Source organism: Balaenoptera physalus (genome assembly GCF_965194825.1).
Source record: "Balaenoptera physalus genome assembly, chromosome: 10".
Taxonomy (NCBI): domain Eukaryota; kingdom Metazoa; phylum Chordata; class Mammalia; order Artiodactyla; family Balaenopteridae; genus Balaenoptera; species Balaenoptera physalus.
The window spans coordinates 15,525,053-15,586,000 of NC_138889.1; the positions used below are offsets into that span (position 1 = coordinate 15,525,053).

The following is a 60,948-nucleotide window of genomic DNA, read 5'->3' on the forward strand; positions in this document are numbered from 1 at the left end:
TTTGGCTTGAGGTGAATCATTTCTTCAGGACCTTATCATCTTGGAGAATTCACAGAACCTAGGTTCTGGGTCCTGCTAGCTGAGCAACAGTTCCCTGACTGAGGTTAAGTCATCAAGGTAATGTCAAGTTGGCCAGCTAGTAGCTTTCCTTGATGACATCTTCCACATCAGAGTTTCTCAACCTCAGCACGAGGGACATTTTGGTCTGAATAATTCTTTGTTGTGGGTCCCATGCATCGTAGGATGTCTAGCAGCACCCTGGCCTCCACTCACTAGATGCATGTCACCACCACCACCAACACCAACAACAAAAACGTCTCCAGACGTGGCCAAATGTCCCTGGTTGAGAACCACTGCTCTGTGTAGTCGAGGTCTCTTTCAACTTTCAACAGACCAGGTACTATGGGGGAGTCAAAGGAGCGAGGAATTGCTTGTGTCTATGGGTGTCTGAGTGTTGGGGTGAGAGGGAAGGAGAAACATTCATTAAAAAATTCATTGTATTCACATTGTAGAGTCTGATCCAGGACCCAGGGTTAGAGTCAGACTCGAATTCAAATTCTACGTCTTCCACTTATGAGTTATGTAATTTTCAGCAAGTTACTTAACCTCTCTTACCTTAGTGTCCTCATCTATCATGTGGAAATAACAGTGGTACCTAGGGGCAAGGCTAAAATGAGATATTGGAAGTAAAGTGCAAGTATGCAATAAACATTGGGAATTCTATCTCTGCTCCTTGGGATCTAGCTAAGATGAGTTTGAGCCCCAAGTCCCAGACTGGCTGTGGTCTGAAACCCTGCTCAAGAGGAATTCCCAGGGGTATCTGTGAGCTCATGCTTGTCTTTATCTGTGAGTTTCTGTTTCTAGATACATGTTTTCTGTTCTGCTCCATGGGTGACAATCTCACTTCTTTCCTTGATTTCCACCAAAACCAAAACAGAAACAAAAGTAAAAAGTAAAAACTCCCTTGCAAAAAAATCCATGAGTATGATCGATTTACTGAAAATGAGTGGCCACACTGTACCCCTCAATGCACACACAATTTTGAAATTGTACATTGAAATTCCTGTCCTTGGAAATCACATTAGTTACCTTGCTTTGGGGAGGTCTCTTCTTGACCCTTCACCCCAAAGGTGAAAGGCTAATACTCTGACTCCTTTCCGCCTCTCTTCCTGACTGTTCACCCTTCTCCTCCCCCTTGCTCTGTCTCCTTCTCACCATGCAGGTCCTGGTTCACCTCTCACCTTCTTGGAGAAATCATCCCTGACATCATTTTATGCAAGTGCCTCCCTTCTTTTCTACTAGCCACTCCCTATCACTTTGTTTTCTTTATAACTCTTACTACTACAGAAGTCACCTAATTATTTACTAGTCCAGTTGTTTATTGCCCATCTCGCTCCACTAGGATGTAAGCTTCATGAGGATGGGACCATTATCTCTCTGTCCATGAAGAATTCCTGTCCAGAACTGATCTGAGCTGTCTTGGTGCCTCTATTCCCACAATAAGGTTAGGTCTGTAAATGGCATCTTGCCGACCTTAGCCTCCCTCCCCCCATCTCTTGCCCAGTGTTGAGTTATTTGACAATGCAGCTCCCTGCTTGAACACCCCCTTCCGACTCTACACCTTCTGTAAAGTGTGCTGCATGCACAGCCTTTGGTAGTTGGCCCTTTGGGGAACAAAGCAACAGGGGTGTTGTCTGGTGGGGTACATGGTACAGAAAAAGAGCAGCACGTGAATAGGATGTAAAACCTAGAGCAACGAGCAAGAGTTCCAACACCAGCAGAAGAAAGAATGCAGATCTAAAGGTAACTCTGGGAAACATAAGTCCCCCTCCATAATCCTTGGAGGTGTGGGGAGTGACCCTGGCTCCCCACTTGTATGGGCTTGGAAGCAGAGGGTAATAACTCCAGACAGCTGAATGCTTTAGGGACATATAAGTAGCCGATACACAGGTGACATTTTCCCTTAAAAGGATGCTCAAGACCAAAGCCGCACAGGAGGATAAGAGTAAGGGTCTTGGAAGAGGGTTGATTCTGCTCTTTTGGGGAACTTGGACCTTGGGGTTCTGGTTTCCTGGGTTACCAGCCTGGAGGACTGAGGCTGGCCCAGGTGGGGAAGGAGGTGGTGACCTGGAGAGCCTTTCCTAGGAGTGTCAGCAGGTGGCGCCCTAAGCCAAGCATGTCCTGGGCAGCTAAGCCAGCAAAGTGGGAGGTGGCTCTCCAGGCCACTTCCCAGGAAATGACTCACCAGGATGACTTCAACAGTGGGCTGTTCGTCACTAGGTTCAGTGGGGTGAGACCCAGGAGGACTGTATCACCTTGTTATATCTGAGGTGAGGGTGCAGCTGGGGGTGCCCTTCTTGACTCATTCATTCATCTGACATTCATCTGACATTCTAATGAGTGCCTGGCCCGGAGGGACATGGCAAGCATTTCCACAAAGATACCCCTGTCCTGTTTCCTTCTGAGTTTGGGCAGTGGAGTGGAGGGTGGGAGTGAGGGCCAAAGACTGGTATCTGAACATGGAAAATGGGGGGCGTGGATGACACAGTGGAGAGCGCCCCAGCCCAGCCCTACCCACGGTTCTATCTAGTACTCTCCCTCCTTTGACACTGGGCACCACTTCACGGCTGTACTATGTCTCTGACATTTATTGTAAACTGTCCTAGAATCTGATAAGCTTTTTCTAAGTACATATCTCTCCACCCAGCTGAATGGTAAAACATGCTAGGTCAGGAATTATGTCTCATCTATCATTATTATCTTACCAACTCCCACCCCAGCTGCTGCTTTCCCAGCATTCAGCACAGTGATTAGAACATAGGGATGTTCAATAAAGATATGGTGATCATGATGATGATGGTGGTGATGATAAATCCATGGGCCATCTGTATCGAGGTGCTAGGAATGTGACAGAGGCCCTGCCTGGCAAGCCCTGAATGTCACAGATACTAATAGAGATGTCAAAGGTTACTGAGACAGGGAGGTGTGTGGATTGGACTTGAGGGTAATCAGCAGTTCTGCTTCAGAAGCAGCCATGTCTCAGGAAGCAGGTAGCAAAGAGAGGCCTCTCAGCGAGGCCATCACTCCCCTCATTATCATCCTGTGCCTCTATACTTCAGAGGATGATGAATTACATTTATCATAACAGTATGAAACCCCCTAGGCAAGAACTTAACCCTTAGCCCCTACTCGTTTGAAATCTCCCAGTGATAGAAGGATGTAAGGCAGTGTTACTCCCTGGGCACAATTATAGGTAGTGGTATTCATTATTCATTCATTCATGCGTGCCTACATGTATTCATTTGTTGAGCACCTACTATGTGCCAGATACTGTGCTAAGTGCCGAGGTACAATAATGAGCTGAAATAGACATGGCCCCTGTCCTCGCTGAATTTAAAATCTTGACAGATGTCAATCAAATTATCACACAAATATAGAATTACTACTGTGATAAGCTACAGAGGAGAGGTATGTGGTGACATGAAAGCTTGTTCTAGGAGAACTTAGCTGGGAAAGGAGCCCCTCTGTCAACCCACAGAGGCAGGAAGCCAGCACGGTAACATGTCCGAGCAAAGCTAGATGTGGCTTCCACTGAGACCGCCTGACTTCCGTCCTCTCAGAGGCTAATTGACTGACTGCTTTGTATTTGGATTTGGGGGAGGTCATGTCCTGAGGGGCAGCTAGAAACAAAAGCTCTACCACGTTAGGGGTTTGATCAAACAGCAAGATGCCCAGTTGGTTGTCCAGGATTCACTGATCATCTAATCTATCATTTTAAGTGGAAAGAGCGACTGAGAATAGGGAGATAAATGTTTCAGTTAGGATGATCAACTTGTTCTGGTTTACCTGGGACTTTCCCAGTTTGGGCATTGAAAGTCTCATGTTCTGGAACTGTTCTGGTTTTAGAACTGAAAGCTCCACATCCCAGGAACCCCCTGAGTCCCGGGCAAACCAGGATGGTCATTTATCCTAGTTCAAGCCACTGCCCAGCTCTGCCTCTCAGTTTCCTCCTCTGTGAGATGAAGAAGTTGGATGAGGACAGGGGCTTCTCAGCCCCAGCTGCTCATTAGAATTACTAGGAAGCACCTCAAAAATACCAATGCCCAGCTTCTCTTCCAGAGCATTGGTTGGGGTGAGGGCTGGGTATCAGTGATGCTGGTGTGAGGCCAGGATGGGGAACCATTGCTCTGAGAATCTGGAGTCCTTTCTGGTGGTCTGATCCTCATTTGCGGTGAGTGTTATACCTGAACCCATTCATTAATTTATCCCTAAGCTCAAGTGCTGGCCCGTGTGGCCACTGTTGTTCCTGCTGACAACAGCAGGTTCCTTTCTTTTCCCTCTTCTCCTTCTCCCTTTGCTGTTCTCTTGGTCTTTCTACCTCTGATGCCTGGGTTCCTAATGCTGATTCTACCCAGCTTTGCCCACTAGGCCTGGACCAATCAATGATATCCCCTTCTCTGTCCTTCCTCTTTCTTGGCCTTCCCCTTCCCCAGCCTCTCTCAATTCTCACCAGAGAAGCTGAAAGAGATCTCTAGGTTCAGATGTCCCCTCCGCTGGGGCCAGAGCCAGGCCCTGTGCCCCGGGGGTTCTCCTCCTCTCCCTCTTCGCAGTAGAGACCATTTCCAGTGTGTGCCTCCTCCCAGTTGGGTCGTAGGGATCACCCAGCCCAGGGGCCATGTGGCTGCCTGGAGGCCTTAAGTTCATTCCTATTTTGGGGTCAGAGGCTGGTACATAGCTCCCTGCTTCAGACACTAATGTGCTCTGTGGCTATAGAAATAGACCAACAAATATATGGTCAATTGAGTTTTGGGCAAAGGTGTTAAAGTAATTCAATAGGGAAAAGATAGTCTTTTCAATAAACAGTACTGGAATAATTGGATGTCCAAAATGAAAAAAAATGGACCTTGACCTTTACCTCACATCATACGCAAACATTAACTTGAAATAGATTGTAGATCTAAATGTAAAAGCTAAAACTATAAAAATTCTAGAGAAAAATAGGAGAAAAATCCCTTGGGTTAGGAAATGACTTTTTTCTTTAATTAAAAAAAAAAATTTTTTTTTTGGCCACACTGCGGCTTGTGGGATCTTAGTTCCCCAACAAGGGATCGAACCTGGGCCTGGCAGTGAAAGCGCCAAGTCCTAACCACTGGACCACCAGGGAATTCCCCAGGAAATGACTTTTAGATAAGTCATGAGAAACACAAACTGTAAAGGAAAAAACTGATATGTTGAATTTCATCAAAAATAAAAACTTCTCTTTAAAAGACACTGTTAAGAAAATAAAAAGATAAACTACAGACTGGAGAAAATATATGAAAACATATATCCAGAGTGTGTAAAACATATTCAGAATATATGGAGAACTCTTATAGCTCAATAATAAAGAGACAAACCATTAGATAAAAAGGGGAGGGACCAAAAATATTTGAATAAACACTCAGTAAAGAAGCTATGGAAATGGCCAATAAGCACAAGAAAGAATGCTCAACATCATTAGATATCAGAGAAATGCACATTGAAACCACATTGAAATACGACTATACACTCACTAGAATAGCTGAAATTTTAAAAGACTGACAATAGCAAGTGTGGGTGAGGATGCAGAGCAACTGGAACTCTCCTACGTTGCTAGCGGGGGGTGCAAAAATGGTACAACCACTTCGGGAAACAGTTTAGTTTTTCTTATAAGGTTAAAACTTACCATATGACCCAGCAATTCCACTCCTAGGTGTTGATACTCAAGAGAAATGAAAACATGTCCATACAAAGATGTACATGAATATTGATAGAAGCTTCATTCATGATAGCCCCAAACTGGGAATAATCCAAATGTCAATCAACTAGAAAAGGGACAAACAAACTGTGGCATATACATATAATGGAATACCACTAGCAAGAAAAAAAGAACAGACAATTCCTATTTGCCAATATAGATTAATCTCAAAAACATTATGCTGACTGAAGGAAGTCACACATCAAGGAGTGCATACTTATGATTACATTTATATGACATTCTAAAAAGGCACAAAAAATGAATCTGTGGTTGTCGGGGACAGGGAGTGTGGACAGAGGATTGACTGAGAAAAGGTATAAGAGAAACTCGGGGAGATGGAAATATTGTATATTTTGAGCACAGTAGTAGCTATGCAACTGTAATATTTTTCAAAGCTCATCAAACTTCATACTTTAGAAAGGTGAAGTTTATTGTGCATAAATTACACTTCACAAAATCTGATTTAAAAAAAAAAATCAGATCATGCCTCTACACTCCTCCCCCACCCCCACTTCCACCACTTACTTGAAAGAACACAATGGCTTTTCATTGTTCTTGGAATAAAATTTAGATCCCTGCCCGTGGCCTACGGGACCCTAGGGCCACTCTTTTCCTTGCTCATTCTGCCCCCACGATGCTGCTCTCTTTTCCTCTGAGCTCTTCCTTCTACCTAGAGCACTGCCTGACTGACTCTTTTTCATTATCCAGGGCCTTCCCTGACTGTACCATCCAAAGCACCCCCCTCATTCTGCTCCATTTCATCAGTTTTCTTTCCATTGCTATGTGAAATGATTGTGCTTATTTACTTTTTCTTGCCTACTGCCTGTCTCCCTTTTTAAAATTCGAGCTCCATGAGGACAGAACCTCATCTGTTTTCTTCACTAGAATTTATTCAGATTTTTTTCACCAGATTTGTCCAGAATCCCTAGCACCCAGCCCAGGCCTGGCACATAGGAAGCTCTCAAAGTTATTTGTGAAAAAGTTCCTTAAAATTTTAAACACAGAGTTACCATATGACCCACCACTTCCAATCTTAGGTATATACCCAAGAGAACTGTAAACATATATCCACACAAAAACTTGTATATAAATGTTTGTAGCAGCATTATTCATAATAGCCAAGAAGTAGAAATAACCCAAATGCCCATCAACTGATGAATGGATAAATTAAATATGAGATAACCATGCAATGGAGTATTATTCCACAAAAAAAAAGGAATGAAGTATTGATGCAAGTTATAACATGAATGAACCTTGAATATATTATGATGAATGAAAGAAGCCAGTCACAGAAGATCACATGCTGTATGATTCCATTTATATGAAATGTCCAGAATAGACAAATCTATTGAGACAGAAAGTAGATCAGTGGTTGCCTATGGGGCTGGGGGAGGTAAGCTTTTTTGGAGTGATGAGTGTTCTAAAATTCATTGTGGTGATGGTTGCATAACTCTGTACACTGTAAGTGGGCAAATTATATGGGATGTGAATTCTATCTCAATAAAGCTGTTAATTTTTGTGTGTGTGTGGGATGAATTAATGAATCTGCTCCTCTGACCACTTCCTGGCTTTTAGGGGAGACAAATCAGGTAACACATGCCCCGTGAGCTGGTCTATTCTGCTCTATTCTGGACATGCACAGTTGATGCAGGCGTTCCATCTGTACACACGCCCTGCCTACCTCTGGGATTCCACCCCCATGGAGCCCCCCTGGATGCCATGAGAGACCTAATGGGAAGGGTGTCCTGGAGGGCCACACAGGGTCCAGGCCCAGGTGGGACTACTGGAATTTTCTCTCCAGCTCTCTGAAGCTAGAGCAAAGCATTCTCTTAGTCACTGGCTCTGTCACCCCGCCCGGGGTAATTACCCCTCGTTAACCCCTCTGTGTGTGTCATCCACACATGTGGATGATTATACTGAACTTGGGCCTGATGATTTGGGCCACATTGCATCACACCAGCCTTGGCCCAGTGAAGACTGGGAGAACCGGCTCTTCCAGGTGCTCAGGGCGAGTGGAAAGCCAGGGCACCAGGCACTGAGAAGAAAAGGTGACAGTGGTGACACAGGAGGGCTCTCTGGTCTTCCTCACTCCTCACCCCAAAACTGGAACCCAGAGCAGGTGGGGCCGTGGTGGTTCCAGCTGGAGCTGAGGATGGCTGGCTGGTTGGCCTTGTATTTAGCCTTGAAGCATTGAACTTGGTATAGGAGGGTCTGTGGTTTGGTGTTGAACCAAAGAAGTCTTGGGCAGCCTTCAGACTCTGAGGTCTGGGCACAGGCCTGGGTGGAAAGGCCAAAGGCAGGAAGCGGGTCTTTAGAATCCTGGCCTCTCAAAGCTCTGCCATAAGATGTCAGAGGTTTACCCTGCAATCAGAAATTTAAAAGAATGATTCAGAAAAGAGGATCCCTGAGGTTCTTCCAGTTTGGACATTCTGAGAGTCTGATTGCGAACATCCACTGGGCACTTGGTCTGCGCCATGGCTGTACACGCACCAGCTCTGTTCACCCTCACATAACCCTATGAGGTGTAGCCTTAGTCACAGTAACTTTTCTTCATGACGGGGAGATCAGTGGAAGCAATTTAGTTATTAAGCAGCTCCTGATAGGCACATAGTACAGCCTCAATAAAGACTTGATGACTGACTAACTGATTGCTTAGATTTGTGCTAGACATTGTGAGGAGATGTGAAAGAATTATATCAGTCAATTAGTGAATACTTATTGAGTGTATATTATGGGCAAAGTATTGTCCAATCTTGGAAAGGGAACCAGACTTCTTTGGGTTTTTAAATGTTGGCAATTAATTCAGGTAAAAGTAATCCTGTCCAAATTCAATAAAATATATTGTGAAATAAGAAGAAATATATGTATTGGTCTCTGGTCCCCACCGTTCCTGTCATAGGGCTCCTGAAACCCTTGTAAATAGGATGCTAGGAGAATCTTTGGTTTTAATATTTAGTCTTTGATCCTGGTTCTTGACACAGGGTTCCTAAAACTCTTTTAATTTCCTGGGTGATAGGAGTGTCTTTTGTCACAGAATTGCTTGGTGTGGGGAAAAAATTGTGATTAAGAGGAAAGTTGTATGGTAACATACATTACCGTTTTACTGAGTGTTGTCTCATTTAATCTTTAATGGGATATTATAACCCATCAGATAGGTATTATTTTCTCTTTTGCAGATGGAGAAACTGAGATTCAGATAGTAAACTTGTAACTAATGTGACCAAAATTTCACCCTAGGGTGTTTTTTTTTTTTAAAACCATGGTCTAGTTTACATTCTTAACCATTATGTCATATTGCCATATAGATAAGCAGCTAGCCTAGAATGGAAAACCAACCATAGAGAAAACTGGAAACTTCTCTATACAAAGAATTAAGTAACACTCTCTAAGAATCTCAGAGTGGACAGACCTTATTCAAATCTTCATGAATTCTCTGGAAGACAGAATGACCATTCATATTTCTATGTCTGAAGTCGATGTTGAGTTGGGAGACTGTATAGGGAGGCATAGAGTAGCATTACAAGCAGTTTCAGAAGTCCAACAGAGCTGTTTTCAAACCCATTTCCAGCACTTACTAGCTTTGTGGTCTTGGGTAAATTACTTATCCTTTTTGAGCCTTGATTGCTTCTTCATCTGTAAAATGGGTATAAAATATCTATTTATGAGTTTGATGTGGCAATTAACTAAGACACTGTCCACGAAGAGGGTGCAATACGCATTAGCTATTCTTTTTCTGGTAGCAAAGTCCCAGGGTGAGGAGGGTGAGGACGGAGGAGAGTGAGGGTCTCACGGAAGGGTAAGCGTCATAAGGACAAGCGTGATGCTGGGCTGCCCCTGCTATGTTTTAGTGGCCTGAGCAGTACCTGGTATACGATAGATGCACAGCAAATAATTGTTTACAGATGTATAAAAATTAAGCAAGATTTCAGGGGCTGAGTGAGTGGGCTTTGATTTGGTAAGTGAAAGGGAACATATCTCAGCAAAATGATCCATGCACTGGCTTTAAGGTCGCGGGCCCTGAGCCTTTTGTCTTGACTTAAGAAAGGGATCTAAAAGGTGCTACAGGGCTTCCCTGGTGGCGCAGTGGTTGAGAATCTGCCTGCCAATGCAGGGGACACGGGTTCGAGCCCTGGTCTGGGAAGATCCCACATGCCACGGAGCAACTAGGCCCGTGAGCCACAACTACTGAGCCTGCGCGTCTGGAGCCTGAGCTCCGCAACAAGAGAGGCCGCGATAGTGAGAGGCCCGCGCACGGCGATGAAGAGTGGCCCCCACTTGCCACAACTGGAGAAAGCCCTCACACAGAAACGAAGACCCAACACAGCCATAAATAAATAAATAAATAAAAGGTGCTACAAACAGTTTTGGATACAGCCTACCAGTGGGTGGACCAAAGGGTAGTCACAGCCCAAAAGGCCGGTGGAATCTGGATGTTTTCAGGGAAACATCAGCTGGAAACCTTGTCCTGCTCTGTGTAACAGCCTCCATTCAGTGCTTCCGTGACTAAGGGTCTCCATCAGAAACTGCTAGAAAAGCCAGGACCCCTCAGTGTGGGAAAACTAAAGCTGAAAAAAAAAACCCAATATAAACTTATAAAACTTGGAAGGCTGAACTGAATTCTGATGTGTTACAAAAGGGCACATCTTAGCGGTCAAAAGCATTGAGTGAAGACATACTGTAGGGAGATCTGTTTACACAGAGTTTTCAGCTGATAGTAATAATGTCCTATATCCTTAGAGCACGTCAGCGTTTCCCAAGAGCCATCTCACAATATCATTTGATCCCTAAGGGGCAGGCAGAGCAGATCTTACCTTTTCTGGATCACAGTTGAGAGAACTAAAGCGAAGTGATTTGGCCAAGTTTCCACTTCTGGGAAGGAGCCAAGCCAGGGCTGGACCTGGGTCAACATGCATTGTCCCTAAGCAGTGCTCTAGGTTGGATATAAAGATAGTTTCAAGGGAAGCGTTTGTCTTCATGAATTTTATGTTGATCATAGTTATTAAGGGCCCCTGTTTGGGGTGTACCATTAATGTGAAATGCACAGCCTTGGAGACATTTCGGCTGCAGCTGGGCCCAGCCAAGCCACCAGCCTTGGGACCTGAAGCCTCTCTGGGCTTTCCTGAGATCACCTGTCCTGTCTGCTTTGGAGGGCTGTCCTAAGGGCTAGAGGAGATAAAGTGCTTTACAAATGTGATTATTCAATGTCTTAATATCCATGTGCATAGAGAAAAAAAAAATCATATTCCTTCAGATTAGTTTGTTCTAAACTGAGAAGTCTTTTGAGAGCCAAAAAAGCAGAAAGGCTCATGTTCTCTTTCCAAACTCTGAATAACCTATTGGAGAAATGGAATAATGTAGTTGCATGCTCAGACTCACAGACATAGAAAACAAACTTATGGTTACCAAAGGGGAAAGGAAGAGAAGGGATAAATTAGGAGTTTGGGATTAGCAGATACAAACTACTATATATAATAGAGAAGCAACAAGGACCTACTGTATAGCACAGGGAACTATATTCAATATCTTGTAATAAACTATAATGGAAAAGAATCTGAAAAACTATATATATATATATATATATATATATATATATATATATATATATATAACTTAATCACTTTGCTGTACACCAGAAACTAACACAGCATTGTAAATCAACTATACTACCAAAAAAAAAAAATCTAAAGTTTCTCATGTTATCTAGATTTAAAGTCTGTATAATTTTGTATCTTTTAAAAAATAATTCATATTCAAAAAGCCAAAAGTTCGAAATGCATAACATTTCCCTTTCACTGAGCAAACAATATAAATGTCTATCTTTTGGTGACAGTTGGCAAAACACAGAATGATTAATCTGGGGACCTGCAGGGGTTCACCTTCAGTGACTTCACACTTATCATCTGCTCTGATAAAAACATATCTGAAGCAGCTGAAAAAATGAAGCTAGGGAAAGAATTACATCCAAAGGAAGTGTTCCTTTTAAAATACTCTGAACTGTAAAGAATATAGATAAAGGTTCTAACAAGAATGTACATATTTAACATTCTGTACCGTTTATTATCAAAACAGTGTATTGATATTTTGGAAAATTTAAAAACATGATGATCCATTATACCCGTCTAGTACAACAGACACTGTCATGGTGAGAACATAGGTGTGGAAGCAGAGAATGTGGATTTGAGCATTAGCTCCATCCTTCATAAGCTGTTGACAGTGGAAAGTGTATTTCTTTGACTCTTTGCTCCCTTGTTGCAAAGTGCGATTGTGTTCTGAGGACAGAGTGAAATAATATTCATGCAGGTGCTTTGCAAATGTGAGTTATTATTTCCTGGTGTTCTTTTTATACTTAACCATGAAAAAATATATAGTTTCTCCTCATAATTCTTATTAACTGCACATTGTACCTGTTTTTGCTTTTTCTCTGGGTTCTGACCACCCTTCTGTTCTTTCTTCCTGGGCAACTTTGGCAGCATTTTCTTCTTTCTCAAACTGTAATTCTATTTCTTTCTGTCAGATTCTCTGGTCCTCAGCTCTTGTGCAAGGATCTCCAGACCGCCTGGTCACCTTCACTGACTCTCTTCTCTTGTGCCCAATCTCTCTACTTAGAGATTAGGTTCTCCAGAGCTGAAAGGGACCTCACTTTTTAGAGATGAGGAAGCTGAGCCCTGGTGCCCCTGAGAAGTTGCTCAGCAATAACAGAGAAGCAATAAAAGCCCAGTCTCGAGTCTTAGCCCAGGGCTTTCTCCACCAAACTGCCAGCAAAGGACCATTTTCTCTGGGCTTTGAATTCAAAGCATACGTCTTAGCCCTCTCCATACCTGCTCAAAGCACTACCTGTTGTTCAACCAAATTTTGCAATTATGTCATATCACAATGGCTACTACTTATTGGCGGGTACTATGTATCAGACCTCGTGCCAAAAGTTTTATACAAATGATTTCAGTGAATGGACATAAATACTCTTATTTGAGAGGAACCATTATCTCCATTTAAGGAAACTGAGATTCTGAGATGGGGAGTAACTTGCCCAAGGACACAGAGGAAGTACCTGAAGAGCTCTGATTCCATGACAGATCTCAAAGCCTGTTGTACAAAGCACTCAACACTTCCTGCTCTGAACGTTCCTTTGAGGACTCTCACACTCCCCTTGGCAGCCTGAGAGTGCCAGGCTGTCTTACTGCCGGTCTCTCACACCTTCTGGAATCCCACCTCCTCCTCCAGAAAGCCTTCTCAGATGGCTCAGAGGGGAGTAGAGATGTTGCTGTCTGAATGTGGGAGTCTCGTGGTCACAGCAGTGTCTCCTTTGTCCTCGCTCTGTGCGTATTTGAATGTGACTGTCTGCAGGTGACCCATGTCTGCCTCTGCAGGACTTAATCCCCACCTGTCTTTCAGCACCGCTGGTCTGTGGGCAGCTGCTTCAGTCCTGTGGAAAAATTAGCAGCAGCCCGGTTGGTGGTTCCGGTGAACCACTGGTTAGTTTTATCTTTACTGGTTGGGACAGTGGCTCTGGGACCACACTTCAGGGGGGCCATAGTGCCCGTGGGCCTGCTTTTGGAGAAATCCATGGAGGGAAGAGGACTTGACATCACCTCACACCAGGAGCAAGTGAAGGAACTGGGTGTGTTCAGGTGGGCAGAGGGCCGACTCAGAGAGTCACCAGACTGATCCCTCAAGTGTGAGAGGGGCTGTCATGCTGAAGTGGGGTTTGACTTCTGCCGGGAGGGGAGCTGGGAGTACAGAAAAACGGGTGTGGGCGAATCACGAGGAAGAGCAGCTGTGTCAAACGCTTCTTTGGAAACAGGTGGCACCTAAACAACAGAACTGTCTCCAGATGGTGGTATTTTCCACTCCAATCTGGGCACAGCTGGGTGACTTCCAGGTAGGAGGGTCACAGATGGTCCACCCGAGAGGACTCGGCTGCCCTGGCCCGGGACACCCTGGAGGGTGGGGCCAGCCCTCCTCACGGCCCGTGGCCCACTGTTTAAGGGGTTGGGGGCCGGAGTGTGCCACAGGGAGTCTGGCGTTCTGCCAGAGGCTTTCTACCTAGTTTATCCCATCTAATCACGGATTTGGGGTGATGCAACCAGAACAATGATGGTTACGGGGAGAAGAACAGGGCTTGGTCCCTCTCTGCCTCCTGTTGGTCCTGAACAAGACAAATGGGGCAGCAAACTCCATGACTAAGGGGAACACTGGCTCCTGGGTTGAGGGTTCTAGACTCTCTGAGGCCCTGACCTGCTGGGGGGTCATCAGGTGGCCCTTTGGCCAAGCTCAGGCGTTCTGCCCACCTTTCTTTTCTGGGTGTGGCTGGCCTTCCTCCCTCCCCTGTCCCTATTACTCAGCCAAGAGGCCCCATATCTGCTGGATGTGGGGAGCCTCAGAGTTGCCCCACCAGCAGAGTCCCCTGCCAGCCTTCCTTAGGCTGGCTGAGGGGCTCCGTTTAGGCTCATGAGCTGTTTCCTCTGGGCTTGGAAAAAAAAAAATACTGCCACCCTATCCAGCCTCCCCTTATTATATCCGGATCACCCTTAACCAAGCACCTGGTGTGGGTCCGGGCCAGTAGCCTTGCTGGTCTGGGCTCAGGGAGGAGCGCTGGGCTGGGGGCTGCGGGCTAGGGGGCGGGAGAGCAGGGGCTGCGGGAAGAGTCCAGGCTCTGGGGTGGGGCAGGTGTCCTGGCCCAGGGCGTCTCTCCTGGTGACTTATTCCCTTGAGGGTGGGCTTGGTGTCTCCTCTCTGCCTGGCCTCTAAGTATGTGGTCTGTGTGTCGCAGCTTCCCTTAGACCTGGAGGGATGTCCCTCTGTTGAGCTCTGAGTGATGGAGAAGCTCCGAAGTGGGCTACACGGGAGGGATGGTACTCAGAGCTTTCACGGAGGGAGCGGGGAGGAAATTCACAAGAAGGGCTGATGAAGGAGGACTCACGAACCAGGACTGTTGACAACCAGGTGGGACTAGAATGGCCAAGAGCCCTGTTTCCTGGTCTGTAGCCCCAGGAAGGAGCTTGCAAGGTGCTGGGCAGTGGCAGCTGGAGAGGCCATGAAAGCAGAGCGCTAGGAGTTTAGTCTCAAAGTAGTAGTGAGATTTCTGTCACTCCTCACTCTCTTGGGACTGCCTTGAGGCATGTACTTGTTTGCACGGATGATATATTTTCTGTAAAACTCCCTCCACCCTAAATGGAAATGACCCAGAGGCGGGAAAGGACCAGGCTACTAAAAGCCTGGAGTCCCCACTGAAGGGGAGGTAAAAGGCAGAGCAATGAGCACCTGGGCCCAGTGCACTGCTCCCCTCTGGGTGGAAAGTCGTCGTGATCAGGTCTCTGGAGGGAGGAGGGCGGGGAGGCAAAGGAAAGCGGGTAGTCAGAGGGATGCAGGGATGGCACGGACGGGGTCTCCTTCCTTCCAAAGAGACAGGAAGAGGCAGAGCAAGGCTGGAGCCGGGTGCAGAAGCCGGGGTAGGTGGTTACTAAGGCCAGCTCTGATGGGGGAAGAGTCCAGGCCTTGTGCCACCCCGGGACCTTCCCCTCTGGAAATAGGAAAACTACCAGCAAAGAATTTCATGCCTCAGTGTCCCCTGGCCCCGCCTCCGAGCCCCAACATGGGATATTGCACGTTCCCCCCACCCTTCTGTTCTTTGCCACCTTCACCTCCAAGAGCTACGGCGGGGCCTGGCGCTGAGCTGCCTATGCTGATTGAACTGAACGGGTGGCTGATGGGCATTTCCACGTGGGTCAGCTGGTTTGCTCAGCAAGGACCCTGGGACGACTTGTGTCTCTGATGGACCCAAGGAACAGAGCAAGAAATACAACCCACGTCTCTTCAGAGCCTCCCCAGTGCCAGACACATTCTCTGGGTGGATGTGTCATCACGGTCTTCCAGAGGGTGATAAAGACCTCCAAGTTCACATCGCTGGCCTTTACCTCTGAGGTGGGGTTTCCATCCCCCCCAACACGGGCCCAGAACCCCAATCCTGAGCTCTTACCAGAGGACGGGGGGACCTTCAGGGAATGAAGCTAAGGGTGACGCTGGGAGGCCAGTGGTCTGCCTGGGAGACAGAGTGGGGCTCCTCAGGTCTGGTCTATGGAAGGAAAGGCCAAATGCCAGTCTCCAGCCTCAGAGTCCCCAGTGGCCTGGGGGAGGGGCGGGGGTGGGTGCCTCCCCAGGAAAGAGGGAAGGGGAGGTGCTGAGGACACAATTCGGCGTCTCCTCGGGACTGGATGACCACGTGGGAGGGGTGCCTCTGCCCTGGCAGGCTGGTGGAGGGAGGAGGCAGGGTATGGGGCCTGAAGCTGAGTTCTCTTGGAGAGCCAGGGCAGTGACACCCTGAATAACCCAAGAGTGGAGAACCCTAGGGTCTCTGCCTGGGCCCACCATCCTTCTGCCTCTGGATTCAATTTCCTTCAAGACAGCTTTGGAGCCAACAGTTTCCACTCTGAGCTAGAAATTCCTGTTTTCTTGTATGTAAATGGAGAGAATAGTAGTCACTTCCCTTGTCTTTGCTTAAACGTCATGTCAGTGATCCCCTCCCTGACCTTCCTGTTTCAAACTGTAACTCTGCCTGCCCAGCCCTCTTGATCCCCTTCCCTGCTTTGTTTTGCTCTATGGCACTTTCCACTTTCTGCTACACTGGCTCATCCATCTATCGTCACCATTGTTGTCTATCTGTTTTTAAAATTCGTTTTGTTTGCCCCAGCCCACCCCGAATGCTAGTGCCATAGGGCAGGGGTCTTTGCTGAGTTTGTTCACTGTGTCCCTAGTACTTTGAACAGTGCCAGGAACATAAGAAGCACTCAATAAATACTTGTTGAATGGATGAGTGAAGGATGGATGCATAGGATTGTTGCAGGAATTAAATGCATTGCTGTATGTAAAGAATTTCATAGGACACCGAGCACCTTATTATTATTGCTGCTGCTGTTGTTTGTTAGATGTGACTTGTGAAATTTCCTCAGCTACTTGGCTTTCTGTTTCTCCATCTGTAAAATGAGGAGATTGAATCACTAGATAAACTCTGAGCTTCCTTCCATCTCTAAAGGGTCTGCAGTTCTATGATCTCTGTACCCGCAAATACTCAGAGGCTGGAAAGTTCTCCCCAGAGCTTACATTCTGCTGTTCTCAGCAGTTCTGCTGGGTGTGGAGGTGCTAACTCTCCCTTCACAGCAGCGCTTCCTCTGTTTCTTTAGACTATTTCTTTCGACAGGCTGGGGCAGAGGTAGGGAATCATGAGTCAGCATAGTATTTCTTGGAATGGTCTCCATTCCAATATATGTATGTTTTATTTTCATTGGTTTTGATGTGTTGTTTCATAACATTTTATTATTTTCAATAGAGGCAATTCATTATGTGCATAATTAGAAGCCATTTGATTTTAATTTCCTTGTTGAGAGTTGTTGTAGAAATAAGCAAAGTTCAGGAAAAAAATTCTTTTTGCCGGACCACGTGCCCTGATTTGGGATTTGGGCACGTGGTCCTTGGAGATGAAGTTTCACTCTGTCCTGCCCTGGGTTGGCGCTGGTCCCTGATCTTGGACGATCCTTATGGGGGCCGGGTCGTACCTCAGAGGGCTCAGAAGCACCTGTTTGAGGGGCCCAGGTTGGCATGGCTAAGATTGTCCTCCCAAGGCCTGGGCCATTTCTCCCCAGAATCCCCCTCTGAAAAAGGTGGTCTGGAAGCCCTGGTTTCCCCGCAGCTGACTCTGTGGGGACAGCTTTGGGAATAAAGGTAGCTTCATACTCCCAGTATTTGGTATTTGCTGAGTAACTGGGATGGCCTTGGAGGAGGGGCGAGGGACAGGTCTGGCTAGTTCTGCCCTGTTGTTCATACACAGGATTACCTCACATGTCCCAACTGGCTTCCCCGCCCATCTGGTGAGGGCTGGCCTTCAGCCCTCCAGCCCCCTTTTCCTTACCTGCCTGGGAAGCCAAACATGGACCTTCCCGTCAACATCAGCTGAGGCTGGAGGCTTCACCCCCTCCGGAGACCATGGACGGAGACAGCCACCTGGTGAGTGCATCTGTGGAGCTTGGGCCAGAACCTCCTGGCACTGAGGAAACAGGGATGGGGCTGGAAGCTAGGTGGGGCAGCGGCAGTGTGCCTCGGTTTCAGGGGAAACTGAATGTGCCTTTTCTAGTTTGAAGCTACTGGGGATCAAGATCACGCGGCCTTCCTTTATCATGGTTCCTATAAGGGGCCCCATGGGAGGAGGAGCTGATGGGATTTGGGGTCTGGTCAGGAAGCACCCCAGGGCTGTGTGGCTGAATCCTGGGCTCCCGCTCTGTGGCCCCTGAGAACCCCAGCCAGGACGTATGTGCTGTTGGGACAACTTTGCTGGTTTGAGAATCATGAAAGCTTGGTATTCTAACTCGGCTTCAGGGTTATCTTTGGGTGACCCTCTCACCAGACTCATAAACCATCTCAGAAAAGGTGGCATTGAAGATCTTCAAGGGGATTTTAAACTCCTCTTGGTCATTATTTTCAGGCTTAATAATCTTCATGCTTGGAAAGTGCTTCCTTATGTCTAACCATGATTCCTTCTGCTACAACTAAGATTACTTTCCTCTTCTGTTTTTTGGTAGAGAGCAGCTAAGTGTCCTCTGTGGAAAAGCCAGTCATATGCATGTGAAGGTTTCCAAAGATTTTGTTCAAGTATTCCTCAGCTTTCTTTTCTTGAGGGACATTCCTCTGTGCCCTTACTTCTCCTTGGGTCTTATTTTCTGCTCATCTCCACCTTCTTTTGTTCTCCAGTGATGTGGTAGAATCTGGGACTGTGGGAAGGATGGGCCAACGCTGGAACTGAGGATCAGCTTAGCCTATGTTCTGGCTGATAGTTGGCTCGTGGTCCATTCTGAACCCCAGATGTATTTCTGAAAACTCTACCATCATCTCTCCCGCCATTCTTCCAGCCCCTTCTTGACTTTTCTGTCCCAGGCTTTTTCTCCTGCCCTCTGATCTGGTCTCCTTGGCCCATGCCTCTGCCTCACCGAGGTCATTTGACCCTAGGCCTCTGGGGCTCATTGGAACCTCTGGTGAGCAGTAAGGGGGATGCAGAAGGCAGAATGGAGTTTGGTTTGAGGCATGGGGAAGGTGGACCCATGGTCACAGCCACGGGTCATGTTCGTTGGTAACTTGCTGGGAGCCTAAACTTGATGGTCCCTAGACACAAGGGGTGAGAAGCACTGAGCTATGTGAAGGGTGGTAGGGCCAGTCCCTGGGGCAGGGTGATGGTGGGGGGGCACCTTCTAGGAAACTCATCTGTCCAGAGTCAGGGACCAACATGGAGGGTCACTGGAGGGGCACAGGGTAGAGTACAGGCTTTTCATTACTGATAGAATAAATGTCACATGGTATGGCAGGTCCCACGTTCACTCTGGGAGACTTACCTCGGAATGAAAGAACTGAACCATTACTTCCTTATTTAAGGTTGAACCCCCAAGATAGTGAGCCTGAGGTGGGGACAGAGAGAGCTTCCTGAAGGTCTTAAGCTTATCTGCAACAGATTTCTTAACACTAATTAAATTGAATAAGAGGAGACTGGGAGTAACTGGTCGTCTAAGGCTGTGCCTTTTTCCCTGAGGACGTCATTGCAGAAAGACGCATTGTGATTTTTGACTATCAGCTCAATAAAGTAGTGAGAAAGATGGTGGCCAATGGACTCAAGCCTGATGAAGCTCCTGTGTGAGCTGGTTGGGACTTCAGGGGGACCTTAGAAAGAAGGTGGAGAAGGCTCACAGCTTCTTTGTGTTCAAGAGAGAAGCTGCAGGATGTGGTGGACAGAACACTGACCAAGTTTCAGGTCAGCAGTGACTTTGGACCAATCACTTAACCTTTCTGCACCTTAGTTTCTTCATCTGTGAAATGGAATCAAAATAGTATCTACTTCAAGTGGTCTTAGAATAGTGTCTTTCACATAATAAGTCTCTTTTATAAGAACATCTGGCATAGACAGACAGACAGATAGATAGACAGATGGACATGTATTCATAGAGTTAAGATTTATTGCCATCATCATCATCATCATCATCATCATTATCTAGGGTCTAGTCTTAGCTCCTCTAAATTTGGACAAATATCTTCTGCTCTCTGTGCCTCAGTTTCCCCACCTACAAAAGGAGAGGGTTGTACAAATTGCCCCCTGAGGCCCCTTTCTGGTTCCATGACAGTCTCTGGAATCACGTAGAGTGAGATTACAAGTGTGCCACGCTGGATAAGCGCATTTGTTCCTGAAGAATAGTGCATACTTTGTGTTCTTCAAAAGGCGTCACATGCTTAATGCTTAAAGAAGTGTCATGTTTATTAAAGAAAGACTGAAGTTGACCCACTGATAAAGCAACAATCCTCTGTAGAGTGGATTTTCTTCTACTGGGTCTTCTTTTTTTTTTTTTTAATTCATTCATTCATTCATTAATTTATGGCTGCGTTAGGTCTTCGTTGCTGCTCGCGGGCTTTCTCTAGTTGCAGCAAGCAGGGGCTACTCTTTGTTGCGGTGTGCGGGCTTCTCATTGCGGTGGCTTCTCTTGTTGCGGAGCACAGGCTCTAGGCGCGTGGGCTTCAGTAGTTGTGGCACGTGAGCTCAGTAGTTGTGGCTCACGGGCTCTAGAGCGCAGGCTCAGTAGTTGTGGCACATGGGCTTAGTTGCTCCGCAGCATGTGGGATCTTCCCGGACCAGGGTTCGAACCCGAGTCCCCTGCATTGGCAGGTGGATTCTCAACCACTGCGCCACCAGGGAAGCCCTGGGTCTTCTTAAAGTGGAGCAGCTTTTCAGTCAGCCCAAGACCACAGATGCTGTGCCCTTGAGAATGGCTGGAGGCCCCAGGGCTGGTCCAGGATGAGGCACCGTCTTTAGAGGGGGCTGGGCAGGTTCCCAAGACGGCAGACCAGTAGGCTCAGGTCGCTCTGCTATCCCCTAGACCCCAAAGTGCAGGCACCCCCAGGACTCCTGGCACCTGCCCTTTGTCCCTGCAGGTATGCAGCCCTCACCTGAAACCTCTGTGTTCCATGTTGGCACTGGTGCCAGGCAGCCTTACACTAGGCCCATCCTACCCTGCCTCCCCCTGTGTTGTCCCTGTGACCTGGCAAATGTAAGCATGAAATGTGTGGGAGTGTGTGTACGGGGATCTAGGCTGGGTGCTGGGTGGGAAGGCTGACGGATGTAACGGTAGCCACTTGGCTGAAGTGTCCCGCTTTGGCAAAACAGCTTCCTCTTGGTACGGCAGCAACGGGGGTGGACGGTGTCCAGCCAGGCAGGGAGGGATGCCAGCACAGGGAACCCAGGGCTTGGTCAGCCAAGTGGAGGCCTTGGCGATGCCAGGCGGCGTCTGGCTCCTGTGATAGGGAAGCAATACCCAGGACTGTCCATGGGGCCCCCATTATGTAACAGCCCTGTTACCACCCCAGCCTTGGCAGAGAGGGGCCATGGGGAGAAACCGAGGCACCAAGTTCCTGGGCAACCAAACGTTAGTTGTTTGGCAATAGGGGGTACTCAATGTTCTTTAAACTATTTGATGAATGAATGAATGAATGAATGAGCAGGAAGGTATTTTGATTCTAGTCTAATAGGGATCCCCAAGGTTTTTTCATGTGTATAAGAGGCATCCTGAACTAGAAGGAACTTTAGCACCCGATCAGGCCGGCAATTTTCAAGTTCTTTGTAGTAGCAGCCTCTTTTGTTCAAATGAAATCTTATATGGAACCCACTGCATAAAACTGAAACGTTAATCTGCTCTGTTTGAAGCGGGGTAAAGGACTCGAAGCTCTTTTCCTACAAGCGGGCCTCCAAGGCATCTCCACGGAACTTCCAATGCTCTGTAGAAACTCGTTTGAAAACAGCTGATTGTCCAGCCTTTTCCTTGGTTGGCCCCAGAAAGGAAAGTGACTGTCCTTAAGGTCCTGGAGCTGGTTAGGAGCAGAAGCAAGAGTCCCTGGGGCCTCCTGTGCCTGTGGTGAGGGGGGCCTCGGGGCTCTCGCTTCTTAGTCTGGAGCCCAGTTTGATTCCAGGCCGACTGGGGTCCCTGAGGTTAGCATTGCATGTATGTGGGGCGTGCTGGTGGCTGGGTGGCAGGAGGTGCTGGGAAATCTGCCTGTGGGTTCTGAGGGGGCCTGTATCTGTGCGGTTTCTCCGGGTCCAGGGAGCGGGGAGGGTAGGACGGAACCCTGTGTACCTGGAGGTGTAATGAAGCCTGGGTTGGGCAGTGAGGATGGAAAGAAGCACGGACCACTCCGATCCAGTCCAGTCCACACTGGAGGGGGGTTCAGGCTCCCCTGCCATGGTCCAGGGGTTCCCCAGGCTCCCAACAGGCAAGGAGGCTTTTTAAGTTCCGTGAAAGGGGGCTCCTGATCTTCCTTGGCACCGCTTGTGCTTCCGGTGGGGATTGGGGAGTACCTCGTCCTGCGTAGCCTGGAATACTGGGGTGCCGGCCTGGGCTGCCACCCTTTGAGCATCCTTGATTCTCAGGGTCACTGGGAGAGAGACGCTGCCACAGGGGCCTAAATCTAACAAGGGGTCCTTCCTTGTTGGAGCTTGGGAAGGGGCAGGCAGTGGGAGAGCATGGAGGTGTGCAACAGCCTGAGGACGGCAGTCAGAAGATCTGGGTTCTGGTCCTGGCGCTGCCCCCAGCTGGCTGTGTGATCTTAGACAAATCACATTGCCTTTCTGGGCCTTAATCGCCTCACCGATAGGAAAATGGGTTGGACTGGAGGGTTTTCAAGATGCTTCTAGCCTGTGGTGTGCCCAGCCTGAGCCTGGCCCGGAACCGGGGAGGGAGGCCCAGTCAGCTCGTGCTGGACTTGAAGGGGCCCCGAGAGACATGAAAACGCGTTCAAGTCACTGCAGGTGGACGTTCTTAAGCCTAGCGTGAGACTTTATTATAGGGTTCAGCTCCCTGTAATGCCGAGTGCTCTGAGTGACCCACAGTGCATCTGGCCCAGAGATCAGGCTGCCGCCTGTGGGTAAATAACAGTCTCTACGGAAAGCCCAGGGCGCAATCCATGGCGGCAGCCACATAACCACTGAGGTGAAGCAATCCAGGAGGTGACTGTGACATCACTCAGCACAGCAGAAGCTCCCTCCCCTCTGGCACTGCTGGCTGGGCCTGCAGGAGACCCAGAGAGGCCAAGGGTAGGACCCACTTGGGGGCTTGTTAACTTACTCCCATCCCCCACCAGGTAAGGGCCCAGGGCAGAGCTGCCGCAGGAAACCGTAACACTGGCCCAGGTGCCGTGGGCTGGGGAAACTACCCCGGAAACTGTGGTATAGAGGGCAGTGGACCAGGTGCAGTGGGTCTCGGGTTTAGTCCCTCTTCTGCTATAAGACGTACCTGAGCGACTTTGAGCAAAGCACACAAGTACTTTGGGCCTCTCCTTCCTTGTCTATAAAATGGGAATAATAATGCTTACCAGCTCCTCTCCAGGAAAGTGCTTGGAACAAGCCCCAGAGCCAGGGACTGCTCTCTTCAGGCCTCTCCCTGGCTCATCCGCTGCTGCTGCCTTCCTGTGGACCCTGCCCTGCCCACTGCCTCCTGCCCCAGAACGTCTTGAGGGGACTGGATGAGTTTTGAGTAGGGGTCCCCGGGAGCTGCAGAGACACAGGCAGGTGGCATCAGTGACAGCCTGGGGTATAGGCCTGGTCCATGACACGGTGAGGGTTCACGGCTGTATTAGCCCAGGGGGTAACCCCAGGGACCACGCCAGGGGTGGCGGGGGCAGAGAGGCAGAGAATGATTGGCAATGTTAGGCCAGGGAAATGGCCAGAGTCACCCACGCTTTGGCTCTGCCCTGTCCCCCTGTTCCCCTGTCCCCCTGTCCCCCTGAAGACCGAGGAGCCTCTGGTCTGCAGGCAGGTTGTGGAGAGCCTGGCCTTGGTCATCTGATTCCCAATCCTGGGTCTGCTGCCCACTGGCCAAGGCTAGGAGTCAGGCCGGTTCTGGTCCGGGCTCTGTCCCTTGTATCTCAGGACCTTGGGCAAGAATTCTCCTCCACTCCCCGTTCCCCACCTGCTCAAGGCATCTGCTCTGAGGGAGAGGTCAGGCCTCCAGGAGGGATGCTGGAATCTCAGCAGTTGATCTCCAAGAATTGAGGAAGGGAAATGAGTTACTGCTCTAGTAGGTTAGATGTCAGGGAGAACTTCCAGGAGGGTGGGGTGGAAGGCTGTGAAATGGGTAAAGAAGGACAGCTGTGGAATCTCCTGTTCTGGTGGTCCTAGAAAATGAGAACTCTTCCCAGCAGCGTCCTGGAAGTGTGATGGTTTGGAGTCAGGAAGATGGAGTAGACAGCCTCACTCTGGAGGCTGTGTTCCTCTGGTCTTGGGGCTGTGCTTCCATCCTGCTGTCCCTGCTGGGGTTTGCAGCTCTCTACATGCGCAGCTCTATCTGGCACTTTGGGGACCAGGACTCTTCTCTTGCCCTGCTCCGTGGGGCCAGAAACTCTCCACCTGTCTCCCACCCTGTCCAACACCAAAGTGCTCGTTCTCCTGAGGCCAGGGCCTCCAGGGCCTCCAGCCCCTTCTTGGGTATCACCCTTTCTCCCCTCCCCCACCCCCAGCTTCCCCTCCATCCCCACACCCCAGTCTTCCCAACCTTGGGTAGACTTTGTGCTGGACCGCTGAGGCCCAGAGGTAACAGTTTGAAAGAGTCTGGCTGGAGACTACTCACCCCTCCACCTGGCTCCTTGGGTACTGAGCCCCAGGTTAGTTCCATTTCACACGTCCCACCTCCCTCTAGACTCAGAGAAGAGGGACCCAGGTGGGTCTCCTGCTGGGACCCCAGGGCCTCTCCTCCCCACTTCCTGCCGGCCAAGGCCGTGGGTGGGCGCTTTGGGACCTACCTGTGGGTGGAGCCAGCATCGGGGAGAGGGACCCGCAAGGCTCAGGAGGTCGCCCTGCCTCCCTGGTTGCCCCCGGCTTCCTGCTGTGCCTGCCCGCTCCCTGTTCCCTCCATCCTCTCCCAGGTCTCCCCACCCATCTTCCTCTGGGCCTCCACCACCTGTGGGCCTCTCAGCCTTCTCTCTCGTTCAGGCCCGGCTGATGGGGTGACAGGACCCTAGCTGGTCATGGGGTCCCGCTCGGGTGGAGGGCCTGAGCTCTTGCCGGGGGAGTCAGAAGGTTGTGATAAGAGTCCCAGGGCCACTAATCCTTTTGGGGGTTTTAGGCATGCTCTTGAGTCCCTCTGAACCCCAGTTTCCTCGTGTATAAACCAGGAATGATAACTCCTGTCCAGCTTGCTAACTAGGAGCATTGTGAGAAGCAAATGGAATAATGGGTGTAAAAGCTCTTTGCAAATTGTAAGCCCTGAAGAAATGCAGGAAGTTACTGTGGGCATTCGTGATAATTTTGGGCCAGACTCAACTTGCTCTGAGTAGGCCTGGATAGAATCCAAGCGCCGTCACTTACCTGAGATGTAAATTTGGGCATGTTCTTAACCACCTTGGAGCTCAGTTTCAAAATCTATAAAATGGGGTTAATAATACCAACCACAAAGAGCTGTTATGAGGTTGAAATGGGATCAAGTAAAATGCCTAGTGGGCTGTTCCTATTATTACGGTGATATGCATTTATAAACCAGCCTCTTTCATATTTATTCCTTTTCAATCTGGGGGAAGAAGGTAAGATCAATCCCATTTTATATGTGGGAAGACAGATTCTGAAGGGTTAATGTACTTGCCCAAGCCAGTTAGGAATGGATGTAGTCGAATTTGAACACAGATTTTTCTATTGCAAGCCCAGTGTCTTTAGCAAACAAGCAAATAGACAAACACCCACCCACCATCACAGCTAATGGTCACCAAGTCTTACTTTATATACATCACCTATCACTGCAGTGCTATGAAGCAAGGTGACCGGCTCACCGCACAGGTAAGGAAACCGAGATGTAAAGAGGTTAAGTCTCTTGCCCAGTCACCAGCTGTCTTTGAGAGTACCGGAGGGCTGTGATGCCACGGCTCCTGACGACCAGGCTTGTCCTGGCAGGCCACCGGGCCCAGCCCTGCTTCCCACTGGAAACTTTCAGTTCCCTGCTTCCTACTGGAAAGACCAAGATCCCTGCAGGAACCCTCGGCTCCACCCCCAGGCTCCCCATGGCGCTCCCAGCCCTGCAAGGTCCCAGGCCCGATTCTCATGCCACGTCACAGATGCAGAACGAGCATCCCACGCACCGGGTTCAGAGAAAAGACTGGGCCGGGGGCCTCTTGCTCCTGACTCAAGAGGGCAGGAGACTCAGATGCACAGGGGCTTGGGCCAGGTGCCCGACTATGTGATTCTGGGCAATCTGAGCTCTGAGCCTTGGATTCCTCACCTGTAAAATGCGCTTCTAAACATATCAACCTCTCAGGGATGGAGTGATGACCTCAGGAGGCCATAGATGTGCAGGTGTATTATAAACCCTAAAGTACCATACATTGGGAGCTATAATCAATTTTATTGTATTGAGTTATGGGAATTTCCCCTGAGGTGAGGGAAGATGTATATTGTGAGCATAACAGGGAGGGAGGCCTGGCAGGCCAGCTGAGGTGCCACAATGCCAAGGTCTCGCTCAGGTGCCGAGGCTGGGGCCACCACTTGTGGGAAGGAAGCGCAGGGCTCTGCACAGCCTGGGCTTGTTCTTCTTATTGAAGGACCTTAGTCTGGCCTTTGTTGAGCACCCCCTTTTCTCCCAAGAGGAGCTCACACCACCTTTTAGCCCTTTGGCCGTGCCTCGGGGCTGTTAAATCTCAGCACGGTGGGCGCTGGGTGTGCCAGTGCAAAGGGGGGAGAGGAATGACCGTTTCCTGCCCAGTCACTGTGTGCCAGGCATGGGCAAGAGATTTCTTATTTTATCTCATTGAATCCTCAGGAGTATTAGTCCTATTCTACAGATTAAGAAAAAGAAAAAGGAAAGTTAAGTGGCTTGTCTAAGGTCACACTTCTAGAGCTAGGATTGGGACCCAGGTCTGCCTGACTCCAAAGCCAGTGCTGTGAACGGATGCATTGTAGATTTCAGCATATCCTCACCCCCTCTCCATGCTCCAACCCCAGTCCTGTTCCCCTTGAGGCTTCCAGGGGCTAACCTGTCTTCGTTTTGTGGAAATCTAGTCTCTAGACAACAGGGGTGAGAGGGAAATCTGAGCTCTGGTTTAGCTGCTCTTCATATCCCTAAACACACACGCGTGTGTCCCTGCTCTGCTGGCTGGGGCATCTGGACCCATGTGTATTTATCCATGTCCATCAATTAACCCCAGTAACTCCCTGGGATAGTCACTCCTGGTCCCTGCCTCTGGCAAGCTGAGTGTGGTCAGGGACTCAACGTCCTTCCTTGAATTCATCCCACAGCCTCCAGAAAAATGGAGAAGTGACCAGATCAATTAGTGACCTCTGACTCTTAGAAGATGGAGTTAAAAAAAAGTGACCTCTGACTCTTAGAAGATGGAGTTAAAAAAACCAAAAAAACCCACCCTGCCTGGTAGGCTTGATGGTGTTGACTTGAGCCGGATGTCCTAATGAAGAGGACTTTTTATTAACTGAGCTGCTTACTAATGTCAAATGCTTTTAAGCACAGTGGTAGGTGAGGGATGAAACAGGCCCAAGGTCCAGAGCCCCGTCTCTTCCACACAGCCCTGACGACTGTGCCCAGAGCGCAGGGTCCCTGAGCACAGGTCCCTTCCCCCACCATTCCTGCTCCTCCCCGGGCTGCCCTCCTGAGTATCCAGTCAGTGTTCAGCAGAAATGATAGTGAGGGGCAGATGTGGTCCCTGGGCCAGGTCGGTTTCCAGCACCCCCTGCTGTTCTGGGGACACCTAGAGGGGGCTTAGAAAGCAGAGAAGGTGTGAGGGAGGGCAGAGATCTCTGTAAGGAGCCAGAGGGAGGAGAGAGGGTGCCTAATCTGGTGACAGGGATTGGGGTTCCTGCAGACCAGGGCTTGGCCACCAGCAGAGGCTGCTCAAGGACTTTCCATCAGCCCTGGCTGCCCACCAGCTCCCAATCCCAGATTCAGTGCACCCAAAGGCTCAGACTCTGCAGGAAGGAACAGCACTGGTGTTCATTGATTGCCTGCTCTGGCCACTGCTGCATTATCTCATGCATTCCTCCTCAGAGGCAGCAAAGCCTGGTGGTTGAGCGTGGCCTCCACAGCCCAGCCTTCTGGGCTCAAATCCTGTCTCTGCCACTCTAACTCTGAGAGTTTGATCAAGTTACTGAATCTCGCTGCCTCTGTTTCCCCTGATGCAAAATGGGGATAATAAGAGTTCCTACCTCATAGGGTTGTTCTCAAGATCAAGTGAGTAAATACATAAAGCACTCAGAAAATAAGTCCTCTGTAACTACAGCTTAAAGTGCTAAATCTAAATGAAAAAATCACTCCACCTACAGCTGAGGAAGGTTAAGGACCTTGGTCACCTTCTTCCCCTTCATCTTGCCTCTTCTTTTTCCCTGATGTATTGGGGTGTGTGTGTGTGTGTGTGTGCGCGCGTGAGCGCGTGTGTGACTTCCTGTGTTACTGAGAACAGTGGGGTACAAGGCAGGTCAGGGCTTTTCTTAGGTAGTGCTTTCACACTTTTTGATGACAGCTCATAGTAAGAATGATGTTTTATAATATAACACACATACACAGAAGGGCGGGATGCAGGGGAGTGAAGAGGGCAGAAAGGGTGGTTACTTCCCCCTCAGAGTGAGGGTCCGGTCCAGCAACCTCTTTTTTGAGGGTCTCTAGACACATGTAGCCAAAGCAGGTGCCCCCATACCCCAGGCAGATGACCCACAGCCCTCTGCCCACCTCCGCAGGTCCCTGTGATGGGGAGAGACCGCAGGGAGTAGGGTACCGCAGGCTCTTTGAGCTTTCATCCATCCCTGGACATTCTCTTCCCTGTCTGGGAGGTCTGCTCACCCCCTAGCCGCCTGCTCCAGGGCATCTACCTCCTGGCCCAGCAGGGCTGACAGCTGGATGGGTTGGCAGTGGGGAGCAGCCTGAGGGATGGCTTTCACTCTGCTTTCAGAATGCCTCCCCAGCAAGGACGCCTCCAGCCCGGGCATCGCTGGCCTGTGCGTGCCCAGCCCGGGTACCACCTTCCAGGTCAACGCCCGGCAGGTCATCGTCTGCCATGTCAGCCTCCATGACATCGTCTCCAACGAGAGTATTCCTTGTTAGAGCCACACCAGTGAGGGCCGTACCTGTCCAACCATCTCCTAACAGGTCCACACCAGCTGCCAGGGCCACCAGGGCCACCAGGGAGAGCCCAGGTAAGGGGGCTCCTGCAGGGAAGGCAAGAGGAACAGGGAAGCAGTCCAAGGGCGGAGGGGGGTGCAGTGGGGGGAAATCTCCAAGTTGTCACTCTCTGCTCCTCCTCTAGCTCTTGAATAACGATGACTGGGAAGGAGGGGGGATGGTCCAGGTGGGCAGTGGGGGACCTGGGGAGGAGGGGGCAGGAAGGAACCATGACATGCAAACCCAAGGCAGTGGGAAATTGCAGCAAATGGGGTAGAGGTTAAGAAACCAGGACCGACAAAGCAGATGTAACTTTGGAGGCTGCTCAGTCTGGGTCAAGGTGCAGATTTTGAGAGCCACGGCTCCTGGTTAGAAACCAGGGTTCTTTCCTTGGGCTGCCCTGGGGGTCTGCCAGGGAAGCTGGGGTCTGCACTGGAGTACAGTCATGATCGTGGGCTCATCTGTGGGTAGAGGGACAAAGAGAGAGATTCTGATCTGGCAGGCATGCCCCACCCCCAACTTCCCAAGCTGGCTTATAGGATTCAGCTAATAGGGAGACAGAGATGTCAAATGGTCCTCAGGGACTGGCTCTGCCCTTAGGGAAGCAGGCTTTCTGCCCATCCCAACTTTGCCCTCCTCCTGTCCTCCTGCCCCAGCACTGCAGTATAAACAGGCCTGCAGGAGCATCCAAACCAAGATTTGGGGCCCAGTCTTGCCCTTTGAAGGGCCGGTGAGGCACTTTGGTGTGGAGACCTTTGGGATCAGACACATTTCATTTGTAATCCCTACTCTGCCACTCACTAGCCAAGTAACCTTGAGCAAGTTATTTAACATCCATGAACCTCAGTTTCCCCATCTATAAAATGGGCGTAATGATACCCAGCTCACACAGTTGCTGTCAGAATTAAATAAGATAACACATGCAAATGCCTAGCTGGCCCACAGTAGATGCTGAGTAAAAGGGAGCTTGGTTTCAGGCAGGGGCGGTGCCATATTCTGGGTGGAGTGGTCCTAACAGGGCCCTCCTGGGCCAGCCTTCTTTCCTTCTCCCTCATCCATTGTGCTGGACTCCCCTCCAACAGCGTCACCCTCCCCTACTTCTGGCCTGTTCCCAGGTATCAACTTGCCCAAGTTCACCAGGCAGGAGGGCCTGAAGCGTATGCTGCTCATCGGATGTATCTTCCTCTTCATCGCTCTCGTGGTGTCGCTCATCGTTCTCTGTGAGTTTAACAGAGGGAGCAGGGCTGGGCTCTGGTCACTGCGGGGTGGAATGGGGTTCAGGGATGGGGACACGCAGCAGGGAGACGAGTGGGGAACACACACTCGCCGGCTGCCATGTCCACAAAGGGACACTCCTGCAAATGGCCTTGGACCATGGCACCTCCAGGCCCCTTGGAGGTAGCTGGGTTGAGAGGGTGGGAAGTCAGAGGAACCTGGCTTGGGTCCCATCTGTGTTACTTACTTGGGCCAGTAGTTAACCAGTCTGAGCTCAGTTTCTGTTTCTTCAAATGGGATTAAATTCATTCATTCAACGTATTATGTGCTCAGTAAAATTTCCTAAAGATTTCACTGGGTTATAAGGAATAAATGAGCTACTGGCACAATGCCTGGCACAAAATCCCACTCTAAAAAAGTTAGTTATTTAAAAAACAAACATAAAAACATTGATTAGGAAAAGTCCCCAGGCATTTTTAGTCAATGGGATAAAGTGTTCAGGGGTCCAGGCTCCCACAATTCCACGCCCTCCTTTGGGAAAGATACTCAGGACATGTCCCTGGACTCCCTGCCGGGGAGTCCACTCTGAGCCCAGCACAGTGGGAAATCTTAGGAGGGAGCAAAGGGGATCACACATCACACCGCCCTGTCCTCAGGGAGAGTACAGTCTCCTGGGGGACGTAGATGGAAATGATTAAGAGCAAGTGGATTTGAGTGTGACCATCAGGAAGGGAGGACAGCTGTATGGGCTGGGGTGGCAGGGGACGGCTCATAAAGGCCATGGGGCCAGATGAGGACCTAGAAGATGGGGGGGTGCGTCTTGGGCAGGGCATCTGAGCAGGAGGAGCAGCTGCAGGGAATGTGGGGGGGCAGATGGGCAAGTTGGCATGGGGAGAGGGAAGGGACCCACTTAACCGGAGAGAATATTCATTTGGGGACCTGAGGGCTGTCGTTTGGTTGGGCATGGCTGGGCCACATTGTAGAGAGCTTTAAATGCCAGGCTGAGGGGTAAGGATTCTGTTAAAGAGGCAGCACGGGAGGCGAAGGGCAGGGCTGTTTGAGGGAGAGGATTGCGTGGGAAGAAGTTGCATGCTGGTTAAAAGTATGGCTTTATGTTTCCTTTTCCGGTAAGTGGCTTGAGGTGACCTCTAAAAATGGTTCTCTCTTCACTTGACCCAGAAAACCCCACAAAATCATGCAAGTCAAGAGGTTCAAATCTTCGTGTTCACTTTAAGAACACTCGTGAAACTGCCCAGGCCATTAAGGGTATGCATATCCGAAAAGCCACCAAGTATCTGAAGGATGGCACTTTAAAGAGGCAACGTGTGCCATTCCGTCGTTACAATGGTGGAGTTGGTAGGTGCGCCCAGGCCAAACAGTGGGGCTGGACGCAGGGTCGGTGGCCCAGAAGGAGTGCTGAATTTTTACTGAACATGCTCAAAAATGCAGAGAGTAATGCTGATCTTAAGGGCTTAGATGTAGATTCTCTGGTCATTGAGCACATCCAGGTGAACAAAGCCCCCAAGATGCGGCGCAGGACTTACAGAGCTCGTGGTTGGATCAACCCATACATGAGCTATCCCTGCCACATTGAGATGATCCTTACTGAAAAAGAACAGATTGTTCCTAAACCAGAAGAGGAGGTTGCCCAGAAGAAGATATCCCAGAAGAAACTGAAGAAACAAAAACTTATGGCCCAGGAATAAATGCTGCAAAAAATAAATACAAATAAAAGTAAAAAAAACAACAACAACAACAAGGAGTATGGTTTTAGGACCAGACAGACCTGCCGAAGCATCTCGGCTCCGCCACTTACCAGCTGTGTGACTTCAACAAGTTAATTAACTTCCCGAGCCTCAGTTTCCCCGCCTGCCTGACAATGCATGTAAAGGTGTCAACACGGAACCTGCTGCCACGTGGCATCCATGTGAACCTCCCGCTGGGGTGCCCCACCCTGCTGCCTCCCTTCCCCACATGGGATATCTGCTCCAGTAGGAAATAACCCATGGAGGGGGGAGATGGCAACTGAGGGCAGGTGCTCAGCATGATTTCACAGCATTCCCTGAAGTCCCCTGACCTCCGGAATTCCCAGGGAAGTGGTCACTAAGCAGCTCTGCAGTGGGGTCAGGACTAGAGCCCCTGCCCCCTGAGAGCTCTCTCTGCTACACATCAAAGTGATCCCAGGAGCCTCAGTGCCCAGGACGTGGGAGAGGGAAAGACCAGGGCACAGAGAGGAGGGGGAAGTCCAAGAGGTTAGGAGGGATTGGTGGCTGGACTTGGAAGGAGCAGTCACACAAGGCTGACCTTCACCCGGGGTGATGGAGAGCATAGTGGGACCAGTGGGATATGTGAGGGCTGATCAACAGGTTGCAGACAAGAGGCAGGGTGAGGATTCAGAACCCGGGGTTTCTCAGGCATCCAAGGGGAGGTGTTTCCCGGCAGGAGGGATGACGGTTCCTAGTTTGGAAAGAGATGGGTCTTAGAAGAAGTCATGAAGCTGATTTTCACATATGGTTTGTAAAGCTGTTGGCTTTTCAGCTCAACTTGTGCATTTAGGAATCAGCCACCTAGAGTTGCTCGCAGAGTGGGAAGACATTTAAAGGCATCAAGACAAGTAATGGGGCAAGAACTGAGCCAAGGGGACATCCCTTGTTTAGAGAAGAGGGAGGAGGAAGAAAATCCAGGAGCTTCTGAGGCTGGGAGGACAGCCTTTGAGAAGACAGGACAGGTAGTGGTTGCAAGTGTACGACTGAAGATGGAAATGTCTCTGCTACAACCCGCAGAGCACAGAGGCGGAGGGATGCCAGAGTGGCTCTGAGGAGGGGCCTCGGGGATGGTGGAAGAAGGGGTTTCTCTGACCACCACTCTGGCCAGCACGTAGGGCAGGGGAGCTCCCAGAGTAGAAACCGTCTCCACACCTCCCTCCCTCCCTCCCTCTCTCCCTCTCTGGGTGGCTGCTCTTGAGTGCTGCCCTGCTTGCAGGAGCTTTCTGGAGCATTCCGGAGCAGCCTTTCTCTCCATACAGATGGGGGACGAGAGACCCAGAGTCCAAGAGGGATTGCAGATCAGTGTCTCAGAACACCCAGGGCCTTGGGCTGCTTAGTGTCATGTCTCTCCAGGGCTGGCAGTGACCAGGCTTCTGCTTCATCTTTTTCAGTCTACTTCTGGCAGGGCCACATAGGGATCAAGTACAAGGAGCCGGTAGAGAGCTGCCCCAAGCAGGCTGTGCGCTGTGATGGGGTCGTGGACTGTAAGCTGAAGAGCGACGAGCTGGGCTGTGGTAAGGAGGCCGGCTGTGCGTGCGTGTGTGTGTGTGTGTGCGTGTGTGTGTGTGTGCGTGCGTGTGCACCCGCGCATGTGTACTCTGGGGGCTGCAAACTCGGTATCAGCTCAAATGGGAGGCAATGGACAGAGACTCAGAAGATCTGGACTCCTTACAGTAGACTGGGGTTTGGAACCTGGCTTTGAGTGCTATGTGACTTGGGTTAATCACTTACCTTCTCTGGGCTTCAGTTTCCTAACTTGGAAAATGAGTGGATTGGACAAGATTAGTGGTTCTCAGATACAATCTGACGGCTCTGGCTGGAGGCAGGCGTGGGGTCCGGAGCTCTGTCCACGTGCCCAGCAGGTGACCTCTGACCTGCCACCCCTGTGGTTTCATGAAGGTCAGTTTGTAAATGAAGGCTTTCACGAGCACAGAGATCTCTTTGAGCGCTGGTCCTCAGTGGTTTTTACTTGTGTTGTCCATGTACAGCCCTAACGTGGGTGTCTGTGGGTGCACATCTGGCCCTTTCCACCTGTGTGTATATGTGTGTCCTTGCCCATGACCACATCCATCTGTGACTCAGCCTGTCTAGTGAGCTCTCAGTTGATCATCACTCCCCTTGTCCCTCTCTTATTTGGGCACATCACTGCCCTCTTGGCGTGATAGCTCCTGGCAGCGCACACCCCTTCTCCCAGTGACGGCTCGTGGGTCCTGTCAGATGGAGAGCTCTTTCTGCGCTGCCCCACCCCCTTGCCTTGGCTCTGCCCTTACTGAGCATCTTGGGCTCCGAGCACTGGCTGATGATCATCCCATCCCGGGCCAAGCTCCCGGCTGTTTGCAAGGCCTCAGTGAGAAGCCTTAGGACAGGAGCATCTCAGAGCCTTACTCGGTTCATTCCTCAAGAACTTGGAGCTTCCTGGTGCTGAGGACCTGCCTTGACCTTTCTTTGCCCTGCAGTGAGGTTTGACTGGGACACGTCTCTGCTTAAATTCTACTCTGGATCCTCCCATAAGTGGCTTCCCATCTGCAGTGACAGCTGGAATGATTTCTACTCGAAGAAGATCTGCCAGCAGCTGGGTTTCAAGAGGTAAACCTCCCCTATGAGTCCCAGCTTCAGGGGTGCCTCAGACTCTTCATAAGGGCATCTCAGGATCATCGATGGAAACTCATATTAAAAAGACTCTTGGGGACCAGGGCTGAGGTCACTAGCTCATAGCACCCTTGAATTATTCAAAGGGACAGTGGCCTGAGGAGCCCAAGTCTGGGGACAAGCTGTTTCCAAGAGGCCAAAGTAGTTATTTGCAGATCTGCAGCAGGATGACGTTCCTATATGGTTTTCTGCATCAAAGCACCCTCATGCCCACGCTCGCATTCAGTGGTCGCGGAGGCCCTGTGAGGTGGGTGGGCATTCGGGCAGGTCTCGTCTTCTCCTCACATCTGGGAACCAGCAACTCAGGCTGTGCAAACCCTTCAGCGGACTTTGAGCAGCAGCTGCGGCTTGGGCTAGAATGCATCAAACAGGAATGAGATGGGCAGATGTGGCTAGGTAACGTCGTTAGCATCTTTGGCTCTACAGATCTGAAACAAGAAGCTGGTACCAGTGGGTGGAGTAGGGAGTGGGGTTTACCATGACCTTCCCCCTTGAAGGAGCCCCTGGTTGGCAGGCCACCTAGTCACCTCCATCCTCCCTCTTGGTCTGGGTTTCAAACCAAGTAGTATGGGGGTTCACCAATGTGTGTGAAGTTGTAGCGAGAAAGGTTTATTTATTAGCATCTCACTGTGGGCTCTCTGTAGAAACCACCTAGAACACCAGGGCTTGGGGACGAGGACTTAGAACCAGTTTGCTGCCCCCACCTCAGCCTCAGAGTTCCCATCTGTGAAAGACGACCCGGGTGATCTAGTTGGAAGACAACGGACATCGTTTATCATTGAGCTGTGTGACCTTATGCAAATGCGAACTTCCCTTGGGCTTCAATAGATAGTGTCATTTATTCAAAGAACATTCATCGAGCTTTTATTATGTCTGAGCCATTCACCCAGACAAGATCCCTGCCCTTGGACAATCTCTGGTATGGTGTGGGCGAGAGAGGCTTTAACCAATAATCACAGCACTGCGTGATGTGTAATGGAAAGGACACGTGGGAAGCGTTATGCACACACAACGGAGAGGGTGCCTGACTGTGCCTGGAGGTCAGCAGAGCATGGAGGAGGCCCCTGGGTAGAGGGACAGCGCCCGCAAAGGCCTGCTGTCATGCAAGGGTGTCCCATGTTCTAGAAACACACCAAAGGGCCACGCAGATAGCGGTCCATGGATCATCCACAGCAGAACCCCCGGGGGGCTTGTTAGAATGCACCCTGAAATCAGAATCTCTGGGATTAGGATTTCAAACCTGCTTAACAACACCCCAGGGGGTGATTCTTAGGCACACTGTGCTCTAACAGCCAAACGGTTCTCAGGCTTTAATGCGCAAACCCATAACATGAGGATCTTTAAAATGCAGAGCCTGGCTCAGCAGGTCTGGGGTGATACTGCTGCAGTCAGTCCAAGGATCACAGTCTGGATAGAAAAGGGCCAGGTCAGTGTTTCTCAAACTTGAGAGCGCATCAGAATCACCTGGAGAGCTTGTTAAAACGCAGAACCAGAATTCTTGACTTGGTAGGTCTGGGACCGGGCCCAAGAATTTGCATTTCTGACAAATTTCCAGGCAGTGCTAACATTGTCCCCTGGGATTGGACCACACTTTCAAAACTACTGGGTTAGTGCGTAGGGCTAGTAGGGGACAGTGGGTGGGGTCCGAGATTGTTGGGTTTTAACTGCCTCTGGCCTCTGCAGCAGGGCTCACTGGGACTCTAACGCTGGCTGGGGAACCATGGGTGTGCGCTGGCTCAAGGAGGTTCATTCTTCTTCCCTCTCCTCCCTTGCAGTGCTTACCGGACAGCCAAGGTGACCAATAGGAATTTTGACAGCAGTTTCTCAATCTCCAAATATAGCTCCACCTTCCAGGAGAGCATCTACAGGTGTGTGAGGCGGGCCAGGCTGTCAGCTGTGCGCAGGGGAGTGAAGGAGTGCTCTGAGTCAGGGAGCCCCTCTCCCTCGGCCTTTCTGGGACCACACCTCCAGGAGTCCCTCGTGAATGTCAGGAGCATCTCAGAAACAGCTCTCCTTCACTACCTGCCTCCTGACTTGAAAGCAGTCGAAGCTGGGTGCGCAGAGCACCTTGAGGTCAGAGGGGCCCCCAAGAGTTTACCTGGTTGCCAGAGACAATGAATAAACCTCGGGGCCACTGGTCAGCCTGATGTTTGGACTGAAAGCTGCTGCAGGGAGGGGGCGTGGGGTGGAAAGGGGGAAACATCACTGGGGTGGGGCATGGGGAGGGGGAGTACCAGGTGCGGGTAGTCAGGGGCAGGGAGGCCCATCTGAGCAGCATCGCCATCCCCCCGGGCCTCGCCATCTGTCATCTTCGCACTGCAGCTGCTCTTTCCCACCGCCACTGGGTGGAGGGGAGGAGTTGGGGGGTGGTGCTCCACCAACTAGCAGTGTTTACCTTGGGGAGGGGAGAGGAGAAACCAGTCTGTGAGAGAAGAAGGCATGGGGAGGGAAGGGAGGCAGTGAGCTGCCTCCTGGATTGCCTGCTTTCTGCTGGGTGGTTCGCGTGCTACGTTGTGGGCTGAACATGGAGCAACTGTCAGAGGAATGTTGGATCATCTATTTAGCTGGGGAAAGATGCTGGGACAGTGAAGTCATGAGTTCAAAGGACATGGACCTAGCCAATATGTGCAATCTGCACAGAAAAACTGGGAGGTTGGGAGAAGAGTGGGCATGGTTTGCACTAAGCCATCCCCATTCCTGCAGAAAGCACTGGAAGAGTCTGTCCCACTGGGAGGGAGAAAGGTCAGAATCTCCATCTTCAAGTGGGGTTTATCCCAGGAATGCAAGGATTCTTCAATATATGCAAATCAATCAATGTGATAAGCCATATTAACAAACTGAAAGATAAAAACCATATGATAATCTCAACAGATGCAGAAAAAGCTTTTGACAAAATTCAACACCCATTTATGATAAAAACTCTCCAGAAAGTAGGCATAGAGGGAACTTACCTCAACATAATAGAGGCCATATATGACAAATCCACAGCCAACGTCATTCTCAATGGTGGAAAACCTGAAACCATTTCCTCTAAAATCAGGAACAAGACAAGGATGCCCACTCTCACCACTATTATTCAACATAGTTTTGGAAGTTTTAGCCACAGCAACAGAGAAGAAAAAGAAATAAAAGGAATCCGAATTGGAAAAGAAGAAGTAAAGCTGTCACTGTTTGCAGATGACATGATACTATACATAGAGAATCTTAAAGATGCTACCAGAAAACTACTAGAGCTAATCAATGAATTTGGTAAAGTAGCAGGATACAAAATTAATGCACAGAAATCTCTTGCATTCCTATACACTAATGATGAAAAATCTGAAAGAGAAATTAAGGAAACACTCCCATTTACCATTGCAACAAAAAGAATAAAATACCTAGGAATAAAGCTAGAGGACAAAAGACCTGTATGCAGAAAACTATAAGACACTGATGAAAGAAATTGAAGATGATACAAACAGATGGAGAGATATACCATGTTCTTGGATTGGAAGAATCAACATTGTGAAAATGACTATACTACCCAAAGCAATCTACAGATTCAATGCAATCTCTACCAAACTACCAATGGCATTTTTCACAGAACTAGAACAAAAAATTTCACCATTTGCATGTAAACACAAAAGGTCCCGAATAGCCAAAGCAATCTTGAGAAAGAAAAATGGAGCTGGAGGAATCAGGCTCCCTGACTTCAGACTATACTACAAAGCTACAGTAATCAAGACAATATGGTACTGGCACAAAAACAGAAATATACATCAATGGAACAGGATAGAAAGCCCAGAGATAAACCCATGCACATATGGTCACCTTATCTTTGATAAAGGAGGCAAGAATATACAATGGAGAAAAGACAGTCTCTTCAATAAGTGGTGCTGGGAAAACTGGACAGCTACGTGTAAAAGAATGAAATTAGAACACTTCCTAACACCATACACAAAAATAAACTCAAAATGGATTAAAGACCCAAATGTAAGGCCAGACACTATCAGACTCTCAGAGGAAAACATAGGCAGAACACTCTATGACATAAATCACAGCAAGATCCTTTTTGACCCACCTCCTAGAGAAATGGAAATAAAAACAAAAATAAACAAATGGGACCTAATGAAACTTAATAGCTTTTGCATAGCAAAAGAAACCATAAACAAGATGAAAAGACAACCCTCAGAATGGGAGAAAATATTTGCAAATGAAGCAACTGACAAAGGATTAATCTCCAAAATATACAAGCAGCTCATGCGGCTCAATGTCAAAAAAACAAACAACCCAATCCAAAAATGGGATCTAAATAGACATTTCTCCAAAGAAGGTATACAGATTGCCAATAAACACATGAAAGGATGCTCAACATCAGTAATCATTAGAGAAATGCAAATCAAAACCACAATGAGGTATCACCTCACACCAGTCAGAATGGCCATCATCAAAAAATCTACAAACAACAAATGCTGGAGAGGGTGTGAGAAAAGGGAACCCTCTTGCACTGTTGGTGGGAATGTAAATTGATACAGCCACTATGGAGAACAGTATGGAAGTTTCTTAAAAAACTAAAAATAGAACTACCATATGACCCAGCAATCCCACTACTGGGCATATACCCTGAGAAAACCATAAAAAGAGACATGTACCACAAGGTTCATTGCAGCACTATTTACAATAGCCAGGACATGAAAGCACCCTAAGTGTCCAACAACAGATGAATGGATAAAGAAGATGTGGCACATATATAAATGGAATATTACTCAGCCATAAAAAGAAACAGAATTGAGTTATTTTTAGTGAGGTGGATGGACCTAGAGTCTGTCATACAGAGTGAAGTAAGTCAGAAGAGAAAAACAAATACCATATGCTAACACATATATACAGAATCTAAAAAAAAAAAAGGTTCTGATGAACCTAGGGGCAGGACAGGAATAAAGACGCAGACATAGAGAATGGACTTGAGGACATGGGGAGGGGGAAGGAAAGCTGGGACGAAGTGAGAGAATGCATTGACATATATACACTACCAAATGTAAAATAGCTAGCTAGTGGGGAGCAGCTGCATTGCACGGGGAGATCAGTTCGGTGCTTTGTGACCACCTAGAGGGGTGGGATAGGGAGTGTGGGAGGGAGGCGCAAGAGGGAGGGGATGGGGGATATATGTATGCATATAGCTGATTTACTTTGTTATACAGCAGAAACTAACACAACATTGTAAAGCAATTATACTCCAATAAAGATGGCGTAAAAAAAAAAAAGAAAAGAAAAGAATCTCCATATTCTTGTGCAGAGGGGATGGGATGAGACTTAGCAGGAGCCAATCACGGAAGGCTTCCTGGAGGAGGCAGCTAATGTGCCCTTTTCTCATCTTTTGTGTTTCCTCCTGCAGGTCTGAATGCCCTTCCCAGCAATATGTGGCTCTCCAGTGTTCCCGTAAGAGGATGCCCTTTCTCCTGGATAGTAGCCTGTGTGGGGTGGGAGTCAGGGGGAAGAGGTGTGGGGTCCCCATGAGGGAGAGTGCCAGCCCTGGGTGTCCAAGCCAGGAAGAGGGGCTGGAGCAGCAGGCCTGCTTCAGGGCCAGGGTCTCTGTAAGGCACCTGGATGGACATTCTCAGGGTAGCATTTCCCCTTCTCCTGACTCTGCTTAGCCCAGCAACCTCGCCATTCAAGTCTCCTGGATTCTGGGCAGAGGGCAGAGGACTGGGAGAGCACGTCAGGGCCAGCTTAAAGCTCTGCTATCAATAGACATGGAGCTAGATCCAGAGCCAACATTTACGGAGCACACTGGATGCCAAGGCACTGCTCCTATGGCTTTACAAACGTGATTACGTTTAATTCTCACGAGGCAGGTGCCATTATTGTCCACTTACTGAAAAGAGACTGAAAATCCCAGACTGTTAACGGGTCCACGAGTGCTGTGTGCTCATGGTGACCAGGTGAGGTGCTCCCCTGAGCAGGCGGGCACAGTGCTGTGGATGGAGCCCCCTCAGACCACCGCTGGCTCTTCCTTCTCTCCTTCTTCAAAGAAAGAACACACATATGAACAAACTCTGTCCATGATTTCGGGGGGAGGACTCACTCCAGAACATGTTTGGAAATGTCCACTTGGGGTGCAGGGTCCCCAACAGCATGGAATGACCCACTGAGGAAACATGTGGGCACGAACTAGCTGTGCATCATGGGAAGGGCTTTTCTCCTTTGTTTTTTTTTTTTTTTTAATTAATTAATTAATTAATTTATGGCTGTGTTGGGTCTTCATCTCTGTGCGAGGGCTTTCTCTAGTTGCGGCAAGCGGGGGCCACTCTTCATCACGGTGCGCGGGCCTCTCACTATCGTGGCCTCTCTCGTTGTGGAGCACAGGCTCCAGATGCGCAGACTCAGTAATTGTGGCTCACGGGCCCAGTTGCTCCGCGGCATGTGGGATCTTCCCAGACCAGGGCTCGAACCTGTGTCCCCTGCATTGGCAGGCAGATTCTCAACCACTGCGCCACCAGGGAAGCCCTCTCCTTTGTTTTGAAATGATCCCCATCACAGTGCTTACCAAGTCAGGGTCATGTTAGGCTTGGTCTTCGTTCCCGAGCTCCTGACAGCAGCTCTGGGATTCACCGCTGTGGTCCTAATGCCTGGCACAGTGCCCAAAGCATGAGGTATTTAGGAAGCATTTATCGAATTAATGGAAGAATGAATGAGTGGGAGGAAAGAGGATCTTTCCTAGGACCAAACTTCCCACTGGATGATCCCAGAAAGCTAACCCACCATATGGGAGCTCTGTGTTGGCAGGAAGCAGCTGTGCCGCATCAGATTAAGTGAGCACAGCGGCCTCCAGGGGTGGGTGGTGCCCTCAGGATGCGGCTGCCTGAGTTTCCCTGGGCCTGGGAGCATGGTAGCAGCTCCGAGAAAAGCTGATTTCATACTAGTTCATCTCTTCTGCTTCTCCCCAGACTGTGGACTGAGGGCCATGACCGGGCGGATCGTGGGAGGGGCGCTGGCCCCAGAGAGCAAGTGGCCTTGGCAAGTTAGTCTGCAGTATGCCCACACCCACATTTGCGGGGGCACGCTGATCGATGCCCAGTGGGTTCTCACCGCCGCCCACTGCTTCTTCATGTAAGTGCCCAAGGGGGCAGTGATGCGACACCGCTGAGGGTCAGGGACACCAGCAAGGGCTGAGGGCAGACTGACTTCTCTCTGTGGAGGAGGGCTTTGTTTGTAAGCCTGGACCCTGCGGGTTGGGCGGCACGTGTGTGGCGAGGACCATGATTTGCCATTGGTATTTGGTCCTGGGGCTGTGAGTTGGGATTACTTGTTCCAAGCCAGTACAGAGTGAGAAAATACCATTGTTGGCTCCAAGGGAGAGAGAGAGGCAGGTAGAAGAAAGGAATTGTGAGCCTGCCCTAAAGACCAGGGTGAAATAAAGAGGTTTGGGGCTTGCTGCTGCTTCCAGAAACTGGAAGTTAGAGGGGAGGAGCCCAAGACGTCAGGAATGCTGTCCCAGGAATTGAGGGATGGGGATTGTGGGAAGGGCAGTGCAGTCAGCTCCTGACGGTCACCAGCCAGGCCTGTCCTTCGAGCTGGTGGACAGGAAAGGGCTCGGAGACGAGACCTCAGGGGCACTGGCTTCCCCAGTAGCGAGGCTTCAGTGGGTCACTTTGTCCTGTCGAAAGCTCCGTTTCTGCTGAGGATACTACCACTGAGATGTGTCCCACCCACCTTATTTGATCCTTGGTGGCGTCCAGAGGAGACAGTGGGGCCAGTGGTCCCAGAAGTCTTACTCATCCCCTCCTGTTTTCTATTGTAAGGTACAGAACCGCCAGTTCAGAGTGGTTTCTTGGAAGTAGGGGATTGTCCTAGATCCCTGGGCTAAGATAGAGACCTCCCTCCAGAGGTCATTTCATCTATTCTCCTGCCTCCAGTGGTGCTCTGGCTGCGGCTCCCTGTGTGCAGCGGATGCTGCCAGAGGGCTCTGCCAGGTGGTAACTGGCCCATGCTCTCTGTGGCTCTGGCAGAAACCCGGAGAAGATCCTGGAGGGCTGGAAGGTGTACGCGGGCACCAACAACCTGCACCAGCTGCCCGAGGGAGCCTCCATTGCTCAGATCATTATCAACAGCAACTATACGGACAGCAAGGACGACTATGACATCGCCCTCATGCGGCTCTCCGAGCCCCTGACTCTGACCGGTGAGTGGATCCATGCCTGTCACACCCCACCCTGCTCATCCAGCAGCCCTGGGGCGCAGCCTTTACACTTGGCAGCATCCGCTGACCCATCCCAGGGTCCAGAGCTTCAGCGTGGTGGATGTCAAAGATTCTTAGAGATCATTTAGTGGAACACCTCTGTCTTACAGTTAGGGGAACTGAGACCCAGAGGTTGGAAACAAACTTGCCCCAGTGACACATCTGACATTGCAAATTGGTGACAGAGCCAGGGTTTGGATACTGGTCTTCATCAGGATAAACAGATCGAATTGTTTCACTGGTATATCGAGCACTTAACAGAGACCAGACACTGTGGTAGGCATTTTACATCTACAATTTCACTTACTCTTCACAACCCGTCCTGTGGAGCAGGTACTATTATTAGCTTCATTTTACATGTGAGGAGAGGAGCTTTAGAGAGAGACAATTCCCCGAGGCCATGCAGTAATAAGTGGCAGCTCCAAGACCGGGTCCAGCTGGGTCTGGCTCCTAAGCTATGCTCTTCCCACACTGCTCTCTGCTGGCAAATTGCCGACACCAAAGTTGGGAACACAAGAAAAGTACCTATACATCCAAACATCTAACTGCCGTGAGGTTGGAGCTGAGGACCAAATGGGGCTACAGGAAGCAAATGCTACTGAAGTTCTCAGGAGATCAGAGCTTTTCTTCATTACTTCATCCACCCATTTGTTCACGCATCAAATACTGTGTGTCTACTACATAGCGGCTCTGCAGTTCCATTGGAAAGAGAACAAAACGGATGACACACACACACAGCCACTTAGAAGCTAGTGATGTGATGTCGGGGGCACCCCGGGGAGCCGTGGTGGCACAGATTTGGGCACCTAATCGGTCTTGGCAGGCTACAGAGTCTTCTGGAAGCCTTGGAGGGCTCTCTGGTTAGTCCAGCCCTTCTGGTGCTCTGGGCCTGTGAGCTGGCCTTTGCCGGCACATTAATTACAGAGGCGGTGTTGGTCCTGAGTCACAGCGGTTAGCTCATCACAGTGGTGTGGGGAGGAGAACCCCAGCCCCAACGCAGGACTGGGCTGGGCGGAGCCGGCCCAGAGCTGAGCCCAGCAGAAGCCAAGCCCTCCATCCGCCACGGGCGAGCCCTCTCTGCCCTTCTCCTGCCCCTCCTAGCCTCGTCTGTGGAGCCTGGGACGGTGAGATGGGGGTGTCGTGCTGCCCCTGCCCTGCCCCTCGTGCACACATAAAAGGGGGCAGGCAGTCTGAAGGACCAGGACAGGCCTTCCCAACCTTGTAAAACCCAGACTTCATTTGGCTAACCGTCCAGATCTTACCTGCCATCACCCCAAACCCCCTTAATATTATTTGGAATTCCAAATATAATTAATTTGTAAAACTAAATTAAAGCTATTATAGCACTACCTATGCTTTTCAGACTGCAGCTGTCCCTCTCTAGACTCTGATAGCCTCTCCTACCCCATCCCACTCTCCTGGGAAGGAAGAATATCTCTAGGCTGAGACAGTCACAGCTTAGATTTATGTAGTCCTGTGGTCAGACCATGTGCGCTGATTTTTGGTTTAGAGATCAGGGCAGATTTTCTTAAACTGTCTGGTAGGCTGAGCACTTCGAAGTCACAGTACTAGCTGAGAAAACTTGTGAAGGCTCGCTGATAAATTTAATTACCCCATAAAAAGAGTAGAATATATAATAGTGTTACATGTTTTTAAGACTGCATGTCTCAAAAATAGGCACAGACTATTTTAAGAAGTCATGTTTTGTGTTTTTGGTTAATAATTGATGCCATCCCTTCATTTATTTTTTGTTTGTTTACTCTCTAGCAGAGAAATGTGTTAGACTCCCAATTTACAGGAGAAAAATTTTACATTCATTCTCCCTCCCTCTGTCTTTCTCCTCCCTCCTTCCCTCCCTCCCTCCCTCCCTCCCCTCCCTCTCCCCCTCCCCTTCCTCCCCTCCCTCCCTCCCTTCCTTCCTTCTTTCCTTCCTTCCTTCCTATGAGCACTTTCTATGTGTCAGGCACTGTTTTAGGCACGGGAAGCTGCAGTAAGCATAACAATCGTGAACACTGCAAACATTCTATCACCTCTTTTCTTCTTGCAAATTGGTTGATGCTCTAGTCCACATGGGAACACCGGTCCTCAGAGGGAGCTTATGAACTGATGCACAACAGCACCTTCTATATGATTCTGAGTGTGGGAGCAAGGGAGCAGCAGTTTCGTGGCCTGGGCCTCTAGGGATGTGCTCTCCCCACTTGGAGAGGTTGTCTCACCCTGGAGGGAGAGGCTCGGGCCCTGGCCAACCAGGGGTGCCCTCCCCAGACCAGGCAGGACACACCCCTGAGACGTCATGGCAGTAATACCTGGGATTTAGCCTGCACTGCTGCTTGCTCTGAGGGTCAGGCGTGGAAGAGGCTCAGCCAGGACAGCCACTCTTGAAGTAGAGAGACCCTCAGCCACCCAGTATCAGCTGGGCACAGGGGAGCTTCCAAGACATATGCATCTGCTCACATGTCACCCACTGAAAAATCAGAATGTCTGGGGGACTCTGACGGCACCCTGAAGGCTGGAGGGTCAAGATAAAGCGATTGAGTTTCTTGCCTGGTCAGTTCAAGGCCCTGAAAGATTCAGAAGCACTCTGGGGGGAAGGAGGAGGTCCTGGGACATTGGTACTCCTGTCCCTCCACACACCACCCCCCCCAAAACCTCCAGCCTTGTCCCTTCACTGATGTCTTGAGGTCTTGTCACAGCACATGTCCACCCTGCCTGCCTCCCCATGCATGGACAGACCTTCAGCCTCAATGAGACCTGCTGGGTCACAGGCTTCGGCAAGACCAAGGAGACAGATGGTGAGAGGCAGATGCTAGAGTGTGTGTGTGTGTGTGTGTGTGTGTGTGTGTATACATATGTGTCTATGTAGAGTGTGTGTGGGTGATATGTCAGGGTATAGGGATGAGGGTCTACCTAGATGAGGGTTTGGATATATAGATTCATGGGCCTTGGTGTGAATGTGTGTGTGTATACACCTGCATATACATCAAAGCAGTTGCTGTGACAGTGCCCCAGCCAAGAACACGAGGAAAACCCCTATCTTTGAAAGACCTGGGTTCATTGCTCATTGCACTGAGGGAGAACTCACACCAGGGAGAACCGTGGGGCGTCTCGACAAGAGGGTTTCAGAAAGGACTTATAGGATTCGGGTGCTTTGAAGGGGGTTCAAAGAAGCGAAGTCTTTCTCTAGATTGGTTGCTTGTAGGAAGCAGGGATAATCCTGTGAGTGGATATCTTAATCATCTCGTTTAGAAAGAGTTAATAGACTGAGTCTAAAGCTGTAGTTGGTGAAGAAGCAGCAGCTGTTCATCCTGGCTGGGACAGGGGGCTGTTTGGTCCTTTCGTGGTTTGACCTACCTTGTGTTTTGTCTGTGCGGAAACAAGGCTAGGAAGCGGTTTGGTTTTCCCTCACTTCATCATGATCACAGGGTGGCCGTGTCTGGTGTCCGGTCTGTAAGGTTATGTATACTGGGCAGGAAGGCACAGCAGTCAGCTGGCCTTGCCACGAGAGTCGTGAGCTTGTGGCCGCCGCAGGTGTCAGGACCTGCTCGTGGGATGGAGCGGTGACTGGCCAGGAGCAGCCTCGTTTTGATCTTGGCCCTGTGACTGACTCGCTGGGTGACGGTGGGCAAGTCCTCCCTCAGCCCTAAATTTCTCCTTCTGTAAATGGATTCATCACACCTGCGCTCCTCAGAGCACGTGGTTACCAGAAACGATCTATTTGACGTTGCTTTGAATACAGAAAGGCACTGTGCAGCATGTAAGGCAGCCCGATAGGCCTGTGAGTTTGTCTGTGTACGTGCGTCTCTGTTACGTGTAGTGAGTTGTGTCTGGTGTGAGGGTGTATGTGCCCATACACCCTGGGCGGCCTACCATGGGAATGGTGCCCTCCACGCCCGGGAGGCTGCCAGTCTGGGGTGTGGGGTGGGCAGCTGGAAGGCCACAAAGCCGCCCGGAGTCTCACTCCCTTCCCGTCTTCTCTCTCCTCCCCTGCACTGAAGAGAGGACATCCCCCTTCCTCCGGGAGGTGCAGGTCAACCTCATCGACTACAAGAAGTGTAACAACGAGTTGGTCTACAACAGCTACCTCACCCCGAGGATGATGTGTGCGGGGGACCTGCAGGGAGGGAGAGACTCCTGCCAGGTGAGGCTGCTCCCGCGTGGGGCTCAGGCCCTGGGACCCCAAGGGAAGGGAGGAAGGCTGGGGTTTTGGGGTTGGAGGGAGAGTCAGGTGATGATCTGATGATCAGAGTCGTCAACCTGCTGATGCGCGTGCACTCCCCTGTAGGGAGACAGCGGGGGGCCCCTGGTCTGCGAGCAGAACCACCACTGGTACCTGGCAGGGGTCACCAGCTGGGGCGTGGGCTGTGGCCAGAGAAACAAACCCGGCGTGTACACCAAAGTGACGGAAGTCCTCCACTGGATATACAGCAAGATGGAGGTGAGAGCCCTGCAGGGTGTGTGCACCCAGCAGGCGGGAACTCCCAAAGGTGGGGTGCCTGGAAGAGGGCCTAGCCTTTCCCCAGGGTCTCGGTGAGGTCCCCTTGCCCCCTCGCCTTTTGGGGTGTTCAGAATGTGGAAATGACCAGGACAGCACCGGAGTCAAATGTTGGGCCGACCCCCGCTGCCTGTGCTACTTCCGCCCCTTTTCCTCCTGCAAAACAGAGCTCAGAGGGTTGCAAAGTGGTGGGTCTAGGCTGGGTACCGGCCCCAGCATCACTGTCCTCTGCCCAGTGATGGCCGCGTCGTGAGCCCACACGCTGACAGGAGGAGGCCTCCCCTTCTTGGCAGGAGGTGGGTCTCCTGGGAAACTGGGCATCAGGAAACGGAGGTCTACCCCCCACCTCTGTGGACCCGGTCCAGCCCCTACCTTCCCTGGGCCTGCGTCCTAGCTGTAGAGCCGGGGTGCTGTGCCGGCCCTTCCCTTCTCTGCCCAGGCAGTGAGGGCTCAGGTGGGGATGGGAAGGCTTCTCTGGAAATCCAGCGGGGCGGGTCCTGTTCCTATCTTTTCCCTAGGGCTGCCCCTCTTCTCTGAGGGGCAGTGCCCGATGACAGCTGGGCTGAATTTTAGGCTCTGAGGCCCCACCTTCAGCTTTCTGTGTTCTAGGTACACCCTGCCTACCCTCACCCTGTTCTCCCTCTTCTCCTCAGAGTGAGACACGCTTCCAGAAAGCCTAAGTCCGGCTCCACCGCACGGCACTGGCTGCTGTAAAGACTCTGGCCAATGTGACCGGGCCATAGGCACCATCATCTGGGCTAAAGGCCACCAGACACCATCGTTACTGCCACCTCCACTGTCTGCTGCCTCTGTGAATACACATGTGTGTGTGCATGGGCACACGTGTGTGTCACTGCTTTCCCAAGGTCTTCAGAAACCAGGAGCGCTGTCAGCTCTTCTCACACGCCAGGCTGGAAGTCACCTGAAGATAACTGTTTGGACACCATGGAGGTTCCCACAAGGGTGATCATAATGGATGGAGGAGGTGGAGCCCAGGGAAGGGCCTGGAAGGTCACATCAGGAATTCTTGCTTCTCTGACCCTGACTTGGAGACTAGTCCAGAATGGGCCACCTCCCCCAGTGGCCCAGCCGTCACTGCCGTCAAGGGCCAGTAATAGGTTTCATGGAGTACCGGGACCATCCCTAGCAGGAAGATATTCCCGCTGACCTCCTGTGCGGCCTCTCCCCTCTCAGCCCTCCTGCTGGGGCCGCGCCGTGGCTGTCCCCGCTGACAACTCAGGACAGGGCTCGCTGTCCTCGTTTAGTCACAGGCTGTTGGAGGCAAATTTCATTTCATTTTATTTTTATATTCAAGAAATAGAAGTAGATGTATTTTTAAAAATTCTCCAAAAATCCCAGGAGCAAAAGAATCCAAAAGAAAAAAGAGTGGATATACGTACATATATAACTGAATTACCTTGCTGTACACCTGAAACTAACACAACATTGCAAATCAACGATCCTCCAATAAAAATTAAAAAAAAAATTCCAGGAGCCAAGAGAGCTAACATCAATCACCTCAGGAACTCAGAGGGACTCCTGGCAGCTGTGCCCCTCTGGAGTCCCACAGAATGCTCCTGCCCTCAAGGGGCCCTTTGAGATACTCAGGGAAGCAAATCCTCACTTGGGCTGGCGGGCAAATCCATCACAAAGAGAACCACAACCGTTGCTGCATCCAAGGGCTGCAGGAGCATGAAGGAACCAATGCTGCTTCTCTGTTGGCCCTGGAGCCTGGGAAAACCCAGGTGGGTGGGCATCCCTGGTACCCAGGGCTGTCCTGGGACTTTGGAATTTCTTCTCAGCTTTCTCCATCTTTCACCTTCTCAGAGACACAGTGTTGCCATGAAAACTGCCTTGGAGAGAAAGCTGGCTCTGTCCCCAGGTCCTCCAAACAGCTTTTCTGAAGGATCCGAGTTGCCCCTCCTGCAGGGCATCAGTGCGTCTAGCCCCCGCACCAGCTGAAGTCCTGGACCTTCCCCATCCTTTTCTCTGGGGCACCCGATCCTCCCGCAATCCCATTCTCCTACCATCTTTGGGCCTGTCTGGTAGTGCTATGACTCCCATTGGCAGGGTCCGAGCAGATCAGCCCAGCCCAGCCCAGGCAGGCGGCTGCTCGGGGGATAGACTGTTCTGGAAGAGCAGCTGGAGTTGGCTAGCATCACTGGGCAGGGTCTGAGGGGCCTGGTGACGTGTTATCACAGCTGGGTTTTTGGGGGGGACGGCAACATTCACATCCACAGCACCCCTAGCAGTGGTCTTCAGCAATAAAAGTTGTGTGACCTGAAAAATGTGTCACTGGATGTTTTCATGGTACCCTAGGTAGAGAACTGAGATTGTCCACCCAGGTGCCCAGACATCCTCAGTTTTTGTTCTTAGTTTTGGTTCCTCAGCTTTGGGTTCTGCTCATTTAATCACACATTCATTTATTTATTCATTCACCCACCATATGGGTGCCTGCTCTGTACCAGGAACTTGCGCCAGGCCCAGGTGGTACAAAAACCACAATGGTCCTCAGGAAGTCATGGTCGTGACCCAGTGTGATAGAAGCTGTGATTCAGTGTGGACACCGTGCTTGGAACACAGCCGGTAGCTGCACCTAGAGAGGTCAGGGAAGGCTTCATAGATGAGGTGAGATTTGAAATGAATCTTAATAGAGTAGGTGAGTCTTCACCAAGCAGCTGGGGTGGGACAAGAGCAGGCCAGTGCCTGTTCTGTTTCCCTCCTTCCTCTTTCTCTGCCTCTGACTTTGCCAGCTCAGCAAAAGGCATGTTTACAAAGAAACCCCAATGCTTACTCAACTGTTTCCAAGAGAATTGGATGGGCGGTCCCACTGGCCTCTTCTGAAAGATCTAGCCCTTCTTGCTCTGCACTTACTTTTCCTGTGTTTAATATCAATATATTGACCTCACCCATTATGATCCCACGATGAATTCCCAGCACCCTCAACACACACGCGTGCCTCTAGCCATGAGCACAGACTTCTCCAGGCCTGCCCCCATGGGCCTGGCCTTTGCACACCCCAAGATTGTTTAATCTCCCCTGTCAACGCCAGGGGAAATCCTTCCTCCCATTATTTTCTTGCTCTGTCTGCATGACAAAGCATGGGGAGGGGGCAGGTGCCAGGCTTACTATATTTAGCAGTAGGGGTAGCACAACTGCTGTCACAGATCCCCAAATTGCCCACAATCTCAGTGGCTTGAACCAATCCAAGTTTATTTCTCATCTACCTAACAGTCCAGTGAGGGTGTCTGGCCAATGGGAGGCTTTCTTCCACATGATTTTTCAGGGGCTCAGATTCTTTCAGCCTAGTGACTTTGTCATCTGCTTCTAGCTGGTGGACAGAGGAAAGAAAAGATAAAGAAAGCATATCCACTTCTTAAATGCTCTGGCTCAGAAGTGATACATGTCATTTTCACTCATATTTTATGGATGTCAACATATCACATGGCACCACCTAGATCAAGTGGGAAAGGCACGAAGAAAGTCAGTCCCTGGGCAGTTCCCATGCAAGAGTAAACACCTGTTTTGGAAGATAACCAGCCATCTCTGCCCCCCAGAGAAAGCTGGTCATATCCCTGAAGCCAGGCCTTGGGGCAGAGAGTTAGGGCTTAGGCCATTTCTGTTCCTTTTTCCTTAGGAACCAGACCCTTTCTCTCCTCTCTTGGCTTCCTAGGGCAGAAATTGATTTGCTGGGGTGCAGAGGTGTGTGTGTCAGGGAGAGGTAAGAGAAAAAGCAGTATCTAGATGGGAAATGAAAAATATTCCTTAGGCCCAGGACATCTATAGAGGCTATAAAAATCATGGAGGGTGGGTGATGGGATTTCCCAAATTGATCCAGAATCTCCAGGGAGATGGGTGTGTGTACTGAGGGGAGGTGTTGCTGGTGACACTGTCCTATGGTCCCTGGGTCCCAGGCACTTCCAGGTTCCAGTCAAACTCTCTGGCTTTGTCAGCTCTGTTGACGGCTGAATTTCCCCGGAATTTCCCTGGGGAAAGGGGGAGGGTCAAGTGAGTGCGTTGGGGGTGGGACAGGTGATGATGGCTCTTTGGAGGAGGAGCCAGTTACAGCCTTGCTGCCCTTCCAGCTGCCTCTGGGGTTTGGTTAGATTCCCAAGACCTATTGTTTTCCATAATTGCTTAGCCGATGTCCTGCTGCAATTGGGAGGACATTGAGAGATGCACGTGGAGAGAGCTCCTCGTAATGATAATGATGACGATAATGACAGTAATAGCTAGCCTTTGCTGAGCGTCTGCCATGTGCCAGTTGCTGTGCTGAACACCTGATGTGTATTATCTTCTGTGAGCATGAAGTAGGCATTGTTATTATCTCTATTTTACAGATGAGGAAACAAGGCCAAGAGAACTGAAATAAGCTTCCCCCAAACTAACAACTACTAAGTGGCAGAGCTGGACTTTGAATCCAGCCTGTCTGATTTTAAAAGCTACTTTAAAAGCAGGTAGAGCCTTCCTGGCTGCCGCCTCGTGGGGTCTGCCATCTGACTCTGTGGATCTCTCTGTTCTCCACCAGGCCCGTGCTGTGGGAGGGGCAAGGTGGGACAACCCCCCAGAGGAGGATGGGCTTATCCCTCAGAGTGTCACATGACCAGAGCCTTAGCCCATGCAGCTTCTAGAACCTGGGACAAATGCATCGTGGATGGGAGGAGGCCCCCTGGCACCTCCCCCACCACCCCAAGTGGATGGTTTCTGGGAGACCCTCCCATGCCATGACACGCTATGGCCCCAGGACACCTCCATGTCTCCTCGATGTGGGTGGGTGACTCTGAGAGGTACATGCCACTCATTCCCTACCTCCTCCGCACTGGCCCAGGCTTCCTGTTCCTTGGTAACTGCCACCCAGCCCAGGGAGAAAGCTCCATGCTGGTCTTATAATGGGCCTACCCAGGGAACACAGAGTGCTGTGCTCTGGAGATAAGCAGCTGGGACGCTCCAGGCAGGAGCCTTTATTGGATGAGTCCTTTGAGAAGGGAGGAGCATGGCTTGGTCTTTGGTCCTTCAAGCTCAGTTCTTGTCAGCGAAACCTGTGGATATAACAATCTGTCTCCTCTGTCCAAGTCCCAGGTCCCAGAATTTCTCCACTTTTCATACAAGGAGGGAGCTGGGAGCTTTCTTTGAATAATTCCTCCTAATTACACTATGTTGTAGTGGAGAGAGTCCTGGAGCTGAAATCAAAGAAACCTGGAGGTACAAATTCCAGCTCAGCCGCTTGTTTGGCTCTGTGGGCTTAGGCAAGCCAATCTCTGTTTCCTCATATGTGAGATGGGTGTATCTAGGCCACACGTTGTTGCAGGATTAAGTGGGAGGATGCATGTAAACGCACAGGGCAAAGTGACTGGCATATTAGGACCTCTCAACAAATGTTGAGTTTGCAACGAAAGGGCCAGATCCTTCACCTCCGTTATCACTTCACCCAATAAGTGAGATAGGAGAGGGAAATTTGGAAACAACTCCAGGACTTAGGAAATCTGCCATTTCTCTCCATAAACTTTCCTCTTAGTCTCATAGCAATGGGCTGATCTTCCATGGAGATGACACTACCATCTGGGGTAGATGGCCGTCCCCTACGGGTGGCTTCTCTAAGTCATGGAGATGCACTGAATTGAGCTCACTCTGCTCTCTCATCACTGATGGGACCAGGATGGATTCCTGTGCCTGACCCTGCTCTGGTGGCATCTGACTGCTCAGCCAAAGGAGCTGACAGTTCAGGGCTGTGAGGGGGCACACATCCTCGTTCCCCATGGACTCCTCCATCCACGGCCATCTGGCTCCTGCCCCATCATGTCAGTGAACTGCCATGTTGCCAAATCTGATGGAACATTTTCAGTCCTCATCTTACTGGCACTGCAGCATTTAACTATTGAGTACTTCCTACTTTGTGAAATTGCCGCGGCTTCTGTGGCACCAAGCTCTCCCAGTTCCCCTCCTGACCCTCTGGCTGTTCCTTCTGTCTTCCACAAGCTCTGTAAATGGTGTCCCCAGGACTCCAGCCTCAGCTCTCTTCTCAGGATAAATGGTCACCCTGGGTCATCTCATCTATCCTTGGGTTTTCCAGCTAACTTCGGTAGAGCCAGTAGGAATTTGTTCCATGTCATTAAAGTATAAGAAATGTCATCTTTCTCTTTAAAAACAGTCTCTTTAAAAAAAGTCAGATTAAAATCTGACTTTGAACTGCTGCAGCCTGGCTGGAAAACATCTCTCATCATGTGCTTCCCCAGGAAGCTCAGCCCCAGGAGACCCTGTCCACTGCTCTCCAGGCGGGGTGCTCAGCCTGCAGCCGTCACAGGCACCCTCAGGGGGTTTTACAGGTAAAGGGAGTAGCTCACAAACTCGCTGCTCTCTGTACCCCTAGTCTCAGGAACCCCACTCTCCCTGGGTCAGGCCCAGGCTGCTCCCTTCTCTTCAACCCCCAAAGCCCTTCTCCTTGCGGACAACTCAGGCCTGTCTCTTATGAACACTGTACAAAGGCCAACAAATTCTCTCTAGGGTCAAAGCCATTCTTTCCTGATGAGATCATGGCAGAAATCAAGATAAGCATAGATTTCAATGATCGTGCACAGATTTTCATGTGAACCTCAGTTTTCATTACTCTAGGACAAATTACTCTAGGTGAGATTATGGTTACCATATGTTTAACTGTGTAAGAAACTGCCAGGCTGTTTTCAGAGGGGCTGTACCATCTTGCACTCCCACCTGCAATAGGAGAGTTCCAGTTGCTCCGTATCCTCACCAGTTCTTGGTATTGTCAGATTTTTTATTGTAGCCCCTCTAATAGATGTGTAGTGGTGTCTCACTGTGGTTTTAACTTGCATGTCTCTAATGACTAATGCTGTTGAGCATCTTTTTATGTGTTATCTGCCATCTATCTAGCCTCTTGAGTGAAATGTCTGTTCAGATTTTTTGCCTGTTTGTTGGGTTGTTTCTTATTGTTGAGTTTTGAGAGTTCTTTGTATATTCCAGATACTAGTCTTTGTTGAATATGTGATTTGTAAATATATTCTCCCCATGTGGCTCGTCTTTTCGTTCTCTTAATTGTGTCCTTACAGAGCAAAAGTTTTTAATTTGGTGAGTTCCAATTTATCGATTTTTTTTCTTTTTGGATTGTTCTAAGAACTCTTTGCCAAATCCAAGCTCTAGAAGATTTTTTCTGATATTTTCTCTTAAGAATTTTATTGTTTTATGTTTTACACTTGAACTTAAGATCCATTTGGAGTTACTTTTTGGATACCACTGAGTTATAGATTGAGGTTCATTTTTTGTTTGTTTCTTTGTTTGCAGATGTATGGCCAGTTGTTCTAGCACCATTTGTTGAAAGGACTGTAATTTTCCCATCCAATTGTCTTTGCATTTTGTCAAAAATCAATTGAGCATATTTGTACAGGTATATTTCTAGACTTTTTATTCTGTTCCATTGATCTACGTGTCTATCCTTCACCAATGCCACCCTGTCTAAATTACTGTAGCTTTATAGTATGTCTTAAAGTTGGGTAGGATGAATCCTCCAATTTTGTTCTTTTTCAACATTATTTTGGTTATTCTAGCTCTTTACATTTCCATATAAGTTTTAGAACCGTCTTGCTTATATTTATAAAGAAGCCTGTTGGAATTTTGATTGGGATTGCATTAAATCTATAACCAATTTGGAGAGAATTAACATGTTAACTATTGAGTCTTCCAAACCATGAACACGATATGTCTCTCCATTTATTTAGATTTTCCTTGATTTCCTTCATCTAGGTTTTGTAGTTTTTAGTATACAGATCCTGTTCCTATTTCATTATATTTGTAGCTGAGTACTTAATGTTAACAAAAATAATGTTTTTATTGAAATAATACTTTTTAAACAGAAAAGGGAGAAGAGTGTCATTGTTTTACATTTTTGCAACTGTCTTTAATGTCTGGCTGAATGAAATAGCTGGATTCTCATTTTTGTTTCAGTGTTCAATCTGTTGTGATATGTTGTTTTGGTTGAAATATATGAAGAAAATTCAATATCACACAGATATAGAGTTGGAAAGTGGAAACATAGTTTATTAGCCTTTTCAGGTAATTGTGGATACTTTTTTTGATACTTACTATACTCAAACTTGACAAGTGGCAGTTTTGTAAAGGTCAGTTGCAATGTGGAATCTAAAACCTGTCAATGAACTTTTTTACTCAGTTACATTAAAATCTCTTGGTCTGTGTTGCACTCCGAATGGGTCTTTTTACCCACGCCTAATATTGTAACATCATGCATTCGTCATTTGGAAAATATTGATTCTGAGTTATGAACATCTTCCACATGCTGACACACTTCAGTATACAATATCAAAAATAATATGTATTAACATTACCACTGATCTCAGGACTTCCCAGGTGGCGCAGTGGTTAAGAATCCACCTGCCAATGCAGGGGACACGGGTTCAAGCCCTGGTCTGGGAAGATCCCACATGCCGCGGAGCAACTAAGCCCGCGAGCCACAACTACTGAAGCCCGCACGCCTAGAGCCCATGCTCTGCAACAAGAGAAGCCACTGCAATGAGAAGCCAGAGCACCTCAACGAAGAGCAGCCCCTGCTCGCCACAACTAGAAAAAGCCCATGCGCAGCAATGAAGACCCAACGCAGCCAAAAATAAACAAATCAATTAATTTAAAAAAATACTACCACTGATCTCTTAGAAAAGTATTTAAGGATTGGAAATCAGTCAAGCTCATGGGAAGGATGCACATTTCCAAAATTCTAATTTTCAATTGAGAGTTTAAATTCTGTCCCTAGCAACAAATATTGTCTGTTGTTTTCCTTGCTGTGACAAGCTCATTTTGTTCATTTTTGAGAAAATGATTGCCAACTATCAAGTCTGAATAGTCATTTGTATGTTAATCTTCATTCAAGGAAAAATGGTATTTCACGAAAAAAAGTGGCTAGTTCAGCTTGCAGCTCAAAAATATTGGGTTGGCCAAAAACTTCGTTTGGGTTTTTCTGTAAGCTGTTACAGAAAAACCCAAACAAACTTCTTGGCCAACACAATACAAGGCTTTTCCTCAAGAAAACCTTAGTACTTTGGAATGCAGCAGAAGTGCTTTGTGCATACTTCCCATTTTTTCACACTGAATGTTAAAAAGACATTTATTCAGGATTGAGATTAAATAAAATGAATACTTTTCAATAATTAATAATTTCTACCACTTCATCAAAGATATTCTTAAGTGAAACTGGCAAGAGTGTGCTGGCGAAGAACACAGTGACTACACACACAGTTTGGTGCCATGGCCTTGATTCATGGTAAGGAGCCTGTAGTTTTGCGCACCATTGCTTTTGTACCATTGGTAAATGTCAACACAGTGAAAAATGCAAATGACATCATAGCATTATTATGAAAATAGTTTTGACCCTGCTGATCCCCTGAAAAATGTCTCAGGCACCTTCAGGGGTCCTCAGACCACACTTTGAGGACTGCTGTATTAGACCACACAGCAAGACAAAAACAGGGAAATCCGCAGGTATTGATTTTGGATAGGCACTTTCTGGAAATTCTACTGGAACCGTATCTTAATCTTACCTTCACTGCTCACTCTGAGGAAAAAGTGAACAATCTCTCTCGTGAAGGAGGCTAAGGCTAGTCAGGTGTATGTGGTGATGTTGGGTCTTGTTGAAGAAGACGGACGTTAATTTAATTGCAGTTTAATGAAGAGCTCAGTGGGTGGGAGAAAGAAGAGTGATTGGGAATTTGCATTTCCTTAACTTCCTGGGCTTGATGCATCCCAGGTGAGTGTGCTCTAATGTTAGAAACACTTCGATCATTCTGCCCGGGACTGGGGAAGCATGGCCAATAGCTTCAATACTGCAGGTGAAGTCTGTGTGGGGTCTGCTTTGTGGTTGGAACTGGAGATTAGAACTCCATCAGGTTCTTCTCTGATAATCCTTCTAATTGGACTAATAGATGCCCTAAATTCTGTTGAATTCAACAAATTATGACAAGCACTCACTAGTGCAAGGACTACATTAAGTGCTGGGAGCAGGACTTGAGGTTGGAGTGGAGGACACACATCTATATCATGGTGTTCCTTCCCTGCCCCTTTCTACTCTGGCTTTTTTTAAAAGCTTGACTGTTTCTGTAATTTTGTAATTAACGCTCACTACAGGAGCATCTGAAAAAAATCCAAACAATCCTGAAAACTATAACAATAATATAAAGGGTACCATTTATTTGCCAAGCATAAACTCTCCACATCATCACATATTTTATTATCTCATTTAAATCTCTCAACAACTATTACAATAGTAGGTACTATTGCAAAGAAGAAAGTAAAAATCACTTTAAATCCCACCACCCAGAGGTAAATATTATTAGCACTTGGGTAAAATCTTTCTAGATCTCTATGTATCCATAGAGAGAGGTCTACAATTTTATATGAATGGGATCATATTATACAGATTATTTTGTATCTTGATTTCTTTTTCTCAGCAATAAGAGATAAACACCTTCCCCAGGGGCATGGATGTTATCATCTTTAATGATTGTAGAATACTCCGTTGTGTAGATGTATCGATTTACTTAATCTGTCAGTGGACGTTTAAGTAGAGTAGTTTTCAGATTTTGATATTATAAAAGTTAATGCCATAGATTTCTCTGTGCATGCTTCATTCTGAAGCAATGATCTCCTAAGGGTAAATTCCTGTAAGTTGGGTTGTCTACATATTTATCCAAAATGCTAAACTGTTTTTCAGAAGAGTTTAATTAACTTCTACACCTCCACAGTGTCTAAGTCTGTTGCCCCATGCTTCAAATGCTAAAGGCAGACATAAAAGTACACATGAACGTGTTCTTACATGAATACCTGTGTGCCTATGTGAGCGGTCCACATGCATGAGGGGTTCATTTATTCATTTAACAAATATTTCTGAGCATCTACCATGAAGCAGGCACACAGCTAGGGATGAAACTGTGAGAAACTCAACGTGATCACAGATCTCACGGACTCAAACATACATTTTTTAAATATATGAAGAAAAAATTATACAAAGATATGACCAATGTTGATGAAAAATTAATCAATAGTCAATCTAAGAAAGAAATGGAAAATTTTATTTGCACCAATCTGGGGATTATAACCTAGGAGACAGTCTTTCAAAAAGTTCTGAGGACTGTTCCCCCCCCACCCAACACTGCTATTAGACAAAGGGTTATATGTCAAAGGATTATACATCAAAGTAATATACTGACAGTTTACACAGTCCAGCAAGGTGAGTAGTTGGTCATTGTGACCCCTTACAGGATTAAGGAAGGAATGTTATCTCCTAAGGAGTTACCTCGCTGGCATGAGGAGGAAATTTCTTTTCTTTTTTTCTTTTTTTGGCTAATAAGCATTCCTGTGTCATCTAAGGGGATCTAGTTAATGTATAATGCAGATGCACAATGCATACTAAAGAGGGAGCGGTAGTGGCTCAAATAGCAGAGACAATTTTATGTTAAATTTTTTTCTTTTCTCCTGACTTAAAATAATTTAATTTTGTCACCACCTATAATTAGACTCTGCCCTGGTCTAGTGTTGGTGGTGGGAGTGGTAGGGGAATCAGGGAAGGCTTCCTGGAGAAAGAGATGTTAGAACCTAGATCTGAGGAGTGGGTAGGCATTAACTAGACAAAGAGTAGTGAAACTGAGTCCCCCTAAAACTGAGTTTTCATACCGAGTTTATGATTCATCTCTCTATCCAAAATTTTATTCTTTTTTTGTCCCCTCTGACCTCAGTTCTATGCTAACTGAACACTAATCAGAGTCAGACTAAAATTACTGCTGTCAATAACATAGTATACTAACATTGTTATTGGTGTTACTGAACCAAACCTGGGTCTGCTCGCCCACTGCTCAGCAAAGCCAATCTACTGACACCGGGTTGTGGTGAAGGAGAGTACAGTATTTATTGCAGGGCACCGAGCAAGGAGAATGACAGCTTATGCTCCAAAGACCTGAACTCCCTAATGGTTTTCAGGGAAGAGTTTTTAAAGGCAACATTTGGGGTGAGGGTTTGCAGCTCGTGGACTTTCTTCTGATTGCTGCTGCTGAGGTGAGGTATTAGGTGGTATTCAAGGAATCTTAATCATCAACCTTCTGGTTCCAATCAGTCTGAGGTCTACATGCTTGTGGTCAGCATGTAGTCACCATCCTCCACCCATGTGGGGGTTTAGTTTCTGCAGAACAACTCAAAGACATGTGTCAGATTGTTCTGTATATCCCTTGAGGAGGAACTAGGACTCTGCTCTACTGCTGAACTGTTGTTTAAGCTATCATTACTTTTCTTGCTTGACTGCTTTTCCTTTGTTTCTGCATTCCCTCACTTCCCTAATTAGGACATACTTCAGTCTGTTCTTTGGAATTCAGGGAAGGCCTAGGAGACTAAAGCCTTTTTCTACAAACAAGAAACAGGAAACACGGAGGGACTTTTGAGGAGGGCCCCGCAGGATCCTGCTCGGTTTCATTGCCCATAATGTTAATATACTAAGGTTGCTATTATAGACATCATCATTAACATACAAACTCAGGTTGCTTCTCCAGGGCAAGCTGAGCTAACAGACCCCCAAGCCATGGACCACCTGGCCAGAGAATTGTAAACCAGAGGCATCCTGACTCCTGAAACTATGATTATGAAATATCACAAGACGATGATTAATCTCAGTCTTTTTGTTCTCCTTTTTAAAAACTGCTAGCTCAAAGGTCAAGTGGAAGTGGAATTGAGGCTTGTCTCCCACTCCCTTGCTCAGTGCCGTGCAATAAATCCTTACTTTGATGCAAACTCCCACTGTCAGAGTTTGGCTTTCTGCACCACAGACACACAAGCCTTTGCTCAGTTTCAGTAGGAGAAAGTGTGTTCCAGGCAGAGAAAGTTTTTGTCTTCTCTTGTTCCACCCTCAGTGAGAACCATCTTGCCAGGATAATCTACTGCCATTTCCCACTGTCGACTGAAAGAAAAAAAAAAAAACACAACCTAAAAGTTGAGAATTATGTTTTATTCCGCAGACTTGCTGGGGACTTAAGCCCGGAAGACAGCAAAGAGCCAGGATATACAGGAGTTTTTGCAAAAAAAAACCAGGCAGCTGGAACACCAAAAGATTATTGTTAATTAAAGAAAAAACAAACAACTAAAGTTAATGAATTTAGCACTTTTCTATGTATGGGAAGATGCAAAAGTCTGGCTTAATGAAAGCATTCCTTTGATATGCACCTCCACTATCTAGGGCCGGTATCCTGTTCTTTTCCACCCTGAATCCCCTCAGTGTACACCGTCGGGGGCGGCTACAGTAGCTGATGGTGTGGTGGCAGGCAGACTGTTTGTCTCCATCCCGAGTTCCCTCAGGGTGCACCTTCAAGGTAGCTGCAGTGGCTGATAGCTTGATGGCTGCAACATCCTCTGTTTGCTGATTCAGCAGGCAGCATTCTTGGTCCACACCTGACCACAGCACACATGAGCGTTTCTGCTTTGCTGCCTCAATTTATTGCTCTCCTACCTCTTTTTCCTCCTGAGGCAGGAGGAGCATGGCTTGAAGAATGCAGAGAAGACTGGAGATACTGAAGCCCAAAGATTGAGGGGGAGAGTGGGGCCAGAGGATGCTGAAGAGGTGGCAGGACCTGTGTCTGAACACGTATGTCTGTGCGTGTACATGCATTGGAGCACACGTGTGA

General features: G+C 48.9%; 1 protein-coding gene and 1 pseudogene across 7 annotated transcripts; both read left to right on the forward strand.

The window, feature by feature from the left end:
- The first annotated feature begins 13,030 nt into the window (after positions 1-13,030).
- Positions 13,031-60,252, forward strand: TMPRSS13 (transmembrane serine protease 13). 6 transcript variants are annotated; one of them, XM_082411099.1, is made up of 13 exons: positions 13,031-13,092; positions 17,598-17,773; positions 30,048-30,152; positions 33,305-33,427; positions 34,370-34,499; positions 36,338-36,430; positions 39,937-39,980; positions 41,489-41,651; positions 42,551-42,723; positions 45,474-45,572; positions 46,776-46,918; positions 47,063-47,215; positions 47,926-60,252. In XM_082411099.1, exons 1-13 carry the CDS (start codon positions 13,046-13,048, stop codon positions 47,950-47,952), a joined length of 1,476 nt encoding a protein of 491 aa, XP_082267225.1. In that variant the 5' UTR covers positions 13,031-13,045; the 3' UTR covers positions 47,953-60,252. The 6 variants fall into 6 exon arrangements, with proteins under 6 accessions (XP_082267225.1, XP_082267224.1, XP_082267228.1 ...); XM_082411098.1 differs by lacking the exon at positions 13,031-13,092 and adding an exon at positions 13,325-13,404; XM_082411097.1 differs by lacking the exon at positions 13,031-13,092 and adding an exon at positions 28,724-28,967 and having other exon boundaries at positions 17,618-17,773; positions 47,926-49,560.
- On the forward strand, positions 30,183-33,278 carry LOC309637087 (large ribosomal subunit protein uL22 pseudogene; annotated as a pseudogene). Its single transcript has one exon. The product of its transcript is annotated as a large ribosomal subunit protein uL22 pseudogene (transcript).
- Positions 60,253-60,948: the final 696 nt, after the last annotated feature.

Bases quoted from the DNA above. Each gene is read 5' to 3' on its own strand.
- TMPRSS13 (XM_082411097.1), top strand. From the start codon at position 17,753: ATGGACGGAGACAGCCACCTG. The intron at 28,968-30,047 runs GTAAGGGGGCTC...GCCTGTTCCCAG, and splicing joins GGCCACCAGGGAGAGCCCAG to GTATCAACTTGCCCAAGTTC. The intron at 41,652-42,550 runs GTAAGTGCCCAA...TGGCTCTGGCAG, and splicing joins GCCGCCCACTGCTTCTTCAT to AAACCCGGAGAAGATCCTGG.